The 66,259-nt window shown below is 35.5% G+C and overlaps 2 protein-coding genes, 2 long non-coding RNA genes and 2 pseudogenes across 4 annotated transcripts; 5 read left to right on the plus strand and 1 right to left on the minus strand.

Moving 5' to 3' along the window:
- Window positions 1–6,596: 6,596 nt before the first annotated feature.
- Window positions 6,597–9,006, plus strand: LOC147549204 (uncharacterized; annotated as a pseudogene).
- A 2,355-nt stretch (window positions 9,007–11,361) lies between these two features.
- On the plus strand, window positions 11,362–12,003 carry LOC147549205 (uncharacterized). The gene is made up of 2 exons (XM_086668259.1): window positions 11,362–11,530; window positions 11,636–12,003. The coding sequence occupies exons 1-2, from the start codon at window positions 11,362–11,364 to the stop codon at window positions 12,001–12,003; spliced, it is 537 nt and encodes a 178-aa protein (XP_086524385.1).
- Window positions 12,004–17,251: 5,248 nt separating this feature from the next.
- LOC147549206 (basic transcription factor 3-like) lies at window positions 17,252–23,905 on the plus strand (annotated as a pseudogene).
- Window positions 23,906–30,754: 6,849 nt separating this feature from the next.
- On the plus strand, window positions 30,755–31,966 carry LOC147549207 (uncharacterized). The gene is made up of 3 exons (XR_015237191.1): window positions 30,755–30,812; window positions 31,722–31,789; window positions 31,910–31,966. It is a non-coding gene; the product is annotated as an uncharacterized LOC147549207 (long non-coding RNA).
- Window positions 31,967–33,426: 1,460 nt separating this feature from the next.
- LOC147549208 (uncharacterized) lies at window positions 33,427–36,207 on the plus strand. The gene is made up of 4 exons (XR_015238605.1): window positions 33,427–33,664; window positions 33,996–34,040; window positions 34,191–34,716; window positions 35,865–36,207. It is a non-coding gene; the product is annotated as an uncharacterized LOC147549208 (long non-coding RNA).
- Window positions 36,208–50,476: 14,269 nt separating this feature from the next.
- LOC147549209 (uncharacterized) lies at window positions 50,477–51,253 on the minus strand. The gene has a single exon (XM_086665297.1). The coding sequence runs from the start codon at window positions 51,251–51,253 to the stop codon at window positions 50,477–50,479; it is 777 nt and encodes a 258-aa protein (XP_086521423.1).
- Window positions 51,254–66,259: the final 15,006 nt, after the last annotated feature.

Genomic DNA, 66,259 nt, shown 5'->3' on the forward strand with positions numbered 1-66,259 from the left:
ATCAAGATGGAAATGCAGATACAGAATCTTATCCTTATGAAGAAGAGGGAATGCTAGAATGCAATAATGCTGTTCTATATCCTTATGAAAGCAGTGATGACTATGATGAGTTTCAAGAATGTCATACTGCCACTGTTATAACAGATGCAAGTGATGAAATATACTATGATTGTCTCTCAGACCAGGAACAATGCTTTGTCTCTACAGATGCATTTACTTCATCAAATAAAGATAAGTCCTGGCTAGCTGATACAGGTGCTAGCAGCCATATGACCCACAGTGAAGAAAATCTTACTTTGATTCAACCTTATACTGGGTCTGATGCAGTTATGGTGGGCAGTGGAAAGTTTCTGCCTATTTCAAGCACTGGTATGTCAAAACTTTCTACCTCAACTCATGATTTTGAGTTAAGCAAAGTCTTATGTGTACCACATCTTAAAAGGAATTTGCTATCTATTTCTAAATTCACAAAGGATAATTCATGCTCAGTGGAGTTTCTTCCATGGGGCTACAATATAAAGGATATTCACTCCAACAAAATCCTAGCAGAAGGGCCTGTCAAGAACAACTTATACCCTATTGAGGTACACCATGCTATATTACAACATAGGTTAAACCATGCTTACTTATCTTAGACAGCATCTACTTATGATATATGGCATGCAAGATTGGGTCATACAAATAGTGCTGTGCTTAAACAACTACATGATGAAAGTAAAATTGCACTATCCACAAAGATTGAGAAAAAGTTTTGTAAATCTTGTGAATTGGGTAAAAGCAAGTGTCTCCCTTTTGATAATTCTTTAACTACTACCAATACTCCATTATATTTGGTTCATTGTGACATTTGGGGACCAGCCCCTGTTTCCACTCCTAATGGTTCAAGATATTACATACTTTTTCTAGATGATTTCAGCAAGTTCAGCTGGATTTATGTCATGAAACTAAGGTCTGATAGTATAAAATGCTTCAGTCATTTCAAGGCAACAAATGAAAATCTTCTAAAAGAGAAGATTGTATATTTCCAGTCAGATGGTGCACCAGAACTTCAAAAAGGAGAATTCAGGGCCTTTTTAGACAAAAGTGGGTTTCTGTTCAGATGCTCATGCCCTTATACTCCCCAACAAAATGGCAAAGCAGAAAGAAAGCATAGGCATATTACAGAATTAGGTAACACATTATCCTTTCATTGCTCTTTACCAAAGTCTCTATGGTTTGATGCTTTTAGTACTGCTGTTTATATTATAAACAGACTACCCACAAAAACTTTACAAGGCACAACACCATTTGAAACTTTGTTCCACCACACCCCTGACTACTCTTCTTTAAAAAATTTTGGATGTGCTTGTTATCCACATCTTGGGGAACTCAGAAAGGACAAACTTAATTAGTCCAAAAAGTGTTCAATGTGTCTTTTTAGGCTATAGTAATGAACACAAGGGTTACAGATGCTATGATCCTCTTACAAAGAGACTTTGTATGTCTAGACATGTCATTTTTGCGGAAGACAATTTTCCTTTTGTCAACCTCACTTCTAGACTGTCTAGTGGTGATCAGAATTTACAGCCACATATTTCACTACCCTTACCCCCTATTGATCATTTTCCAGACAGTCCAACTGAATTAGGGACATCTAGTATAAATACTAGTACACCAGCTAATTCAGTATCAAGGCTTTTGGCTAGTGATGAGGGCATTGCTAATGTTTCCACTAGTACACCAGCTACATCACTAGGAACATCTCATCCTCCACCATCTAGACAAATCACAACAAGGGGTAGGAATGGTATTATCAAAAGTAAAAATCTTCCCAAAGACTTTGTGGCACATTATTCACCTCACACTTTAGATGTAGCTTATTTGACTATATTAGAACTACCCTCTGAACCAACAACATACAAGGAAGCAGCTAAGCATACTGCTTGGGTTCAGGCAATGCAAGAAGAATACCAAGCTCTAATTGATAATGAAACATGGTCCTTAGTTCCCTATAACAGCAACATGAATGTTCTTGGATGCAAATGGGTGTTCAAATTGAAACAAAAGAGTGATGGCACAATTGAAAGATATAAAGCTAGACTTGTTGCCAAAGGTTTTCATCAACAGGAAGGAGTTGATTATGATGAAACTTTTAGCCCAGTTGTTAAGGCAAACACTATAAGAATGGTTCTGACTATAGCAATCACAAAAGCATGGCATATTAAACAGCTTGATGTATCAAATGCCTTTTTACATGGGGTATTAGATGAAGATGTATATATGGTTCAACCCCCTGGTTTTATAAAACCAGGCACAGATAATCTGGTTTGTCATCTTCACAAAGCTCTTTATGGTCTCAAGCAGGCACCAAGGGCCTGGTTCAACAAATTTGCTACCTTTCTTCTATCATATGGTTTTCAGAAGAGTAAATCAGACCACTCTATGTTTGTTTATCATCAGCAAACTTCCAAAATGATATTACTTCTATATGTGGATGATATCATTCTAACAGGCAACTCAGTTTCAAATATTTCAACCCTCATCAAAGACTTAAGCAACAATTTCAAGATGAAGGACTTAGGTCCATTATCATACTTTCTGGGTATAGAAGTCACTTATCATCATGGTAAGATTTTACTTACTCAGAATAAATATACATTGCAACTATTACAGAGATCAAATCTATTAGATTCAAAGCCATCAAAGTTACCTGTTTCTAGTGGCAAAAGAGTTTCACTCACAAAAGGGGATGAACTCCCAAATCCAACAGAATATAGGAGTCTTGTTGGGGCTCTTCAATATCTTACTCTTACTCGACCAGATGTATCATTTGCCGTCAATTATACAGCCCAATTCATGCATAAACCGACAACAGTTCATTTAGTAGTGGTTAAAAAGATACTCAGATATCTTAAAGGTTTAATGGGTTCAGGAATCACTCTGTCTGCTGGTGATCTAACCACTCTGACAGCTTATTCAGACTCAGATTGGGCTGGCTGCCCTGACTCGAGAAAGTCGACAAGAGGTTACTGTATTTTCTTAGGGACAAGTCTCATCTCATGGAGCTCGAAGAAACAAGCCACAGTGGCTAAATCTTCTACAGAGGCGGAATATAAATCATTATCAAACACAGCAACAGAGTTAGTTTGGTTATCATACCTCATGGATGAACTGCGACTACCACTCACTCGTCCTTTTCATCTCTTCTGTGATAACATCAGTGCTAAATACTTAGCCTCAAACCCTATATTTCATGCGCGAACAAAGCACATCGAAGTAGACTTCCATTATGTTCGAGATTTAGTCTCAAATGGTTCGGTTTTGGTAAACCACATCTGCACAACAGATCAACTTGCAGACATCTTCACAAAGGGCTTACCAGAAGATCTGTTTCAGAAATTTCGAGCCAAACTGATGATGTTTCGTTCCTCTTCATCATCGGTTTGAGGGGGGCTGTAGAATCTAGGGTTTCGGCTGAAAGAGGTGAAGAAGAGATTAGGGCAAATGTGATGAGAAAGAGGATTTTATATGGTCAGTGAAAGTCTGGTCTGGTCCAAGCTTGACCGTCAACAAGTCTGGTCTGGTCCAAGCTCCAGTCAACCAGGTCAACACCAGCAACATCTGACTAAGTCAATAACTATTGACTTGACTTCTAAAGGCACCTACATAAGAAATCAAGATTGGCAGTTAGGAAAACAGTTTTTAATTGTTATTTTTCTGTTAGTTAGTTTTCTGTTTTTGTTAGTTACAAAATTGTTTTCTTCTCTACTCTATAAAAGGGAAATGTAAAACTAAATCAAAGACAATTGAAATAAAATAGAGAAGAGAGAAGTTTCTTACACTCTCTATGTTTTAACTTCTAAGGGTTAACACACCTATGGCAAATTGAATATTAAAATTATTTTTGCGTATAAAATAAACACTGAATGGAATATATAAAGTCCAATTGGTGAGAGAATAACTTTGACGAAGGACTTGTAATTTGTAAATTGTAAAGAAATAAGAAAGTTGTCAATTTTAGGTTGTATCATATACTGGCGCCAAAATATTAACTTTTGTCAATTTTAATTTGTGTTGAGTAGAAATAGAAATTTTAGAGAGAAAAAAAACAAAACAAAATATGAGCGGAGGAAACGAGTAAGAGATACAAGGAGATAATAGATATTATATATAACGATAAATTTAACGGATAAACTTCTAGGAAGCGAGAGAGAAGCAAAACCAACACAAATTACATTACAATTAATGGCAACACGAATTCAACAAAAAATACAATTAATGCCAGCACTCCACCATATTAGTACAATATTTTTTCAAGGATAGTGACAAAGAGGTAAAAGAGTTGGAAAGAAAAAGAGAGAAAGAATACAAATGTAGTTTTATACAGAGAGAGAAAGATAGAGAAAGCACAATGGTAGAGACAACATTTATGAAGAAAGATAAAAAGTCAAAAGAGTAAGAGAGAAATAAAAGTCAGAGAGAGGAAGACTAGAGTGGAACATGTCCTCTCTCCATTTAATATAGTTTTACATTCGTCCTTTGAGTTGGTAAGTTTTTTTATTCTACTGTTAGGATCAATGGATAAAAAAAGGGGCCCTGGGTAAAGTGGGATCCAATGCGCCTCTAGTACTCTACAATCCTAATCAAAATTTGCAGGTTGCACATCTTTATAGGCTTCCTTTCACACTGACTAGCCGTGCTTTGTACATTATATACCAAAATGCAATTATAATGAAGAAAAATCCTTACCTTTATTCCAGAGATATATAGACTCCTAAAACATTTCATTATGTTTCAAATAAGTTATGAGAATCACACTATGCAGCTTACAAAATTTGCAAGTATGATAGGTGTTCTACAATTATTATTGTTCTTTAAGATCGATTTTTCTTTTTTCTTTTATTCCAACTTCTTACTTTATTCAATATAATCTGATGTTTTTCGCAATGTTTTATATAGGCAAAATGATTCATATAGATAAGCTCCTTCCAGAGCTGAAGGATCGGAACTAGGGTGATGGCATTTTCTTAATCTCATAATACTACTCCCTCCGTCTCAAAATGAAAGTCCATTATTTCTTTTTGGGTTGTCTCGAAATGAAAGTCCCATACCATGCATAACCTATAATATTCAATCTTTAGTCAAATATACTCCTCCTTAGTTCTATCAATATTAATCAAGTGTATTTGTTAGGAAAGATAATGCATGTACTACTTTTCTCCAATAAAATTCACTTCTTTTTTTGGTGAAGTGAATGACAATAAATACTAACATTCTTATTTAATAAGGGTAATATAGGAACACAGAAAACGAAAATAAATCGGGTGAGTTTCTATAATGGACTATGAATATGAGACGGAGGGAGTAATAGTCTTTAAAACTGAGTTATCTCCTTCTCTCTCAAGAAATGATGATAACAATTAATCATGTAATTCTCTTATTCTCTCTCTCCCATGTATATTAACAATTTTATGCAATCCTGTAATCCTTGATTCATTCTCTCTCTCAAGTCTCATGTAGTATATAAATCCGGTCTCTCTTTCATGATATCCTAACTAATTTCTTACAACTACTTAACTTAGTGGTTTCTCTATAAATATCAAATTCTCTTATCCTCTTTCACTCTCCGAAATCAATTTCATTATAATTACTTCAGTATCTGCTTTCTCTAAATATCACCCCTCTTTAACTCTCTCTAATCAATTTCGTTACAATTACTTCACTCTCTGCTTTCTTAGCACTTAGTTAAAGTATTACCTCCCTTGAAATCTTCATCACTTTTCGCAAATGGATTCGTACTATATACCAGTCTGCTTTAAGTTTAAACCAACAGATGAAGAACTGCTATGGTTCCTCACAAACAAAATCAATAGTCATGCTGCAATATTCAAACAATTCGTGTCTATGATATTCATGCCGATATTCTCTCCGGTTAGTTCTTCTTTCAGTATATTTATATTAAAGTTTCTTCTTTGATTTCATATATATATATATATATATATATATATATATATATATATATATATATATATATATATCTTTCAATAATGCTCTTTACGTATATACATATATATGTATGAATATGTATCTGTGTATATGTAATTACGTATATATGTATTACTTATGGTCAGGGGCGGGCCCACAAAGGGGCCCGTGGGGGCGCCCCCAAGGACCCAAATGTGGGATCCTTTTATCTTACTTTAATTAAAAGGTTTTCCATGGCCCACCATATCTTTAAAAAGATTTAGTTTCCTTTGACTAAATCGATGGAGCTACTAAATAGGCAACTGTTCACCTCTTATTTCTCCAATAAATAGGTGAGTTTGTTGGACGGATTCCCACTTTTATTCGATGAAACCCACTTAGTTTACTTGCCAAGGGAACCATTAAATAGAATATTTCTTTAATACCTAAGTTTTTTTTTTAGAAAACTCCTATACTTTTAAATTCTTTATAGTTGTTATTTCTATTTTACCTTCCAATCTACCATTATATACTAAAATCCTAATTTTAATCTAAATAAGAATCAAAGATACGGAAGTTATAAATTTTAGTAGTCGTGTTCCCTTGAAAAACCGCAATCTCATCTTTTCTTTGTCGTGACATCAAAATAAGTCATGGAGAGATACTTTAAACGAAAATTTATGGATGATATCTTGTTGCCATCACCACCAATAGAACAAGAAAATAACAAAGACAAGAACGTTGAAGAAAATCATGATGATATCTTGTTGCCATCACCACCAATAGAACAAGAAAATAATTCAAAAGATGCAAATAAAGAAATTGACCTTACTACTCTTCCTGCAGATCCTGGATGTCGAACACGTATTTTAGATTATCATCCTAATGTTCGAGACCAAGTTCGAAGAACATATCTACTAAAAGGACCTTGTCAATTTCGAAATCATAATTTTCCTATGACAAAATTTGGAAAAAGGGAGCGAAAGTTTAGTCCAACTTGGTTTAATGATTATTCTAATTGGTTAGAATATAGTATATCTAAAGATGTTGTATTCTGCTTGTATTGTTATCTATTTGTTGATGGTGGTGATTCGTTTACCGTGGAGGGATTTTCAAATTGGAACAAAAAAGAAAGGTTAAAGTGCATGTAGGAGGTCCCAATAGTGCTCATAATAATGCAGTAAGAAGTGGTGAAGATTTATTACGAGAGAAACAACACATAGGTATATCATTGCACAAACAGTCGGATAAAATTCGGAAGAATTATAGAGTTCGATTGAATGCATCAGTTGATTGTGTTCGTTTTCTTTTAAGACAAGGTCTTCCATTTCGTGGACATGATGAATCTGAACACTCAAGCAACCGAGGAAATTTTGTCGAATTGTTAAAGTGGTATAGGGATAAAATGAGGATATAAAAGCTGTCACCATGGAAAATGCTCCAGAAAATCTAAAATTGGTGACACCTGATATTCAAAAGGACATTGCGAATGCAATTTCATTTGAAATCATCAATGCAATTGTTAGAGAAATTGGTGAGTCTAGATTTTCCATTCTTGTTGATGAATCTCGTGATATATCAACAAAAGAGAAAATGGCTATTGTATTGCGTTATGTGAATAAGGGTCAAGTAATTGAACGTTTTGTTGGTATTGAGCATGTTAGCAGTACAACGTCTGCCTCGCTTAAGGAAGCTATTGACAGTTTCTTTTCCAAGCACGGATTAAGTATTTCAAGATTGAGAGGACAAGGATACGACGGGGCAAGCAATATGCAAGGTGAGTTTAATGGTCTTAAAGCACTTATTTTAAAAGAAAATAGTTGTGCATATTTCGTTTACTGCTTTGCTCATCAACTTCAATTAGCTGTTGTTGCTGTGGCGAAGAATCATACAGAAACCAACGATTTATTTACTTTGGTTGCTAATGTTGTTAATATTGTTGGAGGATCACCAAAACGTCGTGATATTATTCGCGAGAAACATGTTGATGTTATTTTAGAGGCCCTAGGTAACAATGAACTTTCTAGTGGACAAGGGTTGAATCAAGAAACAACTCTTACACGAGCTGGTGATACACGTTGGGGATCACATCACAAGACTTTATCAGGAATGATTAATATCTTTTCATCTATAATTGATGTACTTGAGGTTGTGGCCGTTGACAACAAATCTGACCACAAATTTACAGCAAAAGTTTTATTAAGTTCTACTCAGACATTCAGTTTTGCTTTATCTCTCCATCTAGCAAAAAATATATTGGGAATCACAAATGATTTGTCACAAGCATTACAAAGAAAAGATTAGGAGATTGTGAATGCTATGAAGTTAGTAAAAATATGCAAGTTACGACTACAAGATATGCGAGATAGTGGTTGGGATTCTTTGCATATTCATGTGACTTCTTTTTGTGAAAAACACAACATTGAAGTTCCTAATATGGATAATGTGTTCAGACGTGAAGGTCGTCCGAGACGTAATACTCAAGAAACCACAAATATGCATCATTACCGTGTTGAGTTTTTTTATGCAGTCGTTGATATGCAACTTCAGGAGTTAAATAATCGATTCAATGAGGTGAACACTGAGTTGCTTATTTGTCTAGCTAGTATGAATCCAGTCGACTCATTTGCAGCATTTGATAAGAAAAATTTGACCCGCCTTGCTGAATTTTACCCACAAGATTTCTCTAATACAGATTTAATGGTGCTTGAAGACCAACTTGAGAGTTATATAATTGATATGAAGTCTAGCGATGAGTTCATAGGATTGAAAGGGATCGCTGATCTTGCAAAACAAATGGTAGAGAAAAGAAAAGATAAGGTGTACCCGCTTGTTTACTTACTATTGACATTGTCATTAACACTTCCAGTTGCAACTGCTACAGTAGAAAGAGTGTTCTCTGGTATGAGTATTGTGAAAAACAGATTACGAAATCGAATGGGAGACGAATGGATGAATAATAATTTACTTGCGTACATTGAAAAGGATGTATTTAATACTATTGATAATGAAGTTATTATGCAACAATTTCAGAAGATGAAAACTCGTCGAGGACAACTATAAATATGTAAATAGGTAAAATATTATGAATAAATAAAAGTCATTTTCTTATAGCATATGAAATTGTTATTTTTTTTAACTTAAATGCGCCCCCACATCGAAAAAATCCTGGCTTCGCCACTGCTTCGGAAAAAAACAGAGATTGTTTCTTTTTCACTAAAAGAGTACGGAGATCTGAAAATGAAACTCAATCTAATTGTTGCACTCCAGGTGGGTATTGGAGGGCAACCACGGCAAGCCAACCTATCAGAAGCAGAAAAGATAAAATAGAAATGGGGACGAAGAACACTTTGGTTTACTACAATGGGAATTCCTTGAAATCTACTAAAACAAATTTCATCATGCATGAATACGTATTAACTACTACTGCCACCACCTCTAAGGTACATATGTAAAGAAAAACTTACTAGTCATAATGTTACTGCTTCAATCGGTTTTACATTTAGTTGTATTTTAATTAATTAACTTTATTGATTAGCTTTGGGTTTTTAAAATATATTAGATATAACCCGTGCCTCCGGCACGAAATTTTTAATTGAGCGCTTTACATGTACGCGGATAATTGTTACATTGTTTAATGTAGTTTTGTTGTAAATTTAAGAAATCTACTAAACAATTGTTATTCATTGTTTAATGTGGTTCCAGTCAAGACTAAGACTTTTCAGACGCAAATCACCCTCTAATATATAGTTGGTTTCCCACTAAAATATAGTTGTTTTAATCATTAGATTACAAAGGGCTTTCTAGCTCCCTAAAATAAATTTAATCCTAAAGTAAAACTGAAACTTGAATTTGTTGGAAATTTTGGTATAACTAACCTAATTGATATACTATTAAATAATCAAAATGAAGAATTCAACAAAACCACTACTCATAATTTATGAATTCTTCAAGAAAATGAGAGACGTATATTAACGAGAGACGTTTATGAAATACTAACAAAAAAAGAAAATGCTAAATGAAAATATCAATTGGATTCTTACGATTGATGTATATGATTTCAGAAAGAAACTAACAAAATAAAAGGAATTCGAATTCTTGAAAGAAAAACCCACCTAAGACATAACTTCCCTAGCATAGCAAGACAATAAAGAAGTAAATCAGATAATAGGACGTAGACTAGAAACCTACACTAAAGTCCGAATCGCACATTGAAAGTAGAGACTGAGAATTACGAAAGTTACAAACAAAAACCTAATCTTCACCATTTACAACGAGACAATCCATTCTTCTACTCCTTCTGAAGCTTAATACCACCAACATTAGGACCGCCTATTAACTCATTGACGATTTCCTCTTTCATCTCTTTGTTTATCAAGTTTTGAATACTGAAAAGTAGATCTAATGCTCAACTATCCACCCACCTTCTTTGAACAATCTTCCAGTAGCTATGAGGCTCATTTTCATATCAAATGTTTGTTGAACCACGTACCTATTCTGCAAATGACTGAATTTAACTTCACTCATCATCTCCAAGTTCATTGTTGTCGGTTTCGACAAATCTATCTGAAATGTTGTTGTTGGAACATTAACTTATTCCATAATCCATAATTTTTTCTACTTTAAATATCTCCATTACTCTATCCATTGATCTTTTCCTTAGAGCATCTCCAATGCAACACTCAAACTCTAAATCTTAGAGTACCACATAGGATTTTTTAGAGTTTTTCTTTAAAATTCATCTCCAATACAAAACTCAACAAGAATCTCTAAAGTGATGTGTCAAGATTTATTTTAGGGATCTTTAAGAGGACACTGTAAATTTAGAGTGTCCTCTTGAGATTCTCTAAGTGCTACATAAGCAAATCTATAAGTTTTAAACCAAAATATAGGTCTTTAGAGTTTTCTTGAGTCTTGCATTGGAGAAGGTTTTCAAATAGTATTGGAAACGAGATATTCTCTGCACAATTCCCTCTATATAATTCCTTTTTATTTTGTCCCTATGTTTAGCAACCTTATATATTTTGCATTCCCAATTCTGTATTTATTTCCTTGGTCTTGGTATGTTTTGTATCAATCAAAAAATACACAGAATAACAAGAACTTTTACCATCGAATTCTTGATGGCATCAGAGCAGTACTAAACCGATCCTGACCAGCACCTCCTCGTAATGGCAGGAGACAAGAATGAAGCTAACCCAAAAACAGAAGTCGGTTTGGATGTGAGTTCGCCTCTATACATCCATCCGTCTGACTACCCAAAACAACTTCATGTCAATGACAACCTCACCGACAGCAACTACGATGATTGGTCCCAAGAGATGCTCAACTTCCTCTTTGCCAAAAACAAAGTAGGACTCATTGACGGTACCCTGAAGAAACCCGACAAGACAGCTCCAAACTACATGGCCAGACGCCATGGTGAAGGGTTGGTTAACCACGGCTATGGAAAAAGATATCAGAAGCAGTGTGAAGTATGCTAATACCAGTGCTGAGATTTGGAATGACATTCTTGAGAGACTTGGAAAAGAAAGTGCCCCTAGGGCATATGAATTGAAACAAACGCTTACCGGTGTGAAACAAGACGGTTCCTCTGTCTCCTCATACTAAACACGACTCCGTAGCCTATGGGATGAAATACAATCTGTGTTACCTATTCCTCGGTGCACCTGCAACGGTTGTACTTGTGAAGTTGGGAAGAAATTAAGTGAACATTTTGAGAAGGAAAAGCTGTATCAGTTTCTAATGGAGTTAGACAGTGAATTTTCTGTCATAAAAACCCAAACCCTTGGCCTAAAACCCACACCGAATCTGGGAAGTGCCTACCATCTTGTTGTCGAGGATGAGCAACAAAGAATCATATCCGCAGAAAAAAGAGCGACACCTGAGACCATTGCTCTCAAGGCCTACACACCCAACCGGCGCGACACGAATCGGAAAGATAAGGCTGCCTTTAAGGAACCGAAACATGGAGAAGTTGTTGAGCACTGTGATTTCTGTAATAAAGATAGGAACAACAAGAATGGATGCTTCAAGAAGATTGGGTACCCGGATTGGTGACCGGGTATTAAAGGGAAACGAGAAGAAGCTAAACCGAAGGCATCATGTGTCGTGACCGATTCCAGCCCCATACCAGGTCTGACAAACAACCAATACCAGATTCTTTTGAACCATTTTTCTGATGATGGAGATGGCACTAAAGACAACGCCATTCACATAGCCAATATGGCAGGTAAGTTTTATCAGAACGACGAATGGGTAGTGGAATCGGGAGCCACCGAACACATTACCCATAAAATTGAAATACTTGAAAACAAAACAATTAGTAGAAAAGAGCAACCTGTCTATATTCCCAATAGGGATGCCGTACCCGTAGAGGGAAAGGGCGATTGCACCTTACAAGATGGGGTTAAAATAAAAGATGCTCTTTATGTTCCTAATTTCAATTGTAATCTTCTTTCGGTTGGACGGTTAATCGACAATCTTCAGTGTTTTGTGACCTTTTTCCCTGGTTTTTGTATCATGCAGAAGCTCAACACGAAGGACTTGATTGGTGCAGGTAAGAGGATAGAGGGTCTATACCGAATGGAGATGGTTGACAATAAAAGACGAGCTATGATGATAACTGGAGACGTTTGGCATAAAAGGTTGGGTCATGCCTCTGCTGAAAAACTCAATGGGATTGATTTTATTGAACGTATTTCCTTTAATGAATTTTGTGACTCTTGTTTAAAGGCAAAACTTACTAGATGTCCTTTTCCAACTAGTGTTTCAAAGACCAATGAATGTTTTGAATTATTGCATTGCGACATTTGGGGAAGGTATCACACACCTTCCTTTACAGGAGCACGTTATTTTTTAACTTTGGTTGATGATTATAGTAGAAGTGTTTGGGTGTTCCTTTTAAAACACAAATATCAAGCAAGTGATAGTTTAAAATCTTTCTGTAATATGGTTAAAATACAATTTGGGAAAACGATCAAGCGGATTAGAAGTGACAACGGGGGTGAGTTCACATCCAATGACATGTCTTTCTTTTACAAGGAACAAGGGATATTACTTGAAACAACTTGCCCCCACACTCCTCAACAAAATGGGGTGGTGGAGCGGAAGCACAGACACTTACTCGAAATTGCTCAAGCATTAAGGTCCGAAGCCTGTCTTCCCAAAAGATTCTAGGGTGAGTGCGTGCTGACAGTCGCGTACATTATAAACCGGCTTCCCTCTAGAGTAACCAACAACAAAACCCCCTATGAGCTTCTATACAATCAAAAACCCGACTATGATCTTATGAGAGTTTTTGGTTGTCTCACATACTATTGGAACATCGATACGAAAGGGGACAAGCTCGAATTGAGGGGGAAGCCCGGCGTGCTTCTAGGATATCCACATGGTACGAAGGGATACAAAGTTCTTGACATCAAAACAGGAAAAATTATTGTCTCTAGAGATGTAAAGTTTTATGAAGACAAATTCCCTTTTAGTGAGTTTGAAAAGGAAAAGGATGAGGTAGATGTCTTTGAATGGCCATACAAACCTTACTTTTCAGAAAATTAAAGGGGTCCATATGAAGAAAATAGAAATGAAGAAGACATTGGGCCAAATGAAGACGAAAACCCACATGATGAACCGGACCCAGTTTTGCAGGTTTAGCCCGCTGTCATTGATCAGAATACTCAGGCCTCCATTGAGCCAAGTGTTGAAGCCCAAGATGAAGCCCCACCGCCTGATCAGTCTAGGCCTGAACTGTCTAGGCCCAAAAGGAACCGATCACAGCCAGCTCGTCTCAGTGATTACAATGTCAATCTCCCTCCATCGGAAGACCATACCAATCCCGCATCAACTGAAGAATCCTCAACGGTATACCCCTTGTCCAACTTTGTTTCTTATTCAAAATTTTCTAATACTCACAAAGCTTTCCTAACGGCCATCGACTCCAATGATGAGCCAAGAAATTTTAGACAAGCTGTACAGGATAACAGATGGAAGGAAGCCATGATAAAAGAAATCTAAGCTCTTGAAAAGAATGGTACGTGGACTCTTGAAAACTTACCGGAAGGAAAACGGGTCATTGATTCGAAATGGGTTTATAAAGTTAAGTATAAGCCAAGTGGAGAAGTGGAACGATACAAGGCGCGTCTCGTGGCCAAAGGTTTTACCCAAATGGAAGGAGTAGACTACCATGACACTTTTGTCCCAGTTGCCAGGATTGTCACGGTTAGAACACTCCTTGCTGTTGCAGTCAAAAGAAATTGGATGATCCACCAACTCGACGTTAATAAAGCCTTTCTTCATGGAGATGTACATGAAGAGGTCTATATGAAGATACCATAGGGTTTTTCAAGGGAAGGAGAAACAAGGTTCTGTAGATTGAGAAAGTCCGTTACGGGTTAAAGCAAGCCTCCCGAAATTGGTACTAAAGATTCACTAGTTTTCTTCTTGCTCTCGGATTCAAACAATCCAAGGCCGACCACTCACTCTTCAGTTTTAAAGAAGGGAACAACTTCATGGCTGCCTTGATATATGTGGATGATGTTATTGTAGCAGGCAATGACCCTCAAAAAATCAGTGATACCAAAGACAAACTCAATAAAGAGTTCAGTATTAAGGATTTGGGGAATCTAAAATACTTCCTCGGCATTGAGGTTGCTTGCACATCTGAAGGTATTGTTCTAAGTCAACGAAAGTATACCTTAGACATACTGGAAGATTGTGGCCTTCAAGGATGCAGACCGAGTGCCTTCCCAATGGAACAGAATCTGAAGTTGGAAAAGGATAGTGTCGAACGTAAAGTGGATGCCAGCCGTTATCGTCGCATAGTGGGAAGATTATTGTACTTGCAAGCTACGAGACCTGACATCGCTTACTCTGTAAATGTCCTAAGTCAATTTGTTGCTGATCCGAGACAAAACCACCTGGACGCTGCATATCGCGTCTTGAGGTACTTAAAGGCATTCTTTTCCCTCGTGAAGAAGGATACAATCTCACGGCCTACAGTGACTCAGACTGGCTTGGATGTCCTTTCAATAGAAAGTCACGAACAAGGTACCTAGTCCTTCTTGGAGGTACACCAATTTCCTGAAAAACCAAGAAACAGTCCGTGGTCTCACGCTCTTCCGCAGAAGCAGAACCGTTCTATGGCAGCAACAGTCAGTGAAGTCTTGTGGTTAAGATGGCTCTTAAGTGAATTGGATATTACATCTAACGGACCAACTCCCCTTTTCTGTGACAATCAGGCGGCTAGACACATTGCTAACAATCCCGTCTTTCATGAAAGAACGAAACACGTCGAAATGGATTGTTATTTTGTTCGAGAAGGAGTAGAGTCCAAGGAGTTCAACCGATGGCCATTAGTACAAAACTACAGATAGCCGATCTTCTCACCAAAGGATTGGGGACACAACAACTCAGATCACTACTTGACAAGCTGGGCTTTAAGACTTACACGCTCCACCTTGAGGGGGAATATTGGAAACGAGATATTCTCTGCACAATTCCCTCTATATCATTCCTTTTTATTTAGTCCCTATGTTTAGCAACCTTCTATATTTTGCATTCCCAATTCTGAATTTATTTCCTTGGTCTTGGTATGTTTTGTATCAATCAAAAAATACACAGAATAACAAGAACTCTTACCATCAAATTCTTGAAATAGAGTGTCTCTAAATGGCCAAATAGGAAAAAGACCATTTAGAGATCCAATTTTCACTCTTGACACATAGGATTTTTAGAGTTTTTCTTGAGTCTTGCATTGGAGATGCTCTTACCTTGCACATGAGATTATGAGTCGCCCATCTTTCTTTCTGACAGTTTAAGTTGATTCATTGAAAGTGAAGCAAAATCCACTGAAACATAGCAAATAAATAGGCCAGTGAATCCTAAATCAGTAAATTGATACATGACAAACCAAATTGGATCACTCCAAAACATTGGTTTCAATTAGATGCAAATCCATTACAAACCTAAATCAGAAAATTGATACGTTACAAACCTAAATCCTAAATAATTATTTTAAACCTAACCTATACCGACTTAAATTATCTGAGTAAAGAGAAACCTAACCCTAAACCGATTGAATCTTGTTCAAATAGCCTTATGATGCAAACATGAAAGAAGAAATTGTTAGACATGAAGCATAAACCTAAATAGAACTTACTTGAAATCAAAATTTCTTGAGACGACTTAGAATAAACTACAAATTAAACAAAAAGGAAGCATAAATTTGACTCATGAAGACTTCAATAAATAAGAAAGAAGAAATCGAAATAAAACTTACTTGAAATCAAAATTCTATGAGTCGGCCTAGAAGTGAAGAAGGTGTCTTGTGAAGATGGAAAGAAATGAGATTTTATAGAGGTTTATGTCTGCCTTGTAACTGATCATATGAAGATGGAACCGAGGGAGAATTTATAGAGGTATATGTGTACCTTGAAATTAGTGATGAAGGTTATGAAAGGAGATTCAATGAAAACTAAATGGTATTTAAACACCTATTTAATAATTTGTAACAGCTAGGATTATAATTGATAATCCTAGAGGTATAATAGATGTTGCAGTTCGATGAATAGGTTGTATGCAGAATTCACATCAACAAATATAGTTCATCAAAGATCTCAATATCAGTAAAGAAAAAATCCATCAACAACAACGATCTCTTACTTTCATCATTGTCACAAACTCTACCCTACACAAATGAAAGAGTGCTTATAAACCACCAAAAACTGATGACAACAAAACCTGAATTAATGGAGAAAGAAACAATAGATGAGGGGAAAGAAGAAAAGAAAGATGAATTGTGGATGGAGCTCGAAGAAGCTAAGGAGGAAGAGGAAGCAGAAGTTCTTGATATGTGGAAGGAGTTATACGAAGAACTAAAGCATGTCTAGGTGTAAAACTAGTCCTCTTAATTTAGTAGTCAGTTGAAGAATTATATGTAACGTATGATTAATAAAAGACTAATATAGGACTCGGTTAGAAGTAGAGTTAATGTATTTAGGAGAACTACATTGCACTTGAACCAGTTGAAGTCTGTTTAGTCCGACTCCTCATTGGTATGTAGGCAGCCCTAAAGTTACCTGGGTTTAGTGCTGTTATATAATAAACAAAGAAAAAATGTTACAGGAAATCGAGAATCAGTGTTGTCTTACTGTAAAGATATATACTAGAGTTCCAACGCATATCCAAGGATATGTAGCTCTGCCATTAGACTCTTTGCACACCTGGGTGAATCCTGTAGTTTGCAGTTTCAGACTTTCAGTTATCATCTAATTTCATCTGCGATCATCTATTTTACTTCTATTGACTACAGATGAATAGGGATATACTTATAAAGATGGTTGGTACTGTTCGAAAGGGTGGAAAGAGTAGTGTAAAAAGGTTAGCTGAGTTTCTCCTCAATATATGTTCTAAGTTCTGAAAAATAGTACCTTTTGTTAGTTTTGGGCTGCAGGTGGTTAACTTTATGTTTTCCAGGACTTGTAGTAAGATATCTTTTTATTACAAATTCATGGGGCAAATATAAATTGACTTAAAGTTTCCTTTTCCAACAACTTAGTTTGATAGTGCTTTATTTCCACTGTTCTTTATACCACATATAGGCTCATTAGTTATATTTTGCTTATTTGAAAGAAGAAGGCAGTTCACGAAACAACCACCACAGATGACAAAAGACTCCAAAGCACTCTTAAGAGAGTAGGTGTGAATGCAATTCCATCCATCGAGGAAGTTAACATCTTTAAGGATGATGTCGCCATATAATTCTTAAACCAAAATGTAAACTTCACGGAAAGCGCGCATGTACTTTATTTGGATTGGGCCATCTTGAAGTGGTTGTTGTGTTCCCTTTTTAAGTTATTTGGTACGTGTTCCTTTGTTTCACTGCAAGCTTCAAATGCCGCCAACACTTGGGTTGTTAGTGGATCTCCCCAAACGAAAAGTACGCTCTTCATTACCTTCATATATGTCCTAGACATTCTTATGTTGTCAAGTGGTGTTCTTTTTTATTGTATAAATTTGACTCACGTGAGTTTGAATTGTTGGGATCTGAATTTGTCTATCTTGTTTTGGATAGAGGCACAATACTCTTTTAAGGTTATTTTAGACAACAAGCTCTTAATTCAAATTATTTTATGTATAACCCATATGGCGTCAGAATCAGCTCGAGTTGGATATATAACAAACATCTTGAAATCTGACACGTGCATCTACTAAGATCTCGAGTTATATTTACAGGCCGAAGTCTAATTTCTAATTGTTGTAACTTTGGTAGTATTGCACTTCATTTATAGTCAAAGTGTTTATAGTCAGTAACCAGCGCCTTGTTCAGGCTGGTGAATGAAATTTTAATAAGTTTCTTGAAGTACTTTCATCCTTGTATGCTTAAAAAGCACTTTGTTTAACATTTCTTTGTTTGGTTCAGAATTGCAAGATATTCTCCCTGGAATCATCAATCATATTGGATTTATTAATTTGACTGAATGCCTCTTTCATTAATCAAGATCTCTTTAAATAATACAAGGCTGTGCATGATAATAGGAAACTAGTTAATATAATACAGCAACTTTCCTAAGATAATGAGATTTGCTATCTTTACAATATAATCGCTAGTTAATATAATACAGCAACTTTCCTAAGATAATGAGATTTGCTATCTTTACAATATAATCGCTATTACACCCCCGCAGTCGAATCGGGAGGTTGACGGACGTTGAGACTGGATCGAAAGTCATCGAACAAGATGCGTGGCAAACCCTTCGTGAAGATGTCCGCCACTTGATAGCGAGAAGGCACATGCAAGACACGAACACACCCCCGCTGTACCTGCTCTCGAACAAAGTGGATGTCGAGCTCGATATGTTTCGTCCGCTGGTGCTGAACAGGGTTACCGGATAAGTAAATGGCGCTGACATTGTCGCAGTAGATTAAGGTAGCTTTGAGGAGCGGTTGGTGTAGTTCGAGCAATAGATTGCGAAGCCAGCATATCTCAGACACAACATTAGCAACCCCTCTGTATTCAGCCTCGGCACTAGACCGTGACACAGTTGGCTGACGTTTGGAAGACCAAGAGAGTAAGTTGTCTCCAAGGTAGACGCAGTAGCCGGATGTAGAACGGCGCGTATCAGGACAGCAAGCCCAGTCGGCATCAGTATATGCACGAAGTGATATGTTGGGAGCAGGGGTGAGAGAAAGACCATAGTCCGTAGTACCCTGTATGTACCGAATAACCCGCTTTAGAGCGTTCCAGTGATCATCTGTGGGAGAGTGCATATGCATGCAAATCTGTTGAACAGCATAAGAGATGTCGGGACGTGTGAATGTGAGGTACTGGAGAGCACCTGCCAAACTGCGGTAAGTGGTAGGATCATGAAATGGAGTAGAACCTGTGGTGCCCAGCTTGGGACCAGTGTCAACCGGTGTAGCAACCGGTTTGCACGAGTCCATTGCTGCCCTGTGGATGATGTCTCGTGCGTATGTCTGCTGAGATAAAAATAGACTATCACCGGTCCCCGCAACTGAAATACCCAAGAAGTGAGATAAGGGGCCCAAGTCTTTCATAGCAAATTCAGCAGACAAGGACGTCATCAAGCGACGACGAAGGGCATCAGAAGAGGTGGTGAGGATGATGTCATCCACATAAAGAAGCAAGTAGGCAGTGTCCGGACCCTGATGATAGATGAATAGAGATGTGTCCGATTTGCTTTGAATAAAGCCCTGCAACAAAACAAAATCAGTAAAACGCTGGTACCAGGCACGTGGAGCTTGCTTCAAACCATAGAGGGACTTCTTTAGTTTGCAGACATAGCCGGGGAAATGGGGATCCCGAAACCCCATGGGTTGATGCATATAAACTGTCTCTTCCAAAGTGCCATGAAGGAAGGCGTTAGTAACATCCAATTGATTAATCATCCAAGAACGAGATAGAGCCAAGGTCAAAATGAGGCGAATGGTTGCCGGTTTAACAACCGGACTGAAGGTCTCACCACAATCGACACCAACCTGTTGACTGCGACCATCACAAACCAGGCGAGCTTTATACCTCTCCAAACTACCATCCGAACGAAACTTATGTTTAAAGAGCCACATACATCGAATAATGTTCATGTCAGGTTCACGAGGAACCAACTCCCAAGTCTCATTGTTAATAAGTGCACTAACCTCATTGGTCATGGCGCTGAGCCATTCAGGTGATGACAAGGCAACCTGTGGGGATTTGGGAATAGGCACAATAGTGGAGGTGTGGAGATTAAATTGTTGCTTGGGTTTGGTGATGCCGTCCATGGCACGAGTGCGCATGGTGCGGGTCGGTGGTGGGTTTGGGTGGTGGTGGGCCTGTAGAGGTGGTTCGGTGGGTTGGGCCGTATGAGGTGGGGGAATGTGGGCCGGATCTGGTTCGGGTGTACGGGAAGGAGAGGGAGGGCGAGTGGGAAAGCCGGGTGGAGAAGTAGGTGCCGGGCCAGTGGGCTGGCCAGGAGTGGGCTGAGCCCGTTTGGGGCGACGGGAGTAAGTGAGTGGAGGAGGCGGGGTAGGCCGGTTGGGGGGCTGGGTGTTGGGCCGAGTTTGAGTGGTGGGCTGATGTGAATTTTGAGGAGAGGGGTCGGGTATGGCAGTGGGCTGTGGAGCGGGAGACGGGCTAAGGTGGTCCCAAAGGAGGGGGTTTAGGCCGTGGGAGAGGAAGTTGTAAGAGTCGGGTTGGGTTGGTAGTGTGGTGGAGTAGGGAAAGATTGTCTCTTCGAATTGAACGTGTCGAGAGATGAAGATAGAATTTGTGGTGAGGTCTAAGCATCGGTAACCGCGATGGTTCGGAGGGTAACCGATGAAGACACAAGGTTTGGATCGGTTGGCAAGCTTGTTAATGGTGGTGGAGGGGGTTAGGGGGTAGCATAGACACCCGAACACACGAAGGTGGTCATAGGTGGGGTCACATTTATATAAACGTGAGGTGGGGGAGAGAAATTGGGTATGTTTGTTGGGGATGATGTTAAGGAGGTAAGTTGCGGTTTCAAGGGCGTATTGCCAAAATGATGGTGGCAATGAGGACTGGGCAAGCAGAGAGCGTATCATATTATTAATTGTTCTAATTTTGCGCTCAGCTTTACCGTTTTGGGAAGAGGTATAGGGGCAGGAAAAACGGAAGTGCATGCCGTTGGTACGGCAAAAATTATGGAAGGCGGTGTTATCATATTCTTTACCATTATCGCATTGAAATTGTTTGATTTTGTTACCAAATTGAGTGGTGATGTAATTGTGAAAAATGGTGAAAATAGAAAACACATTGGATATATTAGTGAGAGGGAAGGTCCAAAGAAAGTTTGTAAAGTCATCGAAAAACAAGACATAATACCGGTGACCCCCGGTGCTAGGCACGGGAGACGTCCAAAGATCGCTGTGAATGATATCAAAAGGTAAAGAAGTACGATTACAAGAATCATAAAATGGCATGCGCACACTTTTACCAAAAACACAAGCTTGACATAATGGTTTGTCATGTTTATTAGATGAACTCGAAACAGATAAAGGTAAAGTATTTAAAATGGAGGAACTCGTGTGCCCAAGGCGTTGATGCCAACGTTCTTGAGTGGTGGCCACGAAAGCAGAGGAGGTGGTGGAAGGAAGCGGTGCTGTCAGCGGGTACAGATCTCCCGAGCTATTGCATCGGAGGAGGTGGGCCTTGGTCTTGAGATCCTTCACAGTAAAACCGAAAGGGTCAAATTCAATGGATAATGAATTGTCAGTTGTAAGTTTACGGACAGAGATAAGATTTTTAACAAGGTTTGGGGCATAAAGGACATTGTTTAATTTAAAGGGTGGGAATGGGGGCGGTAGGGTGAGGTTGCCTTGACCAATCACGGGAATGGTCATCCCATTACCAACTATAATGTTTTTGTTAGTGCAAAAATTAAAAGAAGACGGGAAGCGGTTACCTTGTGGGGATTGCATGTGACCGGATGCACCAGTGTCCATGACGCCATGAGGGTCCTGCTGTTGGAGAGATAAGGCATAGAGGGCTTGTTGGATATCGTTGGGGGTCAGCGTGGCCGTGTAGGCCTGATCAGGAGCTGGGCCAAGGATGCCTGCTGAACTGTTGCCGGTCCTAGGTGCAGACGGGTAGGGACAGGGCGGCACTCCGGAGTGTGCGGCCGAGTTATTGCTGCTGGCCTGCATAAGCGAACTCCACTGATTTGCGGTCCAAGAATTAGGGACCACGATGTAGGGGTGTTGAGTGGAGTTGTTGACAGAGCGGCCGCCACGAGAGGTGCCTTTGCCACGAACAGGAGCCCTGGACCTGCTGCGATTGCTGGAACGGTTGGAGGCAGCAGCAGCAGAGTCGCTGGTCAAGGTGGTAGCGGCTAGGGCAGTAGCCGATGTGGCTGCAGCCCGAGCAGAGAGGGTTTTCTTGTTAGATTCGGCCATGGTGAGGCGGGAGCGACATTCGCTGAACGCGGGAAGAGGGTCCCGGTTTTGAAGAACTGTGGAGATGCTTTCATAGGCCTCGGTTAGACCGGACAGAAGCTGAGTAACAAGGCGTTGGTTGTCTACGGGAGCACCAACGCTGTTCAATTGTTCCGCAAGGTGCTTCACTTGTTGACAGTAGGCAGCCATATTGGGAAAAGCGTCTAGGTGAATGTTCGAGAACTGTTGCTGAAGATGGATTTGGCGGGCAAGTTTGTTGTCATTGAAGTGTTCAGCGATGGCTGCCCAGGCTTCGTGAGCCGTCTGTCCGGGGACGAGAATGATATGGTGAAGAGGTTTGGATATTGTGCCATAGATCCATTGCAAGACCAAGGCGTCAAGGCGAGACCATAAGGCATCGGCTTCTGCCTTGGCTGCAATAATCCTGGCCGCATCAGCGTCAGACGAGGAGGTGGGTGTAGCGGCTGCAAGGGGACGAGGCTGCAGATGATGGTACACCTGGTAGGCACGACAGTGGACCTCGAAGAGGGCTGTCCAGGTGGTGTAGTGGGCTGATTCATCTTCCAGAATCAAGGGTATGACATTCTTGATATTGGTGACGGTCATGGCTGGGTGTATTTTAGTATCCAAGAGGTCAGACATGGTGCAGAAAATGAGGGCAGAATGGAGGAGAAATGCGGAAGGGTAGTGGGTGAGAGGCTGCCGGCGGCAGAAAGAGTTGAGGAGGCCGGCGGCAGGAATAGGGTTACAGGCAGGAATTGAGGAGGTCGGATACCATATTGGATTTATTAATTTGACTGAATGCCTCTTTCATTAATCAAGATCTCTTTAAATAATACAAGGCTGTGCATGATAATAGGAAACTAGTTAATATAATACAGCAACTTTCCTAAGATAATGAGATTTGCTATCTTTACAATATAATCGCTAGTTAATATAATACAGCAACTTTCCTAAGATAATGAGATTTGCTATCTTTACAATATAATCGCTATTAAATCAGTTGGGTACGTGATATTCTTTCGCTTGTTTCCCTACATATTTTTTACAACTTCTTCATCTACTTTATTAATAGCTTGCATCCTAATTTAGAATATGTTGTTGCCGAAAAATCCGTATACCTCATAATTTCTTCTTACACTTCGCTTACTTTGGTGGACTTGTATTCTCTACTCAAAAAGGAGGTTTCTTATTGGGACTTTACTTTGAATTGGGGGACTATGATCACAACATTGTAAAATTTTATTCTTGACGGTGTTTCTTGATTTTTTTTTTCTCAATGTTTCTTTTTATACAACCCCTTTCCTGTATAATCAATATACTCTTCTCGAGAAAAAATTGGAAGTTGGTATTTTATCTATTGAACAGAGTCAAAAAACTTGGACAACCTGAGGAGCTTGCGGAGCAGTTCGAGAAGCAGCTGCCTGGTACAGGTGCAACAGTAGTAGTGCAAGAGGATGACGATGTTCCTGAGCTTGTTGCTGGAGAGACATTTGAAGCTGCAGCAAACGAGGGCAAAACTGCAGCGGCGGCAAACAAGCACCAAACATGAGCTGCTTAGATTTCTAGAAGAAGCTCTTTCTCTCATTTTTCTTATCAATCTCCTTGAAATCGTACTGTTTGAAGTTTATAGTAGTAGGTTTCTGTTGTTAAAGTCTGAAGAAAAATTAGTTGCAAAGCGCATCTATAATGAATGTTGGGTCAAAATCCTATATCTATTAGTCCGGAAATATTATTTTTATCTACATGTTCGGAATAACAGTCCATCTGTTTTGTTAAAAAATTGCACCATGAAGCCTGTTCAGAATAACATATATTTAGATCACGTTTTTTGTGTTTAAGAAATGTTTCTAATCTTTGCCAGTGCTCATACCATACTTCCATAGATAGTCAGTTTGGTGGTAAAAATAATTAATTTTTTTATTACTTACTGTTTTTCTTTTATTCTTCTAATAAAAATATCTTTTGATTATATATATTAAAATTATAGAAAATTGTTGTTTGGGTCAATAAATTATTAATAACAACTAAAAGAAAAGGTAAGTTGTTCTATCAAGTAAAGTTGTCAAAATATTATGGTGGCCAATACGTGGACAACTGTTTTTTTATATGAACAACTATTTTTGGGCCCGGTGCGAGTCAATTATGCTTGACTTAGTTGACTTTGATTTAATAAGGGGACAACTCAATAAAGTCTTAAATACTAACAGTTACTAACTTGTGGACCATTAACAAAATAATAGTTCAAAATTGAAAACCTAAGCGCCTTCTTTTTCATCATCTTCTTCATCATCTTCTTCTTCTTCCTTTTTCTTAGTCTTATTCTTATTCTTGTACTGCTACTAATAAACTATAGTTTCTACCACTTCCTTTTGTTTTTTATCAAGCCCTATAGTTTCTACCATTTCTCTTATTTTTTAGTAAACTATAGTTTCTACCACTTCTCTTTGTGTTTTAGTGAACTATAGTTTATACTACTTCCCTTTGTTTTTTATCAAATCCTAGATGGGTTTTAATCAAACCCTACATTGATGGGTTTTGAAAGAATACAAAACGATTTCAAGGCAAAAAATCGAAGTAAAGAAGAAATTCTCAGAATTTCGTGGGAAATCTATGAAAATATGCTAGATTTTCGTGGCAAGTTTCCTTCTGTCTTGCCAAATTTTCGTAGGAAATCTACGAAATTTGCAAGTCAGATTTTTTTTTTTTTTTTTTTTTTTTTTTTTTTTTTACAAAAACTCAGAAATTAAGATCTCTCGTGTTTTGTCGATTTTCCACGAAGCACGAGCAACTCTACTTGTTTGTAAAAAAATATAGGGTTTTGAAATTTTTGATTTCTAGGTTTTAAAAGTTTAACGAGTTTTAGGGTTTTTAGATCTGATCTTTCTGGTTAGGAATATCCTTCAACAATTTCCTTCTCTTTGTTTGATGTCATAATCTTCTCCAAAAAAATTATCTCTCTAGAAGTTTGGGTTGATGATGAAGATGAAGTAGTAGAACAAGATTAAACTTATTTAGGGTTTATGAGGAAAGAGAGAAGTGTTAAAATAATACATCTAATACAAAGAGGACTTGAGTGAAAATAATAGAGAGTTGTCCCCTTAGAAACTGGTGTCCATATAAAAAAATTAATTATTTTAGTTGTCCACATAAGATAGTTGTCCATATAAGAAAAACGGTTGTCCACGTATTGGTCACCAATATTATGGGTATTAATTTATAAAGTCCAAAAAAATATGAGAAATTATTAATCAAGTCATTTTCTAATATTTTAGTTTCCAAAATACCCTTATATACATTAAAAGTCATTTTATGTCACAAAATCCATAAATTTTAAAGATCTCTTTTTCTTCTTCTCAGTGCTTCTTCCTTCTTTTTTGAGTTCGTGATCGCCATCATCATCTTCGCCAGGTCTACATCGCCATCATCTTCTTCGTCAGATCTACATCGCCATTTCTTCGTCATCATGCTCGAAGAAGGTCAATTTGTGAAGAAGCTCTAACAATTAAAAGGGGAAACACCGCGCAATCAGGTAGGCAAGGGAAATTACTTGACCACCGGAATTCAAGAAAAAAAACACTCAGATTCTGATTTCATTTTCTGTCACTAGAAGACATCATTATATCTAGATTGATGATGAGATGTGAGCTCTTTGTGTGTTCAAATATTGACATATTTGTTAAAGACGAACACCCACTCTTCACATGATGAGCCGTGACCCTAAAAAAAAACTTTCTATGTTTTTTTAAAACTTGACTTGCCAAATCTGGAGACGAATGATTGACAATGAACCGTGACTGTAAAAATAAGGTTAGTATAAGGGACAACCACTCTTCAGATGCATCATTTTGAGGACGGATAATGGTTGTATTCAAATTTCAATCTACAACAACAAAAGAGTACAAAAATCAGTCTCCTTCTACAGTTCCAAAATATAGATACCCTAACCCTAATTTCACTAATTTATTTAGATATTGATATTCTTCCTCGCCTATGATCTTGTACTTCTTAGTCTTCTTCAATCTTCTTCTTATTCGATTTTTCTTCTTCTCCAAAGAAACCCTAACACCAGATTCCAATTTCTAAATTTGCAAACCGAGTATGCAAAGTTTTCAAACCCAGTTTTAAACTGTGAAATCAGGGATTCTTTTTAAAGAAAAAGTATCGAAAGTGGATCTTCTTGGAACGATAAATGAAAAATCATTTCTAAATATATTAATTTCATAGAAATCCGACATCTCAAGGAAAAGATATGTATAAGTTCAAAGAGAAAACAAAAGAATTAGTTGCATAAAATGACAAGAAAGTATTTTAATCTTTATATGTTTTTTACTTGAATAATAATTATGAAATATTTTATATTTTTTACTTATTTTCAATATTATTTTGACCATTTTCTCATGGTATGATATGTTGCCACTTGCCTTTGCAGGCTAAATATGCATTTATTCTGAAAATTCGAAAATCACATGTTCGATTCACGTTGGGAGTGGAATCCATCATTTTTCATGCCCATATGACGGTCTCAACTCTAAGGGTCTCGATATGGTCTTTAAGACCTAAAATGTCTTAAATGATGATAGTCATCAGACTTATTTGTTTATTTATTCATTCAGGAGCGGGATGTATCTATAGTATTGAATGTAATAACTCTTGGAGTACATATAAAAATAACATCACATTTTTTTAGCTACTCACTATTAACTTTGCTAAAACAAAAACAACAAATTAATCTTACATTAATTCTTTCATTTACATTTATATCCCACATTAATTCAATAGTTTATACAAATTAATTACTAAATAAGATATATTTAATTATTTTAGTTAGTATTGATGTTGGTATTCCATAAGTAATACTTATTAATTAAAAATGATCGCGTTTTATTAATTATTAATCTATTATACAAAACAGATCTTTTTGACTAGGACACAATTAATGTAAAACAATATGACTAGGACAAATTCATAATCGGACTAGGATATAAATAATTTGATTAGGACATAATCTTAATCCTTCTTCCTCCTCCACTATCAATTGGGTTTCAACTTCCTTTAACTCCTCAAATTCTTTTCAATCTCTCTCCATCCTCTCTCTCGCTCAATGTGGTTCATTAATTCTAATTATCCAGTTTTCTAGAATTCGTGTGAAATCAAAGGACGAAATTTAACCCTTCCATCTTACCCTTCTCAAAACTGGTGGGAAACGGAACAGACAACATTTAACTCTTCCATCTAACTCTACTTTTCTTACCTCTGCCTCCTCTTCTCTTAATTTTTGTTACTCCAATTTTCTGTCAAAGTCTCTATAATTATTCCACAAATCTTATTATAACTTTATTGTTAATTTCATCTTCCGATCTAATTAGTTTTTTGTTATTCCTATCTCCAATTGTTTCATTCTTAAAATCACTAACCCAAACTTTCATCAATGACTGAATCATAATTGTATATCTCTTTTCGTCTTTCTCTCTAAAACACACAAATTTTGGGATAAAATTTCTCACATCCTTCTTTCATTACCCAGCTGAAATTTTTATTGTTGTTTGGATTCTTGGATTTCTGGTTATTGGAAAATATTGTTTCTAGATTTTGGTCTTCGACCAATCCAGGTATTGTTCTATCTTTGTCCAATCATGTAATAACTTGTTACAGTTTTAAATTGTTATGTTTTGATTTTTTTTGCAATACTTTGCTTACTCTTATACTGTTTATGTTCAATCTGGTAAGTGAAGTAAGATTCATTATTTTAATAAGTAGCACAAAACATGTTTGATAGAACTCCTCAATGAACTCCTCTCCTTGTATAGTATAAGATGCACAAAGCTTGTATGATACATTTTCTCAATGAATTGGACTTTTTGTATAATATTTTTTTTGGTGTTGTCTAATGTTATTTGGGAGGCTTCTTGATGATATAGATATTTCAGAGTTAGTTTCTTTAATCTATATCTTTGAGTCTCTTTGAGTACACAAGGCACTGGGTATATTTAAGTAAATAGAGCATGGTGATCTTTAGTATATTTGAGTACACGAGACTATTATTGTAGTTAAATTCTTAATTTTTTAGGGCTCGACATAGCATATGACAAATCTGTAATCTGTTCCTTACAATACCTGGTTTCGTCATGGTTATGAAGGTCCATTTTAAGTATAGGATTCTTGAAATATTATTAAACCAATTTCCCGTTTTCACACTGTCTGACAAGATTCAATAGCAGGTAACAGTGCACCTTGAATGATGCTTTTAATTTTTGTTGTTGTTTGATTTTCGCATAGATTTTACGATGTAGATAACAAGATACGGATGTTGGTGTATTTTCTTATGATGTAGGTATGAATTGTTCAGGGTAGTTTAACACCATATTCAAGACGCCAAAGCTAAGACTTTCATCTCTATACAAGAAGATTGATTTTTAAACCTAGACTTGGTGGCAGCAGATGTTCCTAAACTTCAATCTCCATGGTGCAAAGGTAAGATTCCTATCGATTTATTAGTATTACATCCAATTAGTTCAGTTTGTACTTCGAAGGATTGTTAAACTATTTCGGTTTGGTTTATTTAGAAAAAGTTATTTTTTTTAGGTCGAATTAGTTTACGTTGAACGTAATAACTTAATCAGTTAGGTTCATAGATAAATGATGTATTAGTATATTATATGATATAGTTAATGGCAGGACACCTATTTTCCTTTTATTTGTTTTAAAGATGACTCGAAAACAGGTGCTCTATTAAAACCACACTGTCCCATTTGGTAAGAAGGTTTGGAGTTGCACAATCAACTTTTTATTAACACGAATGATCATTCCATATAGAGTTGAGGATGAATAGTACTAATTCGAAACATTTTGTTTACAAATTAAAGTCTTGAATCAATTTCAAAGGTAGCAAAGGAGTACGGAAAGAGGATGACACCATGTTCAAGCATTGCTTGGCGAGACCATCTTTGAGTGCCTCTCTTATTACCTTCGGACTTTGTCAAGAACGATTATGACTAAAGTTGTCATCAGATAATTTTTCTTAGTTTACTATATTTTCTCTTGACGTGATTCGACACATTCAATATTCATTATTTCTTGTCCAATCTCATTAAGTTTAAATTTTTAGTAAGAAAGAGTGCTACGTTATTACTCCGAACTCGGAGTGAACATTTGTAGAAGTAAAATTAGCATTAACTACAAGATTTGATGGCTACAGTTATGACCGTTCATAGACTCTTGATGTTCTTCTTTTGGACTGATAAAAAGCCATTGTTGATTATGGGATTTTATGGTCTCATTAATTTATTTAAATTTCAAATTGTCTTTGCATTTTTTAAATATTTCAAGATAGTACAGAGATTGAAGAAAAACAAGTTTCTAAGATCTGAGGAAGCGCTAAAATTCTCAAAGTATTCGATTTCTATGTCTGATCTGAAAGTGATGTTTTTGTTTCTGCATTAATATCTAGGCCGTTGTACCATAAATTTTTTTTTGCATCTGACAAGACAGAGATATCTATTTCACACATTCTATCTTTTCCAGCTCTTGCATCAAATTTTCATATTTCCTTATATCACCATCAAAGATCACTTTGCATATTTGTGTTTCTGCTAAGAATGTCTATGTATGAATCTACTGTTCTTGAAATTGTTTCTCTTTAAGAGCTTAAAAATTGATTTTGATTTTTGAATGTTTTGTGTTTATTCTTGTAAATGGACAAAAATAGACACATGGTATTAGATCTAGGTTTCTTGGCGGCTCATCAAGGTCTAGATATTAGAGATCATTTGGTTACGGGTTTAAAGAGAAGAAAACATAAATGATCAAATATCACATCTAATGTTCTAATTTGTGTAAAGGGCATTCCCCTGCCTGCACAGACATGATTATTCATCTTTTTGAATCTGGGTCGTTGAATCTGGGTCGTTCAAACAGAACTCAAATTTGATATGATTATTCATGTTTTATTGAGGACCCTTCAATTCAATCAACGACTCATTAACTTCCAAAACCCTTCATCTCACAAACTTGATGTATCTTCAACCTTCCAGATCAGTTCCTCTCCCTCAGCCGATTCCATTTCTTCGATTTCCTCTCTCACAAACCCCTTTACACGATTTTAACTCTACCACCTTCAACTTCATAAGTTTCTGAATCCTCACCTCTCCACCTCTCTCTCCGAATTCGATTCAGCTCTTCCTTCACCAGGTCTTATCATCACACAAAGGCAGAAACAACCTTTCCACGGTTTGCTTTCAATGGGCTCCTATATAATGTTGAATTTATAATAATATCTTTATCTCATAGGATCTACTTACTTTTTATTATGCTTTTAGGGTTCTTTGTCCTCTAATCTGTGTATTCATGGGACATTAGGCCTCGCTGATTGATGTTGATTTTTCAAAATGGTAATGGGGAAGAAGAAGCGGTACAGGTTGCAGCGTTTCTCTGTTACATCTTCAGATACGATCTTCCAGGTAAGAATTTTTCATTAGGGTTTAATTGTTGTTCATATTCATCATATTTCACTGATGAATTCTATGTTTCTAGGACGTGAAGAACGAATATGAATTCTACTGTAGGCAAACATTTACTTTGTTTTAGGGTTGATTTCTTAGGGTTTTATCCTATAATTATTTCTTCTTAGGTTTTTGAATGTTGATCTTTAACAAATGCAGGTCTGATTCCCATAATTTACAACCAATTACCTTCAAAACTTCCCAATGTCCCATCGCCTTCTATTATCACTCAGACGTAAATCTTCACCCTCTCTTAACGTTATAACAACACTGTTGAAGAAGAACTCGAGATACATCGTTACAGCTAATGAAAGCATTAAACCCTAAAAAACTAGCAGTTGCTCAATAAGATGCTTTTCTGTATAGTCCATATCTTACTATTTCACCTGAGTTAAGTTGATTTTAGACCTCTGAGATATAAAAAAAGGTGATGAGAATAAGTAGTCAAGGTTCTGCGACATTTCACGATAAAAATTGATTTGAACTTCTCTTACTAATGTTACTTCATCTTTGCTCTTTCATTTTCCCTAGATTTCACGTCCCCGCTGTTCCTCAGATATACGTTTCTGCACCGTTGTACTACTTTTTACTTACCGCTAACATGTACTTTAATTTCTGTCGTTTATCTTTAACCTTCTCATTAAAAAAGTTTCACAAGCTGACAACCGAAATCTAATATATATCTTTGAGATTGATTTCTTTTTCTTTTTTTTTGTATCAAAATTATTAGATATAGGTTCATTGTTTTATGATCTTGAAGGACAATCCGATATTCTGATGGTCCTGGGGAGTGGATCTCATACATTGTAAAGGGATAAAAATCATATTACTCGTTATTAAGTGAATTTTCTTTTCTCCAATATGCAGGGTTTTCGTTTCGGGTTTGCTTTAAAATTTTGAACTACTTTTAGCTTCCCCGGCCTTTCTTTACCTAGGTAAGTAAATTGCCCTTTCTGATGTTGTTGTTTGTATGGTTTTGGATTTTTAGTTGTTCAACTAACCATTATTGCAATACTCTTTGTTTATTTTGTATTTGTTTATTTGTCGCATCCTAGCTTACATCTCTGCCATTTTTACCCCCATCTCTTCCCACTACCACAAGAAACGCAATGGCTGAAATTTTAGTAAAGCCCAAATCATCTGATCCGAAGATCAACCCTCTTTTTCAGGTACCATTTCTTGTTTGGAATTCCCGTTATCGATGTTTATTTGCTTTGCTTTGTAATATCAAATTGCATTTCGTTCTTAATAGAGGGTTTTGACTTTTGAGATAGAGCACGAGATTAACTATTCATTTCCTACTCTCTCTCGTTAGACTTCCCTTTCTTTTGTATGTTACAGTGAAGAATAATTTTTTTCATTGGAATTGTATGATCTGGTGAGATTAACTTTGCCCATCTTGAAAGTTTCTCTTTTTGTCAGGAAAGTTTCTCTTAGTCATCAATAAACTTCAGAGGTCATGTTATAATGTAACATTGGAGCTTATTATTTTTATTCATTGTCTAATTTGAAGTTCTTCACCTCTTTGACCGCAGATACACATTATCTTTCGTATATAGCTCGATTCAAGTATCCGTATAGCTGAGCAATTTGACTCTTTTTTAAGTAACACACAACTATCAACCTTAATTCTTAGTTCCCAATGTAAATCACTTAATGTCGTGTTATTTTCCATCAAAATAAATTTTCATTGACATTGACTAACATTTTTGTTAGCTAAAATAAATCATCCACAACTCACCTCATTCAGTGGAGTTCTCTTAGCAAGGAATTGTTCTAAGATGTATAGTACAGTGAAGTTTTTCCAATTTAATATGTAATAAACATATATTGCTTCTTCGTGTAGAAATCATTTGATTTATTTGTAAGTAATTTATCTAATTTGTTTTTTTTTTGTTGAAAAATTTTATCTAATTTGTTAACTCACTCATATTTTAATCTATATGATTACTTCAATTTTCTTTCTAAGTTCTTCACTTTTATTTTTTGTTTCAACAAAAAAACAAGTTCTTCACTTTTTACTAGCTCAACTAAGCCATAGTTCACATTTGTGAAAGAAGTATTTTTGTTTTAAACTAAAACTATAGAAAGTTTTATATATTGATTGTGCTAATCACAATCTACGCATAATCCTTTTGAATTTTATGCAAAAGCCATTAATATGTAATATTTAGTCGGAGTACAAATTTTTTATCTCATTCATCACCTAAGCAACTTTCTTTTGACAAGATATATCATAAAAGATGATATTTTTGTTAGAGTAAAACACTAATTGTTTTCAACTCATATATGATATAATCCGTTGTATCTATAGTTACGCACGAGGCATTAAACAAGTAAAAATTGTAAATAATTGCACTAACCTCAATTTCATTATCACTATTACCATTTCATAAAGGGCATTGCCCCCGCACGAAGTGCGGGTTATGCCTAGTTAATCTATATAACAAAACAGAGTGGGTTTTGATGATTAGGACAAAATAAATGCACCATTGTGCTTACTTGGACAATCACGCGGACGTTTGAGTAGGACACCTTATTGAATAGAATTGTTTCTCATCTAATCTGGTCTGTTCAATCTGACACCAATTCTTTTAATTGAGCCCGTCAATCGAATCATCTGTCCATTGTTCCCAAAACCCTTCCCCTCCCAGTTTCGGTCCATATTCCTCATTCCCCTTTATCTTCTTCTCTCCCACTTCTCGATTCCTCATTCCCCTTCATTTTCTCTCCCACTTCTCGATTCATTTCCATGCTCAGCGTTTCTTTCCCAGCAAGCTATCTTCACTACTCTCATAAAATGAAGTCAAGTAAGTTTTCCTCTACAACTTTTGTCCATTTTATACTATGTGGTTAAATGTTATATACAAATTTTTCAATTGATCGTGATTTTGGTTTGCGGAGAATTGATTCATGTCAGGTCAGTTTTCCTCTTCTTGCATAAATCTCATTTGTAGTTTGTATCTTCTCCATTTTCTATCCTTGTTTATATTCATATTCAACATTAATCTCTACTCGCGAACAACCCTTGGTTGGAGTGGTAAGAGGTATAATCTTCCATCTAGAGGTCAAGGGTTCGAGGCACACGCTGAAAAATTCAAAAAAAAAACATTAATCTTTACTCATCTTGTGGTGAAACAGGTAAATTTCAAGTGTTAGTTGAAATGCCAGAAAGAGATTCTGAAGGTAATATATAACTGTTCTCAAGCTTTGTGGTGTTTTTATTGGACTCCTGGTAATCTCAGCACAACAGATATTATTGTGTACTTTGATCTTCATGGTTGTTCATCTTAGTCTGCGTATATTTGCTCAAGTTTTATGAGTTTCATTTATAAGGTGGCTAAATAGGACTCGCAATGGCAACTATCGGTCTAAGAACTTAATTTAATTAGCATCTTGGGGTAATCAATCTTCTATATTTTAATCTTCATAATGCTAAGAATTGGTGGAGAAAGGTATTGTTATTACTTTTGTATTGATTTCAGATTTTCGGTCCATAATGTGCAGTAGTATATGAACCACTTGGGGTAAGTATCTATACTGAATGTCTATCTGAAGTATTTAAATGGAATGTCTATCTAAAGTACTTGGTGTCTGAATTTTAAGGATACGTTAAATTTTGGTATATGTATATGTTGTTTAATTTCTACCAGTTATGATAAAGAACTAAAAAGGATATCAAATTATTTCATTTATTTGATGGGTATAAATGAAATCTAAACAAATTACTAACATGAATACTAAGTTCTTGTGAACATGTCTTAATGGAAATAACACTAATATGCTTATTGGTATTATGAATGCAGTGTTGTTTTGACCCATATAACCACTTCTTCACAGATTCAGGTGTAATCATAGTGAGGTAATTAAAGGTTATGTTTCTGCTTAAAGTTATACTAAATTTCTCTTAGTGAAGAGGTATTATTCGCTTCATTTCGATAATAAGGTCTTATATCTCATATCAAAACTTCAATTGAACTTTATTTTTTTGTTCTTGCATTTATAGATTAGCTCTACTCATAAATGGAGTTGCCAGACTCATTGCATTATAGATCAGCTTTTATTACTTGGTCAATTTTGATTATCTTCAACATTGTTGGTATGAATTATATTAACAATCATATATGGTTGTGGTGGTACTGATCAAGCATATTATCTTAATATAACTTCTTGCCAATGTGCATATATTTCGATGAAAGAATATAGCAATTAGAAGTTAGTTCGATAAGTTTAGTGACATCTTTTTGGTCCAAATTCGTAAGTAGAAGAGGTATTAAATAGTTCACAGACCCATTGCCTTTGTCGACTATAAGACACCTAACCTAGACTCCAAATATCCAAATTATACAAGTTTGACTAATTAATGTATGAATATTTATGCATTTAAACATGGCTTGAAGTATATACCGAAATAATATAAATTTATTTATTAAATAAAGGTCCAAATTATAGCTTGACCCGCAATTTTTAGTTAGACCAGTTCTTAGTTGATATTTGACATCATCTCAGTAATATTGGTACATCTTTTCGGTGAATATTTGCAAAAAATTCATCTTACCCTTTACTATTGAAGTATTGTACTACGTCTGGAAACGTTTCTGGAGCAACTTATGAAATTTTAATCAACTTAGTTCTTTAATTACATACTTGAATATATTGGGCTTGATTTGCTAATTTTCACGAAATTCATTTGATCCACATCATATAATATGCATTTGTTAATGAATAGGGTTCACGTTTGCAACTCATGAGAAACTAATTTATTTTTCCCAGTGACTTGCTATTGATTTCCATACGACTCCATGTTACCTAGGTATCGAGTCAAATAATTATTTTCATGATCAAGTTTGTGATTAGATAATTAGGACTCATAATAAGCAATGGACATATATGAATTTGCTACTAATTATACGAAATTAGATTATGGGCGAGTTTATGTCTTAGTTTTATGTATGTCGTTATTATGTCAATCAAATTTGTCTAAATTATATGGTTTGATGTATTTTGCAGTGTGTACTCTATGCATCAGCTAAATGCTTCTCCTATACGACTTCTTCAAGCTCAGGATGACTTGGTTAATTTCATGAAGGATGCAGTTGCAAAGCAATTGCTACTTGTGAGCAGTGAACACCATACCCACAAGAATCTCATGAAAGATCTAATTGTTCAGGTCATTGAAGCTGTATTAGTTTAATTATTATTTTTTTGTTGAAAGTTGTATTAGTTAAATTAATAGTTGCTTTTTATTCTTTAAGGTTTCCCACTTAAAGATTAAAGAACTTGTTAAAGGAGTAGAAGATGTAAGAAAAGTATGATGATAGAAATTGATTTCTTATCAAGCAGATTAATGAAATTAAAGATCCGCCTGAAACGAAAACAAAGAAAAAGAAAAGGACTTGTGAAATATGAAATTGGTTGATTATGTTCAGATATTTCTTCGACTTATAGAGCATGTTGTCCTGTTATACGTTTAGCGAAGCATGAATATGCAACCATATCAAAAGTTACAATACATTTTGCAATAAAATAATCTACATAAATGGGATCAGTAGTTTTTGTAGACTTTATAAATCTCTATATTTATATCTCTTATTTAACTTTTTCAGCTTTATAGTTGTTAGTTAATTGTACAATTTTTCTCTACTCTTTTCAACCAATTAAAATTTCTAGTTGTAAGAATTTCTTTATATTTGTAACAAAAAAGAAAAGATAGTCTTTGCCAGAGGCACGGGTTATGCCTAGTCTATATAATAAAACAGAATGTTTTGTGCTGACTGGGACAAATCAAAAGATAAATCTAGCCGTTTGTTCAGTTCAACAATAAATCTTGACAGTTAGATCTCTTACCTCCCTAACAAAAACATAATTTATTCACCCACCCATTATCACGGTTATCCGTTTTATATATCTCTAAATCATGACCATCTGATTCACTATCTTCAAATCTCTACCCTAACCTATCTTACCCTCACAAACCACTCATACAACCTACTTTAAATGTCCTCTACTAAATGGTCATTATATATAATAAATGTCATTTAAATTTTTATACAACTTCTACTCTCTCTAAAAAACTGAAAAGTTCAAAAAAGTTCTATGATTTTTAAAGTTAATGATGATTTAGTATACCCTTTATACTCAGAAATACCAAAAGGTTCCATGATTTTTCATATTATAAAACATGATTTTGGATTATGAGAAATTGGGTCAAACATATGGATAATGGTGATGCCCAGCCTTTAGATGTTTAGAGTTAATGGTGATTTAGTATACCCTATACACTCAGAAATACCAAAAGGTTCCATGATTTTCATATTAAAAAACATGATTTTTCAGATGATATAAAACAACTAGCCATCAATTATTTTATCTCCTAATCATAGCCATTAGATTGTTATTATTATCACTATATTATATTTATATATATATATATATATATATGTCATTAAAATAGAAATAAAACCTCTCACATCTATTCCTCTTTTTCTCTCAAATTTTTAATTCTGTTTTTATTTCTGTTTTTATTTCTCATTACTAAATTGTAACTGTCCCTCTTCTTCCTCTTCATCATTAATATAATTTATTATAATAAATATAGGCCATTAAAAATGATGTAAAACCTCTTATATATATTCCTTATTTTCTCTCCAACTTTTAATTTATGCTTTTATTCTCCATCATTACTAAATTGTAACTCTCTTCTTCTACTTCCTCTTCACCATTATAAATTACAATGAGCTAACAAATCATCTCAATTTCTTCCAGTGATATATGTCTCTTCAAGGTATTTAGTTGTCTCTCAGATATTGCGATATCATAAAACACAATGTTTTGTGCTGACTGAGACAAACCAAAAGATAAATTTAGCCATTTGTTCAGTTTGACAATAAATCTTGACGGTTAGATCTCTTACCTCCCTAACAAAAACATAATTTGTTCACCCACCCATTATCACGGTTATCCGTTTTATATATCTCTAAATCATGACCATCTGATTCAGTATCTTCAAATCTCAATCCTAACCTATCTTACCCTCACAAACCACTCATACAACCTCCTTTAAATTTCCTCTACTAAATGATCATTATATATAATAAATGTCATTTAAATTTTTATATAACTTCTACTCTCTCTAAAAAAACTGAAAAGTTCAAAAAAGTTCTATGATTTTTAGAGTTAATGATGATTTAGTATACCCTTTATACTCAGAAATACCAAAAGGTTCCATGATTTTTCATATTATAAAACATGATTTTTGGATTATGAGAAATTGGGTCAAACATATGGATAATGGTGACGCCCAGCCTTTAGATGTTTAGAGTTAATGGTGATTTAGTATACCCGTACACTCAGAAATACCAAAAGGTTCCATGATTTTCATATTATAAAACATGATTTTTCAGATGATATAAAACAACTAGCCATCAATTATTTTATCTTCTAATCATAGCAATTAGATTGTTATTATTTTCACTACATTATATTTATATATAATAGACATATTGTAACTGTCCCTCTTCATCATTAATATAATTTATTATAATAAATATAGGCCATTAAAAATGAAGTAAAACCTCTCATATATACTCCTTATTTTCTCTCTAACTTTTAATTTATGCTTTTATTCTCCATCATTACTAAATTGTAACTCCCCTCTTTTACTTCCTCTTCAACATTATAAATTACAACGAGCTAACAAATTATCTCAATTTCTTCCAGTGATATCTGTCTCTGCAAGTTATTTATTTCTCTCTCAGATATTGCGATATAGAAATACAAATTTACCTATTTTTCTGACATTATTCTCTCTTGCAGGTACACATTTATTTCTCTCATATTATAACCTAGCAAATACCAATTGTTTTGTCCTTTTCTGATTGTTATTTGTTGTATAAAGGGATTAGTGGACGATGCACTTTCAAAGCGACGTATATGTAGTTAATATTATATTTTTTTAGTTTTTTTGTGCGGAGATTTTGTGTTTGTTATGGATTTTAATAGTTGTGGTGATTTTTGTATAGATTTAAGGCATTTGGTGAAGTTGATGGAATTGTAGTAGCTTGGAATCAATAATAGGAAAGGTTGTACTTTGAAGTGTTTTCTTGACATGTCAATGTGAAATATAGAAATAGTTTATGTAGAAAATTATGAATTTCTTTATTCTCTAAATAATATCTATTATTAGGTTTGCAATATCCAAACTGATTTTTGTTTTCAAATTCTACAGGTAACACATACAATCTGTGTTTGTTCTTTTTGTATTTTTATTTCTGGAGATGTACTTATTAAGAAATTCAAACTATTAACTGGGTGAAAAATATGTTCATTTTAATCGTGTTATGGGCTTCTCTCTGCAACGGAGGTGTTCGATAAATTGGGTTATTCGTTTTAAGAAAATAATGAAATGTTTATTTTTTTTTTTTGTAGACTTTTTAGCAGCTCCAGATTGCAAGATTTTCAAGATTTTCAATCTTGATAATGTATATTACATACTTTTCCAAGTTTTTCGGTTAATAACTTTTCAACTTCCTCAATTTTCTCTTTTTTTTTTTTTGAGAAATGAACGTTAGATTTCGTATGGTCGAAAAGGGCTAAATAGTTTATGTAAAAAAGTGTAGATCAATTTCTAAACTTACTTCTTATCATCAATCTAATTTTCATTTGTGGTTAGTATCATCTAACTATTAATTTTATAAATTATTCATAAGTTTTTGTTATTTTAGTTTAGAGAAGATAGATTTGCAGAGAGTAGTGGAGTTTCCTCTTCGAAGTATTTGGATTTGTAATATTTCTTATCAAGATCTCTCCCTCTCCCTATATACATAAATCTTATTTAGATATGTCAACACAAATATTTAATTTCATAGTTTTTAACGCAAAGGGAAAAGTTAAGGTCCTTTTGCTTTCTTTCTTTTTTCTAACATTTGTTAATATTAGTATTCGCTTTAATTTGTTCATTATACAAATTAGTATTATTTTTTATTTATTTTTAATTTGGTAATTTTATCCATTGAACTTCATTTATTCCGAACTAACAACTCAAAATTTTATTTAGCTTAAAAATCCGGCTATTAGTTGTTTATAAAGATCTCGTATACTACCAATATTGAAAAATATTCTACAAGTCTGTAACAACTAATGTGAAATCTTTTTTTTCATATGAAATTTGAAGCAAGTGACTGAACTTATATAACCTTCAACATAGTTCAATTTAGGATTTTGGTTTGCTAAACAAATAGCTATGACATGTTTTAATGTTGCACTTTATCAGGAGAAATTGAATGAAGTGTGGAGACATATATAAATAAATAAGACATACCTATTAATATTTGTGTATGTCTCTATAAATCGCCTATGAAGTATTTTTTTATTGATGAAACTAGACAAGGAACGATGCACAAATCAAGAACTACACGAAATAATTATGAGTTTAGGACTTGAAAATAGCATACAATCTTCAAACCAAGTTAGAGGATATAGTAAATTAATCAGAAACATGACCAACCCATCATGAACAAATGGAACATAAGAATACCAACATAGTGGACTGGACCTTTGTAGTTTCTATTACATAATGCGTCTGATAGTTTCGCCATGCCGGAGGCACGGGCTATACCTAGTTATATACATAGATGGTATTATTATATGTGTTATTTTATGCACATGTACATCACTTCTGTTTGGGTAGTAGAGTTGTTGTAGTGGTTTATTCTTGAACCTAAGGTCAAGGGTCTGACTCCCACGACTAGCATTATATTTTTGATCATTTTCTCTTACTAAAAGCAACCTAATTAATACGAAATTTAAGAGACAAAGTCATAACATTTAAACTTAATCAAAAGAAAAAAAAATCAATTTAAACACATATTCTTATAATTTAGTTTTTTCTCTAGTCTAATTCCTCTTCAAACTCTAATGTAACATGTCAACTTTTATATTGTTTTCGACTTAAAGTGTAGGGGTCCCGTCGATACGTTCGTCTAGGACTCCCCAAAAGTCAGGGCTGGCACTACTCTCTATTATGTATACTTGCTCACAGTTTTCTTGTCTAAGTTGTTCATTTTGAACTCAACACCTTCGGCTTTGTATAAATAAATTGCACTTAATTTGAGAAATAGATGGGGATAAGTTTAAGGTTATGCAAGGCGACATTACTTTTGGTAAATTTGCGAAAGAGGTATGGACTAACGTTGACAAGTTAAATACTAACTGAACGTTAGTATTTAGTGAACTTACTCGCAGTTATAAGTTGGAGTTAACTGGCTGTTAATATTTATGACTCTAATCCTAATTAAGAAAAAGTCATGTCGATCTCTTTCACAAAATAAAGAACTTCACCATATCTCTTTCACAAAATAAAATATTTTGTTTTATCAGTACACCTATTAACTTCTTTTTTGGGGTATATGAATACTAGAATGATGGGAAGACTTTACATTTTAGCAAAATAAAAAGAATGGATGGAAGAGTTTTACATTAAGTAAGATCCTCGTACCTCAAGGGATTGAAGAATTCTTCTTAGAAACTACGTGCTTGGGGTCACGTGACATGAACAACATTTTAGAAAAATAGAGGCACATTGAGTAAGAGAGGTATTTCTAGAAACTAGAATCTTAGGAGCCATGTCAGACGCGAGAGGTATTACTTGAAAACTATGGTTTTCAAAACTAGGGGCTCATCGCCGTAGTTTGGAAAGATAACTGTAGGCTTTAGGTCTATATAAAAAGCTACACCATAAACACTTTCTGCCATCATAAAAAATATCTATCTGAAATGATACATATACCATGGTATGAGAGACACAAAGAGAAGGCCAAGGGGTTACCATATGATGGTAAGTTTCTTTGATTTTGATTTTGATTTTTCTTCAATGTATTTTCTTTTGATTGAATTTTATTCTAATTTATGTTTTGATGTAAGTTTCTTCTAAAATTTCTTTCACATTTTTTTTATAGAATGCAAATGCCATGCCAACAATGATGTTGGTCAAGTGAAACAATCTAGGAATGTGTGGAATGGGAAACTGATTGATTGGCTCGAAATACCCTTTCATTACACTATAAAGTTGGTAGCTCATCTCTCACTATATTTTAAAGTATCTATTTTGTGGTTTTATCTTTTTAGAAGAGAGTTATTTTGCACAATTAATTTTCTTAATTGTCAAGATGAAAGAGGTGTTTGTATTTGATATTTGAATTTATTAGGGTTGCACATCAGACGTTTTTTTATCTAACTCATGATTTAGTGATACTAATTTTGTTATATTCGAGTGGGACATAAAATAAGTCATTTGTACAAAGAACTCATTGATCTGAAACGACTACTCCGACCCTTGACATCACATATAAGCCTAGATGACTTAAATTCAGATAAATTCGACTCAGATGAGTCAGGTTCAGACAATATAACTACTGCATAACGTTATTTGCAACTTGACTGGGCTTTCTTTTGACTCAACAAATAAGTTATTTTTTTGTTTGTCCAAGTAGTTAGTCATCATTTTTCCGTTTTATCCCATATTTTTCATGAAGGCCCGAAAAGACTCTTTTTTGCTTTTTTCGTCCAAACCCTCCTGGGGTTAGTTTTTCTAGTGCATTTTATTTCTTAATTCTTTTTTACATTTCTCTTTCTATTGTTTTTCTTTCCCATTTTCTTTATGGTAATTTAAATTCTAAAAAGTTAATAAATAATTAAAAAAATATCATCTATACAAAATTATTTTTATCCTCTTCACTCCTTCCTCTCTCATCTTCATCTCCTTTGTATGTCTGTCTTCATCATAAAATAAAAACAAACTATTGCAGAATTTGGAATGAAAAAATTTTTAAAACAAAAATCTGGAAATTTGTCGAAAGATATGGCTCATGTGAAAAATCGGGTGTTATTTTAGGGGCCAACATAAAAATAACCCAAAAGAAAAACAAGAACTTCATTTCTACCTAATTTTCACTATTTAATGAAATAAATCTATTTTAGATAACAAATTTCTAAAAAAAAAAATGGAGGTGAACTTCACCCGAGTCAATGAGATGGCCACCCGCCTACAACCATTGGGCCTGGTGCATATAGAACCACCAATTTTACTTTCCCCTGATATATCTTTCTCTCATATGTTCATAATCGTTTCTCTTACAGAAATTGATTCTTTGGATAAAAGAAAGGACAGAAATGGGTAGGCTTTACTTGGTAGAATTGTCCGGGAGGGAACATCTATCAGGTACAAGGATTGCAAGACTCCTCTTGTTGTTCCTCAAGTATTGTTTCAAGGCTGTTTCACTGCAAGAATGGAAAAGCTTACCTGATCGATAAAGTTGTGAATGTCTCATATGATGAGGAGGAAGAGCGGATGATGTTGACCGGGAAGCACACGGTTCGTGATATCTTGTAGTGTTCGCTACCGATATATATTGGGATCGAGATGTGAAAAGGCACAGATAAAGAGCCAGTAGTACAAAGAAGGAAGTTCATCCTCTAGAGGTCTATGGTGATAGGTACAGGTGGGAACTATTTCCGGTGCAAGCAGGATGCCCAAAATGATGCAGAATGAATGATTAACGTTCTGCTCGGAGCCGTGGAGTGAAGTACTCTTAAGATGTGTGGTATGGGAAAAACAATGAATTGCCTTTATACATTGTGGATACAGTAATTTTTTTTTCAGTTTTCAAGTGCCAATTTAGTACGCTTAATTTCTTTTTGTGAATTTAATGATGGCGGTGGTGTCTAGTTTGATATCTCAATTGAATTTAGTCGAATTTCAGATGGTTTAGTCTTTACTTGATTTGTACTTTTGACTCATTTTAAATTGATTTTTATTCTACTTTGAGTCAAACATAAGATAAGTATGGATCAAAAATTCATTATCTGAAACAACCTATATTGCTACCTTAACTTAAATAAGCATGTCCTAAACAAACCAAATTTAGATAGGGAGATGCTAGAGTGCCCAGTTTTTTGGGCATTTTAATGCCCAGCTGATGTGGAATCACTAAAAGACAAGGTTTTTTCAAAGTTTGACTACGGTGGGGACCGCTTTTGTTTCTAAATGAGGAAATATGTCACTCTCTAAGTATCAATTTCTAAGTCACTCTATCATTTCCCATTTAGATATGTCACCTGGAAATTAAATTATATATGTGACTCAACTCCGGTGACGTTCTTTTAAAAAAAAATTTGGTGACGTTGTTAGAACTTCATATTTTAACATGATATGAGATTAGAACTTTACAACAAACTTAAATAATATGGGTTATTTCCTAAATAGCTCCTAACTTTATGACCATCTTCCTGCCTAACTCCCTACTTTATCTAAAATACTTAGATGGTCCCCTTTTTCAGTTGACTCTTTTAACTAGTCATCACCTCTCTCTCCTCCATCTCATCACCTCTCTCTTCCACCTCATCTTCTCGCCGGAAAATTGGTCGGTCGGCGACCTTCGCCGTTGAAGACGATGAGGTGGCAGAGAGAGGTGATAAGATGGAGGATAGAGAGATGATGACTAGTTATCGGATTTATAACGGTAACTGGAAAAAGAGACCGTCTGCGTATTTTTGATAAAATAGAGGGCGAGGTAGGAAGCTGGTCATAAATTTGGGGGCTATTTGAGAAATAACCCAAATAAAAACACACAAGGGTTATTACTGGTTTGCCTCCTAATTTAAGACCAATTTTTCCTTTAGTACCCTATCTTTCACGGAATGTCCAGATCAACCCGTATAAATTATGTTACTATTAGTTTTTCTCTTTCAATTTACCTTGTCATTAATTATTTGTTCTATCTTTATCCCTCCAGCTCTTGAACTTATTAATCTTCTTCATGAACAATTTTTTCCTTATTCTTTTTCTCATTACTTCTTTCTCATCTTCTCACTCATCTTCAAGGTTTCTCTTGCATGCGTCCATGTTCTCTCTCATCTTCTGAAGTAAGAAGTAGAAAATGTTGGAAATCGTCATCTCCACCTACTTTTGGCCCAAATAACCAATCCCACCTTTCATTAGAGGGAGATGCATAAGTACATATATATATATACTGTATACATGTGGGAAACTTTCTTAAATGTAGTTCATGTTGACACCTCCCTTGCATCTCGGGATGTACAGAAGATGTACGGATTTATAAACACTCCTCATTATAATGTAGCCAGACCATCTTTTATATCTCAAATGATTGTAAATGAGTGTGCTCAAATCTAAAACAATGTTACTTTCAGTGTACAAAATTTAAAGAATCTATTGGCAAGTTGCTATCTATTTTGCTGGGAAGCCTAACTTTGAGTATATTTGTAGTTTAAAAAATCGTTTTATAATTACAATAGTTGTGAGCTGGTAGATCATGTCCGCTTTCTTCTAGCCCAAATCGTCAATGATCGTGCCTTTAATCTATATTAGATATACATATACATGTGCAAGTTATCTTTGGATGTAGCTCTTCTACCCTAAATATGTGAAAGGGACATGGACTAACATTGACAAATAAATACTAACTGACACTTAATATTTTTCATAAGTAATACAATCACAAAATTTCATGGATGATAATTGTTATTCCTTTGAGAACTACAGAAGAGTTACATAAGTAAAGTTCACAAAACTTTCGAATGTAAAGTGCCTCATGAAGGGAAAGGAATTGAACAGACACAGACTCAAAGAAAAGATGAAAAATGAAAAGATCCTTAGATCAAGAATGAAAATACCCTAAGATCGACAATATAGAATTGTAATACAAATAAAATGATAAACCTCTAACTATATTCAGAGTAAACAATTATTTATTTTTATTTTTTTAGATCAAAGTTATTCTGCTCAATTTTTTTCTTGATTGTCAAGATATAGGTATTGTTTATTTATTCATTTTTCAAAATTAGACCAGAAATCTAATGTCACATCTAAATTGACTAGCGTGGGTATTAGGTTTACCTGACTAATGGGACAGATTCATTTTAATGGCTAATTTAGACTGGTTTATGTTCTATTTGCGTTAAATATAAAATAAGCCTGAATTAAGAACTCATTGATCTAAAATGATTGTTCTAACCCTGATCATTATAAGTTCGACCTAGATGACTCATATACCAATGAGACTCAGATGGGCAAATTCAGATAATAAAACAAAAATTATTATATAACATTATTCGCAAATTTTTTTTGTTGAATGAACGTTATTCGCAACTTGAATACCTTAAAACGATATTCGATCCATTGGACTTTTCCTTTGATAAAAAGAATATGGTTATTTTTTGTTTGTCTTCCTGGCTAGTGACCATTTTCTCGTGAAAATAAAGGTTGGATGGTGTTGGTTCGTGTAGCCGAGACCTATCGAACTGCTAGGTATAATCTCAGACACTTTTATTATGCACTTTATGTATGTAGATGTTGGACTAATTAGTTTAATTGTCCTCGAACACACAATTCGATAATGATTCCGTTCGACAAATTATGTAACAGACTAACAACAATATAAAGTATAATTTTATGATCGAGTCGAGTATTGGATACTCTCTCCTTAAGACGTTATTCGTCCCGCAATGGTGCTAAGCCGGGTTGTATATACGAATCGTCTCCGGGGATAAAACAATCTTACCTTCTTGAAGCGCCACACTTCTTTCTTCAAGAAACATCGAACCAAATAAGTAGAGAACTCTCTTAACTTCTTAGACTTCTAATACAAACTCTTAACTCAGAAAACTAATTGATTTTTCTATATCTAAAATGAAATCTGGATTATGTATATATAGAGATGATTGTGACTATATGGAGAGACATCTATATGGAGAGACATGATCGTAGGGATGTGTCTCTTTTAATTTGAATTCAACCAAGGCAGTGGTTGAACCAAGGCAATGGTTCAAATTGCCAACAATCCCCCACATGAATTAAATTTATTCTATATGAAGACTATGCAAACTGACAATGCATACAGACTAAGAGAGTTCAAATGGAAGTTGTTGCATCAGGTAAGGTGGCTTCTGGCTTTGAACCTTCCTTAGTGTATGACTACCGGACTTACTAATTGATTAGTGAACATGATGTCTTGAACTATTCAATTTTCGCAGTAAGTCGATACAATAGCCAACACACAACTTCTTCCGTACATATTTGATTCTTTGGTTGTGTCCTTTTCGGCACTGGACAGCTCCTGGATTCATGAGTGCTTTAGAGAATTCCGCCTTAAGACATTCTCATAGAACCGGCATCAGTTCTACACTCACATAGGTGATGTCCTATGAAGAGTACCCTGACGTACCCCACTTGTTTACACTAGAATATAGGCATCATTAAAAGCATCGCTTATCCTATCACCTGACAGGCAACACTGATACTTAGGAATGGGTAAGAGAATGACTCTTTCAGTGTTACTAGCGAGTATTTTACATTTATGTTGTCCCTTTTGAACCTAGATCTTGGGATCTCCAGTCAACTAGGTTGGGTTTCTATTGTGATATACTCATTTACTTTAGGCTTTAAGCCCATTCCCCTTGATAACTTGTACATTTGCTTTTTCGATAACCCCTTTGTAAACGGATCCGCTAGGTTATCCTTTGATTTTATATAATCAATTGTTATAATTCCACTTAGGAGCAAATGTTTAACGGTATTATGTCTTCGACGTATGTGTCGAGATTTTCCGTTATACATTTTATTATGTGCCTTGCCAATTGCCGATTTACTATCGCAATGTATTTTAATAGCAGACACCGGTTTTGGCCAAATTGGAATATCCTCTAGAAAATTACGAAGTCATTCAGCTTCTTCTCCACCTTTGTCTAAAGCAATAAACTCTGACTCCATGGTTGATCTTGCTATGCAAGTTTGTTTTGAGGACTTCCATGAAACTGATGCACCACCTATAGTAAAAACATAACCGCTTGTGGATTTAGAATCGTTTGTATCTGAAATCCAATTTGCATCAGTCTACCCTTCAAGAACTGCAGGGTATTTGGTAAAATGTAACCCATACTCCTTAGTATATCTTAAATATCTAAGAACTCTTATCAGAGCACTCCAATGAGTTGTATTTGGATTGCTCGCAAACCTACTCAATTTACTTACTGAGTATGCAATATCAGGTCGTGTACAATTCATTAGATACATCAAACTACCAATTATCCGAGAATATTCTAATTGGTTAGTACTATGACCCGTATTCTTAGTTAGATGTAGACTAAGGTCTACTGGAGTTTTTACAACTTGATTATCATTTTTGTTGAATTTCTCTAAAATTTTCTCAATATAATGTGATTGAGATAAAACTATTCCATTAGAAGTTCGACATATCTTGATTCCAAGAATTAAGTCTGCTTGACCTAAGTCTTTCATATCAAATACTTTTGATAGCATTTTCTTCGTAGATTTGATCATATCTAAATTGCTACCCATTATTAACATGTCGTCTACATACAAACATAGAATTATAACTCCGTTGGTAGTAGATTTAGTGTAGACACATTTATCACACTCGTTAATGCTAAAACCATTTGACAGCATGGCTTTGTCGAATTTTTCGTGCCACTGTTTTGCTGCTTGTGTTTAGCCCATACAATGACCTTACTAATTTACAAACTTTCTTTTCTTGACCAGTAACTATAAACCCTTCTGGTTGTTCCATATAAATTTCTTCTTCTAATTCGTCATTCAAGAAAGCTGTTTTAACATCCATTTGATGTATCTCTAAATTATATAGGGCTGCTATAGCAATTAGCACCCAAATTGATGTTATTCTCGTAACAGGAGAATATGTATCAAAATAGTGTAATCCTTCTTTTTGTTTAAATCCTTTTGCGACAAGTCTTGCTTTGTACTTGTCTATAGAACCATCCGTTTTTTATTTTCTCTTGAAAATCCATTTATAACCCAATGGTCTACACCCCGGTGGAAGATCTACTAACTCCCATGTATGGTTCTGAAGGATAGACTCAATTTCGTTATTTACGGCCTCTTTTCAAAATTGAGATTCAGGAGAAGACATTGCTTCTTTGTATGTTTGCGGTTCTTGTTCTAACAAATATGTGAGGAAATTCGGACCGTATGTTTTGGCAATTTTTTGTCTCTTGCCTCTTCGGAGTTCCTCTTTATTTTCTCCTGCTTGTGGTCCTTGAACAACATTCTCTTTATCATTTTGGTTTGTATTTTCATTGTTACTAATATTCTCAAATTTCCTCTTTTGAGAACTTTTCTCATCGTCTAATTTACATGGAAATATGTCCTCAAAAAATGTAGCATTTCTTGATTCGATTACCGTATTAACATGTAAGTCTTGAATTTCAGATTTATGTATGAGAAATCTGTATGCACTACTATTATGTGCATATCCTATGAAAATACAATCGATATTTTTTTGTCCAATTTTGACCTTCTTTGGTGTAGGAATCGCCACTTTTGCTAAACACCCCCACACTTTGAGGTATTTATAAGAGGGCTTTTTTCCTTTCCATAACTCATAAGGAGTTTTATCTTTTTTCTTATGAGGCAATTTGTTCAAAATATAGTTTGCTGAAAGCAAAGCTTCCCCCCACAAATTTTGGGGTAATCCTGAACTTATAAGTAATGCGTTCATCATTTCTTTTAAAGTTCGATTTTTTCTTTCAGCGACTCCATTTTGCTGAGGCGAATAAGGAGCCGTTGTTTGATGGATAATACCACTTTCAGCACAAATATCAGCAAATGGTGATTCATATTCACCACCTCTATCACTTCGTAAAATTTTGATCTTTTTATCGAGTTGATTCTCAACTTCACTCTTATATATTTTAAATTTTTCTACGGCTTCATCTTTACTTCTTAATAAGTAAACATGACAATATCTGGTACTATCATCTATAAACATGATGAAGTATTTTTTCCCACCTCTTGTCTGAACCGTTTTTAAGTCACATATATCACTATGTATTAGTTCTAACGGTTTTGTGTCTCTTTCAACTGAATGGAAAGACGACTTATTCATTTTTGATTCGACACAAACTTCACATTTATGATTGGGCTTTGAATCAAATTTAGGTATAAGGTCCATGTTAATTAATCTTCTTAAAGAATCATTATTAACATGTCCTAACCTCTCATGCCACTTAATACATGAATCAACAATATAAGCAGAATCATTAATTTTATTAATCTTAGGAATAATAGTCATAACATTCATCTTGAACAGACCTTCACTTAAATACCCATTTCCCACGTACATCCCATTCTTAGTAAGAATAAAATTATCAGATTCAAATACAAGTTTAAAACCATTCTTACTTAATAAAGAACCAGAAACTAAATTCTTTCTGATGTCGGGTACATGAAGCACATTTTTCAGAGTTACTTCCTTTCCAGATGTGAATTTAAGTATGACTGCCCCGGTGCCTTCAACTTTGGATGTTGCCGAATTTCCCATAAATAAAGGTTCAGCGTTTTCTACCTTTTTATAAGATGAGAATACTCCTTTATCTGAACAAATATGACGAGTAGCACCAGTGTCTACCCACCATTCTCTTGGATTATTTACCAAGTTGACTTCAAAAATAACGGCACATAAATTAATCTCTTTGACACCATCAGACAAGTTATCTATCACTTTTTCTTCCATCTTTCTTTTCTTGAAATTTTTCTTCCAAGTTTTGGAGCGACAATCTTTGGCAAGATGTCATTTCTTGTTGCAATTGTAACAAGTACCTTTGAACTTCTTAGAGTTCCCATGATATTTTTCTTTACCGGAAAATTTCCTTTTCTTTTTCAGCCCCCCTTCAACCACATTCACTTTTGGGATTTCAGAAGGCTTCTCATTCTTTTTCTCGGTAAGACGACTATCTTCTTCAACTCTCAATTTTAAAATCAAGTCCTCCAAGTCCATTTCCTTGCGTTTATGCTTAAGGTAATTTTTAAAATCTTTCCAAGATGGTGGCAATTTTTCAATGATTGCTCCCACTTGAAATGATTCACTAATCACCAATTTTTCTGCCTTTAATTCTTGTAAAATTAATTGGAATTCTTGAACTTGGCTAATGACAGTTTTAAGGTCTGTCATCTTGAAATCCAAGAACCTTCCTATGATGAATTTTTTCACTCCGGCAGTTTCAGACTTATACTTATTCTCTAATGATTCCCATAATTCTTTTACCGTTTTAATCAGACTATAAACGTTGTATAAGGAATTATCGAGACCATTGAGAATGTAATTTTTGCAAAGGAAATCAGAATGTTTCCAAGCGTCTACTGCAGCCACATTCTCAAAATCCGACCCATCTTCTTTGAGAGTGGGTGCTTCTTCGTATAACAACCTAGCAAGGTTAAGAGTGGTCAAATAGAACAACATCTTTTGTTGCCATCTCTTAAAATCGGCGCCAGTAAACTTCTCAGGTTTTTCTCCGTGAGCAACATGAGATGGAGGGACAAGAACATTTTTTCCGGTATTACTTGCCATTGTCTGTTGAATACACAATTCACAGACTAATAAGATTATGGTAGTAAATTGTATACTTTTCTTGATTGTATACCGTCTTGACAATAAACAATAAGTAACCGATTTAAATTTAAAATTATAGAGTGAATAAAGCACTTACAAACATAAACCGAAACTGAGATGTGATAAGAATACCAAAGTCAATATTTAGATGATTACAAAATCACCAAGGTATGCTATTTCGACAGATTATCACTTAATTAAATAGAACAGGGATCCACAATATTTTTTGCCAAAGAATCAAAGAAGACAGACAGAGAGTGTATAGGTTTAATTCTCATGCAAATATTTAAAGAGAAAGAGTCAAATAGACTTGCTCTGTTTTTAACAGAGACACACACCGAGGGTTTTATTTGGTTTTTGTAGTATTATATTATTTGAATTTAATACTAACTAAGAAAGAGAGTCTATGAAACAATTAAAACTAGATGAGTTGGTACAGGCAACCAAAAGGAAGATTAAACTTACTAAGTTTTAACAGTGCCTATCCCCTGCAACATGCAGCGATACAAATTGTCTAATAGCAACTAGGGGTTGAGGACAGTAACTAATAAATTATATGTAAACTTTAATTTAGAAATAACAACACATAGATAAATGCCAGTATCTAACTTTCTTTTATGCCTTAGATTACTTTGTCAATATAACAGTAACACTAAATTATCTCGTCCACCATTATAGTATTATAGAATTAACTTGTCCAATTTGTCAAATGGTATTTCCATTAAGGAATAACGTCTTAAGATTGTTGGACTAATTAGTTTAATTGTCCTTCTCGAACACACAATTCGATAATGATTCCGTTCGACAAATTATGTAACAGACTAACAACAATATCAAGTATAATTTTATGACCGAGTCGAGTATTGGATACTCTCTCCTTAAGACGTTATTCGTCCCGCAATGGTGCTAAGCCAGGTTGTATATACGAATCGTCTCCCAGGATAAAACAATCTTACCTTCTTGAAGCGCAACACTTCTTTCTTCAAGAAACATCGAACCAAATAAGTAAAGTAGAAACTAATAAGTAGAAACTAATACAAATTAATAATAGATTGAGATAAACTCTTTTCTTTTAATTAATTCTTGTGTATACAATAGGAGATGTTCTTCCCCTTATATAATTACAAAAGTTACATATATAGAATATATTATATAACGTATTTAGTATATCCCATATATCCCATATATCATATATATCATATATTCAATATATATCCCATATTAAGAGAATATATTCTATATTATGTATATATGCTATATTGAGAGAATATATCCTATATTCAACAATATCTCATATATCATATATATCAATATATTCAATATATATCCCATATTGAGAGAATATATTCTATATTATGTATATATGATATATTGAGAGAATATATCCTATATTCAACACTCCCCCTCAAGATGGAGCATAGATGTCAATCATGCCCAACTTGTCAATCGCTTTGTTAAATATTCGTCCGCAAACTCCTTTTGTAAGAATATCTGCAAGTTGATCTTCTGATTTTACGAATGGAAGACATATGAACCCTTTGTCAATATTTTCTCTGATAAAGAACCGATCCACTTCAACATGTTTCATACGGTCATGTTGAATTGGATTATGTGCAATCATAATTGCCGCTTTATTGTCACAGTGCAGATCCATTGCTTTCACAAGCTTAAATCCAAGATCCTTCAATATATTTCGTATCCATAGTAATTCACACACCCCTTGAGCCACACCCCGTAACTCAGATTCTGCACTTGATTTAGCAACAACTTTTTGCTTCTTAGCTCTAAATGTTACCATATTCCCACATACAAACGTAAAATATCCAGAGGTTGACCTCCTGTCTGTTATATCTCCTGCCCAATCTGCATCGGTGTATCCCATTACTTCCATATCACCACCTTTCCGGAATAAGAGACCTTTTCCCGGAGATTTCTTCAAGTACCTTAGTATTCGAAAGACTGCCTTCATATGTTCTTCACTTGGATTATGCATGAATTGACTCACGACGCTAATGGAATATGCAATATCCGGTCTAGTATGAGAAAGGTAAATTAGTCTCCCCACTAAGCGTTGGTACCTTCCTTTGTCACATGGAACTTGATCTGAAAATATTCCCAAGTGATGATTTGCTTCAATCGGTGTATCTACCGGTTTGCAATCAAGCATCCCAGTTTCAACAAGAAGATCTAATATATACTTTCGTTGGGACATGAAAATACCTTGACTTGATCTTGCAACTTCAATGCTTAAGAAGTATTTTAACTGCCCCAAATCCTTCATCTCAAATTCCTGCGACAAATAGTTTTGCAGAGCCTCCATTTCCACTGAGTCATTTCCAGTAACAACCATATCATCAACATAAACAATAAGAGCAGTAAGTTTGCCTAACTTTTGTTTTATAAACAAAGTATGATCAGAATTACTTTGTTTATATCCAAATGCCTTCATGCTCTTTGTAAATCGTCCAAACCAAGCTCGTGGTGACTGTTTTAACCCGTACAATGCCTTCTTTAATTTGCATACTTTTCCTACTTCAGAATTCGTGACTCCAGGTGGTAACTCCATGTATACTTCTTCTTCTAAGTCTCCATTGAGAAATGCATTCTTCACGTCAAACTGTTGTAATGGCCAACCTTGATTGGCTGCAAGAGAAATGAGTACACGAATAGTGTTTATCTTTGCCACCGGGGCGAAGGTCTCCTCATAATCCACACCATACGTCTGGGTATACCCTTTGGCAACAAGTCTGGCTTTGTACCTGTCAACACTTCCATCTGGATTCGTCTTTACTGTAAAGATCCAACGACACCCAACAATACGATATCCGTGGGGTTTATCAACAAGTTCCCAAGTGGAATTCTTCTGTAATGCATTCATCTCTTCATTCATAGCTTTCTTCCATCGTGGATCTGATAATGCTTCCTGCAAATTACTAGGAATAGATACAGAGGATAATTGATTCATGGTGCATGTAAATGACTTAGACAACCTATTGGTGGACACATAATCAGAAATTGGGTATTTGGCTTTAGAATTAATATCTGGTTCATAAGTAAATTTTGGAATACCTTTAGTAGATCTTTCTGAACGTCTAGGTTGAACATCATTAACAGTGATAGGATCAAGTAATACCTGAGGTTCGACATTCGGAGGCATGTCTTCGGTAGATGGTGTTAGAAAGTTGGAGTCACAGGCAACTTCTACTATTTCAGCTTGATCTCCCCCTGTTGTCTGATCCTCTCCATTTTCATTAAATTCATCTTCACTACCCTGATCCCCCCCTGTAATCTGATCTGGTTCACTCCCCTTTCCATCATCACCTAGATTACTAGGCCTATTGAAATTACTTGTCAAATCCTCTAGTTCCTGAAATATATCCCCAATAATGGGGAACTTTCCTTCACTATCATTTTGTTTCTCCCCCTGAAGGGAAGATCCCATAAAATATGCATCTAATTCTCGAAACGAAACATCTAATGAGATATATACTTTCCCCTCCTCAGGGTCATAACAACGATAACCCTTTTGAAAATCAGCATATCCAAGAAACACACACTTTCGAGCACAATGATCTAATTTTCCTCGTTGATGTTTAGGTATATGAACAAAGACAACACACCCAAAAACACGTGGTTCTAGGTTTGGCATTGCAGGGATGGTGATAAGGTCATGGAGTTTTTTGAAAGGGGTCTGAAATTCAATGACCCTAGATGGTGTGCGGTTTATCACATAGGCAGCAGATTTTAACGCCTCTCCCCAATAATTTAATGGCATATTCATTCCGAAAAGAGACGCACGAACAACTTCTAACAGTTGTCTATTCATTCGTTCAGCTAACCCATTTTGTTGTGGGGTATAAGCGTTAGAAGTTTGATGTCGAATGCCATTATTTATCAGGAACTTCGCCATGTCATTACTAGTAAATTCTCCTCCGTTATCAGATTGATACACTTGTATCCTCCTTTGGAATTGGGTCAAAACCATCTGAAAAAATACTTTAAATACTTCAAAGACTTCACTTTTATGAGTGAGTAGCGATACCCACGTCATACGAGTACACTCATCGATAAAAGTCACAAAGTAACGAGCTCCAGACAAAGAAGGAATACGTGCAGGACCCCATACATCAGAGTGAATAATACTAAAAGGTTCTGAACTTTTATTGAAACTTGGAGAATATGTAATACGGTGACTTTTAGCAAGTTCACAAATATCACACTTAAATTCTGAAACACTACACTTCGAAAATAACGATGAATTTAATTTCTGAAGATATCCGAAGGAAGATGACCCAATCGCCGATGCCATAACCAAACATTAGCTTTTGCTTCTTCAATTCCTCCAACTTTATTCACCTGATGAATCCTCTGCTCTCCACTACTAGACAGGTCCAAATAGTAGAGATTGCCCTTTCTAACACCACAACCAAGAACCTGCCGCGTCACTATGTCCTGAAAAATACAGAATTGAGGCCAAAACGTCACAGTACATGCAAGTGCAGCAGTGATCCTACTGACTGATAGGATATTATACTCTAGCGCGGGAACAATGAGGACAGAGTTTAATGTCAGATTTTCAGATATGTCAGTGGAACCTTCCCCAATTACAGGAGAGGAACCACCATTAGCTGTGTATATAGAGGTTTGGGTTGAAGGTATAATGGATGATAATATGCTAGTGTCATTTACCATGTGATCTGATGCACCAGTATCAATTAACCAAGTATTATTCAAAGAATTTACATATAAAACACTACCTTTAATTTTCATACCTGACTGGGCAACATTCACTGATGGAGGAATTATAGCAGAATCCTTCTTCGCAGATATGTTTTTCCTAGGTCGCTTTGTAAAATCCCACCATTCCGGATACCCAATGACTTCATAACACTTCTGTTTTGTGTGTCCCTTCTCTCCACAGTGGGTACACTCAAGATCAAGGCGTAAGGGTCTAGCCTCTTTGTGAGAATTCCAGGAACCTTGAGGTTGTCCCTTTTTATAGTTGACTGCCATAACTGAAGACTCAGTTACAAGTGTTTGGGTTCCCATCACCTGTTTGTGAACTGACACCCTTCGTACTGTCTGATAAGACTGTTCCAAAGTAAGTGGAGGGAAGAATCTCACCACGCACCTGATCATACATACTATCTAATCCAGAAAGGAACATGTGAACTCTAAGACGTCCTACATATTGTTGTAAGATGGCGATAGACTCAGCACTTTTTCCTTTCACATTGTTGCATTGGTCAATTTCTTGAAAAATTGCTGCTAATTCATCATAATAGGTCGCAATAGATCGACCAGCTTGTTTTGTTGAGAAACACTTCCTATGTAACTCAAAGATTTGAGTTTCATCAGATGTGTCTGTATACATAGCTTCAAGAGAGTCCCAAACTTCTTTCGCAGTTTCCAAACAAACATACCTGTTCATTAGTGTTGTGGACATTGAGTCACACAACCATCCCTTCACCTTATCATTCTCCGAGTACCAATTTTCATATTCTTCACTTCCTTCTGCAGGTTTCGCTTTAGTGCCACTAATATACCCCCACATCTTCCGACCATTAATACGCATCTTCATGACCTTTGACCAAAGGGTGTAATTATTCTCATTCAGGGTATTACCTAATGGAAAGGGTGCATCGATGTGGTTATGAACAACGTGAGGGTTTGATAGTACCATTGTTGCATCATCATTGGAACCCATTGAGCTTTCAATTTCAAGATTCGCAGCGGAATTCAATTCAATTCAATTCGAAATAACCAGGTTCAATTACCGAACCTGCTCTCGATACCAAGTAGAAACTAATAAGTAGAAACTAATACAAATTAATAATAGATTGAGATAAACTCTTTGCTTTTAATTAATTCTTGTGTATACAATAGGAGATGTTCTTCCCCTTATATAATTACAAAAGTTACATATATAGAATATATTATATAACGTATTTAGTATATCCCATATATCCCATATATCATATATATCATATATTCAATATATATCCCATATTAAGAGAATATATTCTATATTATGTATATATGCTATATTGAGAGAATATATCCTATATTCAACAATATCTCATATATCATATATATCAATATATTCAATATATATCCCATATTGAGAGAATATATTCTATATTATGTATATATGATATATTGAGAGAATATATCCTATATTCAACAGAGAACTCTCTTAACTTCTTAGACTTCTAATACAAACTCTTAACTCAGAAAACTAATTGATTTTTCAATATCTAAAATGAAATCTGGATTATGTATATATAGAGATGATTGTGACTATATGGAGAGACATCTATATGGAGAGACATGATCGTAGGGATGTGTCTCTTTTAATTTTAATTCAACCAAGGCAATGGTTCAAATTGCCAACAGTAGATTATGTGTAAGTAGATGTTAACAGAAACAAGACTGCCTACGTATCACATAATATGAAATCAGTCTTAATAAAATAGATATATTATCATTTTTCACCTAAATGGTTCCTAATTACTAAGTTTTGCAACATGTATATAGGTAAAGAGGATCTAGTGTCTGATGTCCACATGGGAGAATGAAAAAAAATAACTGTAATAAAAGTTAAAGGATAAACCCATACTTATTTTTGGGATTTAGCAGGCCTCCTATGATAAAATACACGGTCAAAAGGAACCAAATCTCTTTGTGTTTCAATATCAACTATAATATAATGGGAAGTGTGACGAAGGAGCATCACTCTTGCACCAAAAGTTAAAAATCAAAAACACGCATTGGAGGTTTTAAAATATTTAATATTGAAGTTCAATTTTTTTCTCCTAGAACATAGGATATATCTAAGTGAAATTTAAATATAAGAAGCTGACCACAAAATTTAGAGTTGAATTTAACATATGGATTGATTATTGGTGCAACCCCATCCTTTTGCAAAAATCGTATTTAATGGATGAAGAAATGACTAATGTCTAAATACAGAAAGACAACGAATGAAAAATATCGTAGATATATAAACTTAAACATCGATATTAGATTGTCCCCAAAATACTTTAAAATGAAAGGAAGAGGTAAACGAAACTGCCCGAACAAGAAGAATAGTGTGCCTTAATACAAATGCTTCGAGGTCCAGATAATAAAGATTGACGAAATCCCTATTCTGGATGTTGTTGGAAGGTCAAAATAGTGATTTGAATTAAAGGACTAATGAGAAGATTATTAACTGAAATATTTATTTAACAAAATTAAAGATAAAAATGGAGAGATATGTTGGGTTATGGTGAAGGAGATGCCCTTCAATCAAAGATGCAATGCAAGAAATTATCGGATGGGAGAATTGATGAAGAAGATCATCAAGTCCGGATGATTTAGCAATCATAATGTTTAGCTATGAATCAACTACGATCGTCGAATCACGAAGCGATTCGCGGCTAACTTTGTCCAGATCCTATATCGGGTTACACCAAAGAGTGTCTGATTGATCGGAAGATATGACTAGAGGGATGAGACATATATACATGGATTAGATCCGGAAATATGTCCAAAGGGCCTAAAGAAAGACAAGGCAAAGATAGTACGAAGACCGGAATAAAAGGGTTTAGGGTCGTGGCAATTAAGGCCCATTAATGGGCTGGCTAAGGCATGGTCGGCCATGCCTAATAGGGCTGGCCAGATCTGCCCATTACGATTTAGTCTGGCCAGCTATAAAGTTGCGTAAGGGAAAAAATAGAAACTAGTTTCTATTTTTGACTAAATCCCTAAACCTCCTCTTTTGGTCATTTAGGAAACCTAATTATGGTTGGACTCTAACTTTGGGATTCTACATATGGACCTCATTAGGAGAGACTTAGGTGTGGATTTTGTTAAGAAACTTTCTAGCTCTACAATATCAAGTAGAGAAAGAAATAGAGAAAAATTCCCTACTACCTATCTAGTCTAAAGAAGAAGGTGTTCTTCGTCTAACCACCTTTAAAGGTCTAGCTAACTAAGAGGTGGGAGATCAAGTTTATTACTCGGTGTCTCAAGTAGAGATCTACAATTGGATCCCTTGGTCTTCTTATTCGATTGAAAAAGTTTGAGGGAGATTTAGCGATCAAGGTAATCTCTAAACTAACTTAGTTCATTATTTGCTTATGCATGAAAACTTGGGGATACTAGTGTTAGACATTAGATGTCTGAGATTCCGCTAACAACACTAGGTGACACCAAAACCCAACATTGCTATCAGAGCCTCTTGCTCGTAGCTAATTTTGGCTAAGTTTCGGACTAATCTATGCTTGTTTAGATAGATAAGTCTAAAAGTAGTTTTAGACATCAATTTGTTTAGTTTTGAATGTGATTTAAAAGTTGTTCAAGTTGATTTCAAAATTGATGATTGAAAAGTCTTTCAAAAGAGTTGATTTTCATTGATTTTAGAAGTTGTTTGAAAATCAAATTTGAGTTTTTAGAAGTATTCTAAAAGGTTGGAACAATAACTTGAGAAGCAAAGAAAAAAATTAGAAGTTGCAACTTTTAGAAGTTGCAACTTTTAGAAGTTGCTAAAAGGCTAAAAGTGGCCAGGACGCGTCCCGGCCTGTCGCGTGCACGTCTCGGCCGAGACCGTTCTTAAGTCCGGAACGCACAAAACTAAATTTCCCGGTCGCGACCAAGTGTGACCAAGTCCGTCTCAGACTTGTCCGTGACGGTTGTGCACACCGACTTCTCCAGACGCGTCTGGGTCGTCCTAGGACGTCTCGGTCTTGGCCCGAGACGTCCTGGTAGGCCCGGCCAAAGGCCAGGATGCGTCCTAATTTCAGACTAAGACTAAGACGCGTCTGGCCTATGCCTAGACGTGCCCGGTCTTGGCCGAACCGTGTTTAGCACTACCTAAGTTGTTGCCTTGGGTCGTACCAAAGCACAACTTAGGCCTTTGGCCTGGACAAGCCGTTGGGCCTTGACCTTAGGGTCTTGGGCCTTGACCAAGACTTGTCCGGGGCCATTCTGAATCAGCCTAGGAACTGCGGGCTGAGATTTTTTTCGAGCCTTGACCTGAGTCGAAGTTTGTCCGTCGAAAGTCTGATTTTTCTCCCGATCCCACCCAAATCTTATCGAAATTGTTCCGGCCGCCCGAAGGTCCAAAACGGGGTTATCTTAAATTGATTTTGGAAATCATTAAAAGTCAAACCCAATTTTTCTGAAATTGACTCGGACCCTCCGAAGGCCCAAACGGAGTTTTTCTTAAAATTGATTTTGGAAATTATTAAAGATAAAACCGAAACTCACCATTAGTCATATTCTTCGAATGTAGACTTAAGGTTTGTAAGTGACATAAAGATGTCGACAAAAGTATCTCCTGGATAATGATGCATATATAATTGATAGCCTAGAATATTATATGAATGCATGTGATGTGAATGCGGTAACTAGTATGGTCATAGAACATTGTTTTCTTTCATTCTTGTTTTAAGCACAAGTGAGTGCAAGTTGTAATAATTTAATTTCAAGTTTTATACGATATGCTTATCGTCCGAGTCTTGTAATTAGAGTTTAGGGTCTATGAGTCAATGAAGAAGCTCACGGATGGGATCCTGATTCGAGTTGGAGAACTCAATGGAGGTTCGAGGATGGCGATCCAGACGAACTGGGGCGAAAACAAGAAAAACCCTAAGAAGATTAGATCTTTTAGACTAGGGGTCATACTAGGATCCATGCATACCCAGACTAAGACACCCGTTGAGCCCTTGTTTGAAGGAAGGTGGGTCTGCCTCCGCAGGGTGCCACATTTATCTTGGGACAATGTGGGTAGACCTATGGTTTTTGCATTCATTAATGCAATCCATCAACCAAGAGTCATAATAGTATGATCAGTGAAGGAGTTCACTCACCCAGGACAAGGTGTTAAGGGCAGGCCCCTAGTCTACTTAACTCCGAAGAAATGAGATCTTAGAATCACGATATTCAATTAGGGACGGTGTTAAATAAATAATGTTGGAAATCTGAATTTTTCCAAAAGCGATATCAATTTCGAAAACTTTGCAATTCTTTCATGTATTTTTAAGATGACAAAAGAGAGCAGGTTCAACTTTCGTTCATTCCTCGATAAGGAGAAGCTGAATGAGAACAATTTCCTCGAATGGGAATCTGGGAATAGTTCTCAGAATAGTAAAAAAGTTGAATGTCCTAGACACTCTAATTCCGAAAGTGGATATGCTAATTCGACTGCTGAAGAAAAGGAGCACGAAAGCTTGTTCGGAAGAGGGCACAACCAGTAACGTGTCTGATATTGCCAACCATGGGACCTACTCTTCAGGAGCAGTTTATTGACATGGATGCCTACACCATGACTCGGCAACTTAGGGAATTGTTCCAAAAGAAGTCGAGATTGAAGAGGTTTGAAACACCAAGACATTACTAAGCCTACACCTCGAGAAGGGAAAACCAGTGGGGTCTCATGTTCGACAGATGATTAGACTCATTACGAAATTGGCAAAGTTGAGGTTTCCTTAGAGCCAAGAGGTATTTATCGATGTTATCCTTGACTCCCTCCATAGTGGTTTCAATCAATTCAAGATGAACTACAACATGAATGGACGGGATAAAACTTTGGAGGAACTTCATGCGATGCTTTAGATAACCGAACAGAATGTAGCAATAGTGGAACCAAAGAAAGAGGTTCTTATGGTTCAAAAGGACAAAGGGCTCAAGAAGGGTGGAAAACAGAAGAAGAAACCAACGTCCAAAGGAAAAAAGCAAAAAGGTTATAAAACAGAAGAAGAAACCAACGTCCAAAGGAAAAGGCAAAAAGGTTGTTAAAGCCAAGGACGAAGGTTCTCCCTCTGACACCAAGTGTTTCTACTATGATGGCAAGGGCCCTTGGAAGAGAACCTGCCCTATATTCTAGGAGATTAAGAAGAACGAAATAATGGTTTTCGGTTAAGGTTTAAACGTTGGCTGTTAATTCAACAAATACGGTAAATTCCCATTTCGGTATTGGATACCTAATGTTCTTATCATTATGAATGAACAGGAGCAGCCGGGAACTATGTATTTGACTGAAGGAGAAAAATTCCAAGAGGGAGCAGAAGCCAAGTTTGCTAAGGATGCTGAAAGGGGTTGTGTCTTCTTTAGGAACTAATCTAGATTAGCTTTTATTTTTTAGTTAACATCATCTTTATACTAAGTATTATGGAGAATCAATAAAGAAGTTTAGCTCTATGTTAAGATGTTATGAAAGTGTTAAATCAACAAATTATACCAACATATTCTAAACTTGGTTATACTTGTAAGATGAGACACATCAATGAATCAAATGACCTAGAGTCTTAAGATGCTTGTGACTCATAAACAGGATCATCCCCATAGAATAGGATGAGGATAGAGTGTCCAAACTAACCAAGAACGCTTCACGAATAAAAATCAGTTTTCTCGTATGAAGCAGAGAATCGCATTGACAAGAAAGTAGAATCATTCGAAAGGAATAGATGACACTTGAGTCAAACCCAGAGGTTGATCGTCATAAAGTTTGACTACACTTCAGACCTATCCAGTTGGAATTGTCCAATAGGATAAAATTAAAGAATGTTAGACAAATTAATGAATCGAACCCTGTCCTCCAAACCACTATGTCTAGACAAAGTTTCCCTATAAAACCAAATCCGTCTAAAAGCTAAGCCTACGTAAAACAGTTTACAAGGGGCACTAAATTAACAAGTCTGACGTAATTTGTTTATAAAAATTTAAGGTTTTCCACAACCAATCAGAGAACAAAGTTGTTGTTGCTCGTGATGGTATCCTCATAATAATTAGTTCGACGAAGAACAATTAGTTAAGGAGGGTAAGTGGGAGAAATGTACAAGTCGAATGAGATCGACCAGGAGAAAAGTACAGGTCAAATAAGTTCGACTATGAGCAACAAAACTGTTGAGAACAGTTCATTGCTTCCTAAAGGAAAAGGAATAAAAGGTAAAGTAAGATGAACTCTAAATACCTACCGCACAAAACGAATTAAAATCGCAAGAGTACTCTCAAGAAATTGAAAATTTCTCAAACGGAAATGCCTCAAAGAGTTGAGAGTATTCCACTTGTTGCTCACAACCCCTTAAGGTCATAATAGCTTATCTATCTAGTTCAAAAGAGTAAAATCTTATTGTTAAAAGAAAAAAGGCATAGACCGGCGCAGAGACGGAAACCAACTCTGAATTTTGGCTTGGAGTCTAAAGATTATAAATATAATCCATAGCTCATTAAGTTTTGGAACTTGATAATTTCGTCACTAGAGTAAAACCCATTGGACGCATAAATTAGTTTTTCAAAGGTGAAAACTGTGAAGGATGGAAACATTGGTGATTCCCAAAACTAGACAAGGAGATGAAGATCACAAATTCATACCATGAAACAATGAACAAGATCTTTTACATCAGTCCAAGTTTAAGTCCATAAAAACTAACAAGTCAAAAACCATCTTCCTTGATAAACTTATGAAAGAAGATATGATTACCGACTTTAGAAGTTAGTATATTACGCATGCTTTGGAGATCCATCAGTGGATTGAAGCATAAAATATTTTGATTACCTCTTTGAAGTTAGTAAATCACGCATGAGAAAGATGTTTATGTTTTGAGCATCAGATCGGTCATGTTGGACATAATTTAGTATTTGCCTAAGACATCTCGAATACTAGGAGTATAAAGAGACATTGACATCCGAAATCAGATAAGGGAAATCTGAACTACAACTAAAGAACGTCCTAAAGATATTAGGAAACAATTAGAATGAGTTATTAGTACAATGTGGAAAAGAAAGTTTTTATGTCCAAACTCAAAGAGGTAATCAAAAGATATTTGATTCCTAAAGAATGAAGAAAATCTTGAACCTTGAAATTTCAAGAAAGTAAGTGGGAGTGACACGTTTTCTAGGTCCGATACGCAGAGGACATACTAAGATTGAGAACACCATTGAGATGTTGAAAATAGTTCAGAACTACTCAATAGAGGACCATACACAAAAGGATGATATGCTTTTGGGCATCAAAGATCTATGCATAGATCGAAAGGTTGATAGGACTAAGATTAAGAAACTTCGCTATGATTCTTCAAGTCCAAATGCGAAAGACTCTATAAGATAAATTCGACCCAAGTCTCATGGGATAAAGCTCAGCAAGACTCAGAGTTTAGTAGGCCTTAATGAGCAAGCACGCATGAGATAGATGTTTATGCTTTGAGCATAAGATCGATCATGTTGGACATGATTTAGCATTTGCCTAAGACATCTCAAATACTGGGAGTATAAAGAGACGTTGACATCCGAAATCAGATAAGGGAAATCTGAACTACAACTAAAGAACATCCTAAAGAGATTAAGAAACAATTCGTATGAGTTATTAGTACAATGTCGAAAAGAAAGTTGAAAAAATTGTCATACATTGCAAACTTCTAGACATGGAAGGAAAGTAAGCCGGAAGGTGTTCCGAGCTGAGAACTGTTGCAAACTGTACAAACGAAAGAATAAAATTAAAGCTTAGAGGATTTAAAACTAGTAAAGGAATACTAGAAATTGAAGGAAGCGGCCTTCGATTAATTGATAATCAGTAAAGTTTAATCGGATTAAATCCGTAATCAACTAAATTGTCACCTAAGACAAAGTATGGAAATGTGTCGTACAAAGGTATAAGGCATAAGGTATATTATGTGAATAACCTTGACTAGTAAAATTGAGCGAGTAAAGGGATCTACGGAAGAGACTTAAAATTTACAAACTCTTGTTATCAGAAATAAACAAGTTATTTCGTCGCCTAAATTAGGTTTAGTGTTTAAACGCCAGACCATCGACAATAAAATATTCTGAATAGGTTTGTCAGATAAGTGATCTGATGAATGACACCTTATTAAGTGAACTTGGAATTATTTCATTATCGTCTCCCAAGTCTAGGTCGTTGCATGGACAACAATGATTTACGAAGACTAGCACGTGAGATTGACATAATAGCGTTGTTTCATGGGCTATGTGAATAGGGTATTCAAGTCAACTACGTGTAGAGTTATGGTGTCTTCTAGTGTTCTAAGTGGAATCTCAGACATCTAATATCTAAAACTAGTATTTCCCAAGATCTCATGCATGAGCTAATAATTAACTAAGAGTTAGAGATTACCTTAATTACTAAATTTTCCCTCGAACCTTTTCAATTGATTGTGAAGCCCAAGAGCCCAAAATCGTCCAGATTTGATGATATTCTTCATCAATTGTCCTATCTGATAAATTGCTCGAATTACTTCTTTGGTCGAAGGACATCTCCTTCAGACTCCCACTTCTACTTAAAACAAGTGCAATGCTCAATTCTCGTGTCAATTTGTATCCCATATGATACGCCACATATTTTAGACTTTCTTGATCCCGCGTACAACTGTCAAAGACAAATGATTAACTATTGATCCATTTGAGCGTGGCCACGCATTTTCAGTTGTTACTCCTCAAGCGGCCTTAAGACACTTTTCCTAATATAATTAGGATGACACCATCATTCATGTACTCCCACTCATGACTCAACTTAACATCTATCCTATCCTTCCCAGTATCTGCTTTTATAACCTCCTTTTACGGCGCGGCGGTTGGCGGAACCAAAGTCGAACATTCCTTACATAAGATGAGTGGAGCACTCATGTTCTGAAGAATCTCTGCAATCTTGTCAAGGAGAAGCGTTTGACGTTCATAACGATTGATGTACTTCTCATTTGTAGGTTATCCATGGTATATTCCTAATAATACACTCACGCAGTCGATTTAAATACTCCTATTCCTATAACCCATGAAACAGCGCTATCTTGTCGACCTCACGTGTTAGTCTTCCTGAGTCATTGTTGTCCATACAACGACCTGGACTAGGGAGATGATAATGAAATATTCCAAGTTCACTTAATAGGGTTTCAATCATCAGATCACGTATCTGACAGACCTATTTGGAATGTTTTATTATCCGTGGATTGTCGTTTAAATACTAAA

Source organism: Eschscholzia californica, unplaced genomic scaffold, assembly GCF_041429995.1.
Source record: "Eschscholzia californica isolate CP2 unplaced genomic scaffold, dmEscCali1.0.p SCAF_3, whole genome shotgun sequence".
NCBI lineage: Eukaryota > Viridiplantae > Streptophyta > Magnoliopsida > Ranunculales > Papaveraceae > Eschscholzia > Eschscholzia californica.

Coding starts and splice junctions, on each gene's coding strand:
- LOC147549205 (XM_086668259.1), top strand. CDS start 11,362: ATGGTGAAGGGTTGGTTAACCACGGCTATGGAAAAAGATATCAGAAGC. Junction 11,531..11,635: donor TACCGGTGTGAAACAAGACG/GTTCCTCTGTCT, acceptor GTACTTGTGAAG/TTGGGAAGAAATTAAGTGAA.
- LOC147549209 (XM_086665297.1), bottom strand. CDS start 51,253: ATGGCAAGTAATACCGGAAAAAATGTTCTTGTCCCTCCATCTCATGTT.